We start from the raw sequence: 66,828 nt of genomic DNA, 5'->3' as shown, positions 1-66,828 counted from the left end.
CGTTTGGTAAAATGTAAAAAAAAAAACACAAGATAAAATCAAAAAAGTTTGTCTTTAAAGTTTAAAAAATTATTTATCCATCTGAGTTTGCAATAGGTTTTAGAAAATTCAATACTGTCTGGAGAGCCATTTTAGTTCTATCATTCTCTTCTCAGGATTGGTATGGTTGGCCAAAATATTTTTTTTGCTAATATAATCTAGATCTAGATGCAGTAGCTTATCTTATGGATTGTTGTGTATGGAGTTTGTTTTGGAGGCTTGAAATTGGAAGCCGCTGCGGCAGCAGCAATGGCCATGCTTTCCTGCGGAAATGATCTGCAGGTTGGACAGTTATGTTTCAGTGCCACAAACGTGAGCTCACTATTTATTTAATATGATATAATTGTTTTAAGATGAAATTTGTAACACCCAGAACCAAGTAAATTCCTGAAGAAACTTACAATGAGATAGTATACCTCACATTTCAGCTAAAGCTTTCAATTGCTTTGGTTGAGTTTAACATGCATTGAGTTCTACTGAGAGTAAATTGAGTAAGGGTTAGTGATACAAATTGAAGTGAATAGTTTATAAAGTGGATGTTATCTGTTGCACTTTTCTAGGTTGATCTGACGTTCCTGGTCCCCCGTCCCAAGCAGAGGAGGGAGCACTGGCACACTCTCTTCCTACCCTTCCATCCCCACACTTGGATAGCCATCATGGTCACCTTTGTCCTTGCATCTCTGTGTCATTGGCTCCTTCTAAAAATATCACACATCATGTCTTTTGAAACAACGAAAACAGGTCAGATCACATGGCAAAAATTGAGTGTAACTCATACATGATTCTGAGTATTCTTAAAGTCTCTGCTGATCGTTATTATGTCACATATTTCGTTACTACAGTAAGCATTGTGATTTCTAATCTTTGAAACAATACAGTATTGTATTTTATAGTATCCATAGGTTCTTCAAACTTAATTAACAATACACTTTTTTTATAGAGCTTCTAGGACAATCTTTGGTCCCGTAAACCATGTTTTTGACACAAAGAAATATTATGGCAGTCTACGTATTATCTTAACTGTGGAAAGAGCTAGACAATCTATTCCCATGTCAAAGTAATAGACATTTTTAGCCAGTTTTAGGTAAAAAATTAACGTAATTTGAATTGAGCCACAGACAAGAGTGTGCTTGTGTAAATTAACGATTCCTTTCGAATAATAAAAAACAAAATTTTAACCCCAAGCCTAAATGAAAGGGTATAATTCATTTTGAAAGAGTTAACTGGTATCACGGTCAGGTCAAACGAATAATACGACGACGGACACATGGCAAGTTCATGTTGGCAGGAGTCTTTCTTCCTCTGTTTCATTTCTTGGATCAAGGGGTGTTGCAATTTTGGGCTTAGTACTGCTGAGGGTAGGCTGGGCTTTCCAGGTTTATGTTCAGTAAGAAATGCTTTGTGCTCTGTGATGTTGCCTTTTTGTGTGTCATCTTGGTAGCATTGTACTCCAGCAACCTCACCTGTGCTGAATTTTTCAGACCTATCGTATATTCTACTGGGTATGCTGGGAGCCTTGACCCAGTGTTCCAGCATGGTCAGTCGTGGTCGCCACAGCCTTCTGGTGTTCTATTGGTACATCTTGGCGCTGTACTCCAGCAACCTCATCTGTGCTGAATGTTGCAGACATGTCCCTGTCGTATGTTCTACTGGGCATGCTGAGAGCCTTGACCCAGTGTTCCAGCATGGTCAGTGGTGGTCGCCTCAGCCTTGTGTTCTGCTGGTACATCTTGGTGGCGTTGTACTCCAGCAACCTCATCTGTGCTGAATGTTGCAGACATGTCCCTGTCGTATGTTCTACTGGGCATGCTGAGAGCCTTGACCCAGTGTTCCAGCATGGTCAGTGGTGGTCGCCTCAGCCTTGTGTTCTGCTGGTACATCTTGGTGGCGTTGTACTCCAGCAACCTCATCTGTGCTGAATGTTGCAGACATGTCCCTGTCGTATGTTCTACTGGGCATGCTGAGAGCCTTGACCCAGTGTTCCAGCATGGTCAGTGGTGGTCGCCTCAGCCTTGTGTTTTGCTGGTACATCTTGGTGGCGTTGTACTCCAGCAACCTCACCTGTGTTGAACGTTTCAGATCTGTCGTATGTTCCACTGGGCATGCTGGGAGCCTTGACCCAGTGTTCCAGCATGGTCAGTCGTGGTTGCCACACCCTTCTGGTGTTTTGCTGGTACATCTTGGTGGCATTGTACTCCAGCAACCTCACCTGTGCTGAATGTTGCAGACATGTCCCTGTCGTATGTTCCACTGGGCATGCTGGGAGCCTTGACCCAGTGTTCCAGCATGGTCAGTGGTGGTCGCCTCAGCCTTGTGTTTTGCTGGTACATCTTGGTGGCGTTGTACTCCAGCAACCTCACCTGTGTTGAACGTTTCAGATCTGTCGTATGTTCCACTGGGCATGCTGGGAGCCTTGACCCAGTGTTCCAGCATGGTCAGTCGTGGTTGCCACAGCCTTCTGGTGTTTTGCTGGTACATCTTGGTGGCATTGTACTCCAGCAACCTTACCTGTGCTGAATGTTTCAGACCTATCGTATGTTCTACTGGGCATGCTGGGAGCCTTGACTCAGTGTTCTAGCATGGTCAGTCGTGGTCGCCACAGCCTTCTGGTGTTCTGCTGGTACATCTTGTGTGTCATCTTGGTGGCATTGTACTCCAGCAACATCGTGTCCAGACTTACTCTGCCCTTGTACACCAAGCGTATTGACACTGTCAAACAACTTGTCCAACAAGGATTCTTTTGGGGACGTCCCTTCAAGAGTGACACAGGCAACCTCCTCAACTTACAGGTTTTTCTAGCGTTTGTAGTTATTTAGGTTATGAAGAACCAAAAAATGATATCAGTGAGACCTAAATAATTAAAACTTTTTAATTTTTTTGTATTGGGCCCACTAATCCTGATGACCCTATTGATCAAAATGCTCGGTCTAATAGACTGCAAGAATTCTATAATTAGATTGATCCACAAAATTTGGTTCACATTAACACATACACTTAATAACCACACATATTAAAATTTAAAAATATTTTCCCAATATTTTACTGAGTTTTAAGTTACATAATTATTTAGTAGTAAGGTATCACATTTTATTTTTTAAATTAAAAGAATACAAGTTTCAGTACCCCCTAATTAAAATCCCCATTCAAACCCAAAATGATTCTCTCATAGGTTTTTATGACACTAAATATTGTTAGATAATAAATAATTTGGCTCTGTTCCTGATAATATAGGCTACCTGTTAATTAAATCTTTTATAAAGACCTACAGTAGACTCCCTCTTATTCGTACTCCTCGGGACCGAGACCAGTCCGGATAACGAGTTTTCCGGTTAAACCAATGTCCCCAAAAACTCGATATAACGGACCGTTTACTGTGATATTTGACTTAAATTTAAGAGAGCATTGTATTTAGACACATGATCACTCATGGTCTCAAATCTTTCACACGAGAGTTGTTTCAGTACCGCCCACTTCCTGTCGATCTAGTCCGGTTAAACCAATATGCTGATATAAACTGTCCGGTTAAAGAGATGTCATTTCCGCCGAGTGTAGTCCGGTTAAACTGATGTACGGTTAAATGGTGTCCGGATAAGAGAGAGTCTACTGTACTAGCGTTTGTTTGTACTGGAACCTATGTTTTTTATAAACTTCAGTATTTTATTTTTAAGATGACTGTGATACTTTTTGCATGTACTCTGCACTTGTTTATATTTTATTGTCTATATTTATTTAGCCTTATTGCCTGTAAACTTTAGGCTACTATTATGACGTTCATCCATTGCATGTGTTGTACATAGCGTTAACGATGAATAAAAATTCTTGAATTCTTGATTCTTTGTTTACTAGAAACCTTTAAAAATGTGTGTATCTTGGTTGGGGCTTGTTTTTTTAATGTAGTTTTTTGGGACTACTGTATTAGCAAACATGTTCAAACGTTTTACTCCATTTGCAGGACTTTTGGCACCGAAAGTTCAGAGCTGAACATTTTCGGATGTTGAATCCAGAAGACATTCATAATTTTATCATGTCTGGGAAATTTGCATTTTCCGTCCAAGTTCTGGAAAAATATTATGTATTTAGTAGTGACTTCTACAATCTTCAAGACAGTGAATTAATTAATTTGCGTGTCATGGAAGACTTCACCAATCAGTACATGGTAGGAACTTTTAACCTTTTTAAGTTTACTACCTACATTTAGAGTTATCTATATGATTAGAATATATAAATGATGGATTTAAAAAATTTCTACTTTTGCCTAAGTTTCCTTTAGTTACCGTAATCGAAATCCAAAGCCATCAAAATCTTTAGCCTCATTTTTACTTTTTTAAAGTTGGGAATAATTTGGGTACTTTGGTATTATCTGGAGGCCACCCTTGTACAGCGCGCTGCGGCGGTTATGTTAGGTTGGGTTACGGTACCATAAATATGTTTGTAGGACTTTCCTCGGTTCGTTTATGAATCGAATGATACGGTACCAGATGAGTTATACTTTCGCCCGCTAAATTCCCTCCAAGTAGACCAAGGTCAGGTTGTTGACCCAAGCGCGGGCATCACCTGTTACCACCTGTATCTGGGTCAGTGTCCTGCCTGAGTGATGACTCATGTGGTATCATTCGATTTGTAACGAAACAAGAATGTCCTACGAACATATTTATAACAATCCTTGCCGACATCGCTGCCTTCTGGGAGGCAGAACTTAAAGGCCTCTAATTGTAATCTTGTTAAATTTGTACAGTAAGTTAATTAAAGTATGTTCTTTCCAATTATGTAGCTATTTTTGGTCTTCGGTAAAAAAACCCTCTAAAATAAGTGACCTCTGGATAATAGCAAAGTGCCTTAATTTGTGACTGATAATGCTCAAAGGAATTTATTTACAGGTATCCATTCAACTTGTGCGAGGGTCCCCTTTCTACCCTGCATGCAATCTACAAATTCAATGGTTACTGGCTCTGGGACTGGTAGACTATTGGAAGAGAGATGTAATTCATATTCAGTAATCACTATTTATTTATAAGCCTAATAACAAACTATCTCGAGTAGAGAAAAGATAAATTGTGCCAGTTGTTGTTTGGAAGTGGTTTTTGTAACATAATCATGTTTATATCAGCCAGGGTTATGAGTCCAATTTATTTCAGTTTGATTATAACATAAACATTTTATTATTACCTGTACCTGTATATTTTGTAATCTTAACCAGGCAAGTAAAATGTTTTTGTGTTTAAGTTTTGAGATTCAAGACTCAATTTGTAATGTTCTGGGTTTGGTTTTGAGATTCAAAATCTCTGTTTGATCATAATTAATTTGTTGACTCTTCGCTGTGCAGGTGGTGAGACGTAACCACCGTAGCCTGATGCTTCGTCTGATGGTCAACACAGATCAGATGTCCTTATCAGAGCCGACTCCCCTGGCACTCGACAGCTTCCAAGGAGCCTTTCTCTTTTTGTTTGTTGGACTATCTGTGGCTTTTGTTGTTTTACTGTATGAAGTGCATAATAAAAAATCACTCTTTTGATCCTGTGTAAAAAAGGTCTGTTATGAAAATATTGTAACATAACAGTAAAATGTTTTTGTTTAGTTATTTCCAGTGTGTAAGTATTGCACAGCACAGATACACAAAATCTGTACACTAATCCCAACTCTAGTTATCTGATTAAATTTAGAACAAATGCTGCTCACTGAATCCACTGTATTTTTTAAATTTATTCCAAACTTTAAAGTCTAAGATGAATACTACTTTGGTATGTTTTTTGTGTCACAGAAATCATGCTAAATATTTCAGATTTCTACACTCATAAAAACAGTTTAAAATGCAGTGATTGGTTTGTCAAATGTAATGCTATCAGAGATTTTAATATGGTTAAAGGACAGTAGGGTCGTTGGTACTCAATCTCTTAGCATTATATTGCTTTGCTACCAAATAATTACTTTTTTGGTATATGCGGGATTCAATTTAAGGGCAAATAGTGTTCTGGGGTTCCTCACTGTAGAGTAAATATCTTGAAATTAATTATAAAATACTTTTTAGGAAAAAATTCAAACGAACACTGATGCTGCAGTTTGTTTGACTTCTTTTGTATTTACTATATCCTTTGAATGTATGGTTGTCTTCGGAACAGAGGATTAGAGGTGTGGTTGGTGGTGGAGAACAAAGAAAGGAGGAGTTTGATATTTCCTGCTAGGTTTGAGTACTGGTTAGGGGTCTCAAACCCAAGATTATATTATTTTATGATTTTAATGTTTTTTACCAATTTATATGAGCGAGAAGTCTCCTCGTTGAGTCCTTTAATGTTTTAAACTGGTCTAATCAGTGTTGCACTGCACCATTTTGCCGGAACTTTCATCACCCATCTTTCTTATTTACAGTGTATAAGTCACTCTAGAATATATAATTAATACATTTAACAAAAATCACAAGCACTCGCATATAGCCTACTCGTCACACTAATATGGAAACTAAATAAATAAAAATATAAAGATAATGGGAAGAATCATGAGTAGCGGCGTATAACAATGTTATTTTTACTGACAGCAATAAAACAATAAACCATCTGCTTATGTAATAATGTGTGTACAAAAACATAATTTAGGATTTAAAAAAATTTAATCACCACGCTAATAACCAAATACGAAGATAAAGTTATAGACTCTAAATATAAGCAATCTTAATAATGAAATAATAAAGGTGTGTTTATAGTTAATATTTAGTGTTTCAATGTTATTAAGAAGATAATACTTCAATTATCGATTGCTATGTTATGTTTGCCACATGAATTGCGTTGTTGGCGTTTAATGTCAAAAGTAAAACTCAAGATAACTTATAGGCCTACCATAATTAACATCTAACTAATGTAATAACATTTACAGAAAGTAAATCCAATTCGTCAAAAATATGAAATGTATATTTACATATGTTCGCCTATTGAGTTTAAAGATAGTAACATTTTCCAATCAAAATAGATCACAACTTATACCATTTCATATATTTATCGTCCTAAAAATAAACAGTATATGTGTTTCAAGTGTTATTAAATGTATTTTTATTTATTTTCCGTAAGTAAAATTCCTCAAATTCACAAATAAAATCAATATAAACATAGAATGCAATCCCGGGGTTAAAAGACACCAATCCCGAGATTTCTATGTATCAAAAATCGGCCGGGATCTCGGGATTGAGATCCCTAGTCCTGGTACCACTAAATCACGCACTGGATATGTGTATCGTGTAGAGGTGTGCAAGCCTGAGGCTTTCAGTTGATAACCAGCCAATTCAATTGACTTTCAAGCCAAACTTTATAAAAAAATCGAGCCTCTAACTTTTTCCGAGCCGAGATTTTTTCTCTTAAAATTTATGTAATTACAAAAAATAATTTTATAATCAGGCCTTATCAAAAAAACTTTTTCATAAATGCAATTTGATGTTAAGATTTAGAGTAAAATATACTTTTTTTAGTCCATAAAATGATGAAACAAGGACTAAGTTAATAATAAATGTAGACTCATTTTATTTCCTCCATAAGGACTATGTTATGACAGTCTCTGACTTGTACATTTATGAAACACCGTTCTGTCGAGCTTGTAGCAGGTCCGATTTACCGAATAGGCACGGTAGGCATGTGCCTAGGGCGCAAGGCAATTGGCTGTTTTCGGGAACGCCAAAATTTTAAAAAATAAAAAGATGGTGGTTGTATTTGCATGCGATCACGGTAAACTTCTGATAATCCCTCGCGGCCGCGTAGACATCGTAATCGTCTACTGCAATTGCGACAAAATTCGGACTATTTTCCGTGGTGGGGTCGTGTTGACATAATTATTGTCTTCCATGATCGTGGCAATATATGAACATATCCCGCGGTCAAATTCTGATCACATCCCGGCCTTATTATCATAGTGATTTGCGATCGTGGAAAATTTGGATCATCCCTCGTGGCCGTGTGTAGACAGACATATCGTATTCCGCGGTCACGGAAACACTACTAATGTCAAGTGCATTCGCGGTAAATTGAAAACTCCAGGTAGAAATACAAAATCACGCATAATTGCTGGTTCAAAAAACTACCCCATAATTCCCAGATTTCCCGGTTGGTGCGCACCCTGTTATATATATTGCAAAGGGACGCTACTATTAGTTGTGCCTAGGGCGCAGGCCGGGTCAAAAACGGGCCTGGCTTGTAGTTCAGGCTCGGCTCAAAAATCGAGCCACCGTCACACCTCTAGTATAGTTTATCAATTTAATCTGTTCCTGGAAAGGTTCAATTGCCTAGTATTTATTTGATGTTAAAGTGATATCTAGTTTTTACAGTAGTTTAGAAGAGAGGAGGACACCGATTTTTGTTTTTACTATTTCTTTTTTGTTACATAAGGACAAACTAAATTAAAAGACAAATTTAACATTACCTGAAAAAAAAACAAATACACACAAATTCATTGTTCAGATATCATCTAAAGATCCATGTCATTAATAATTGTTAAAAAATGCAAAATATTCTTCAGGAATGTGTTTTAGTTATTTGTGCAACTAGTGAGAAAAGTGAGCAATTGACTCACTCGAGAGAAATCCTTAAGACAATAATAGGTTTTTTACATACCTCAGTCAAATAGTCCAAAAATGGTATTGCTCAACAGCTTACATGTTTCGTTGCGAAGACAACATTATCAAAGCTTGCAACTCGTCAAAAACACATTTAAAACACGAACACGAACACAGAAGACATTAATACGGTACGAATACACAATTGACATTTAGATAGCGGTATTATGATATTATGATAGCGCTATCTAAATGTCAATTGTGTATTCGTACCGTATTAATGTCTTCTGTGTTCGTGTTCGTGTTTTAAATGTGTTTTTGACGAGTTGCAAGCTTTGATAATGTTGTCTTCGCAACGAAACATGTAAGCTGTTGAGCAATACCATTTTTGGACTATTTGACTGAGGTATGTAAAAAACCTATTATTGTCTTAACAATATAGTCCAGGGGCCGAAAACATGAATTTTGAGAAATCCTTACTCACGAGCCGTAGGCGAGTGAGGAATGGTTTCTCGAGTGAGGCAATTGTACTTTGAACTCGAGTTGCACATTATACTTTTCCTACAGTTACCATAAAACAAATAAATTTGTGAAGAAACATAACCTATTTTTACACAGAAGTGAACTTTTAATATAACATTTAATGTGAAGTTGTAAGGGTTGTTTTTTTACACCTCACTTTTTTTTTAAGAAGATCACGATGGAAGTCGGAAGAAAATGTTTTTAGTTGAGGGTCATCAAAAGTAGTACGAAAGACCAAAGGTTTTTGAGGTTAAACACGGTGAGGTAAGGCTCAAGCAGTTAGCGCGAGCGCCGATGGAGCCGCCGCCGAGGCCGAGTCAGACTGCCAAAACTGGTTTCTGCGCATGACCGGCCCAGACGTGCAACAAAACCACTGGGACCGGGCGCCGCCGGACAGTCTGTGCCATTTTGTGACCCAATCAACACGTCTCTCTCTAAGGTATAGTGCCTACTTGATATCATTTTATGATTCAGGGAAATTAGTAGTTTTACGTTTTGATATTCACGAACGAAATTGATTAATTGATTTGCGATAATTTGTTCACGATAAACGAGGTTTTCGATTTTGATCAGTGATCAATTGGTATTTTTTGCAATTTAATTTAGATTTTAAATTGTGAAATAATTAGTTTGAAGTTAATGAAATTTTGCCGACTAGCAATATCAAATCCAAACGAGTTAGCATACACTAGGCTATTGAGGAAAGCAAAAGTTGAGCAAGGCCAATTGAGTATTCTAAAGGATTTTTACCTACACATCTTATATTACATAACCTCTGTGTCACCTTCCAATATCCCTCCTTTTGCTGAAGCATAAGCAGCATCCTTTGGGCAGAACACGCTACTCAATTACCTAAACCCTCTTGTATCGCAGTTAAGGAGTGATTTAATAGGTTAAGCCTTAGCCTAGTTGTTATTGAAGAACTATATAATTTGAGGGTGACAATAGCCTAAGCTTGTGTAATATAACGTCATATAAACTCAATGTTGCCTTCCAAACACCTCTCCTTTTGCTGAAGTATAAGCAGCATCCTTTGGGCAGTGTACGCCATTCTATAGCCTACTACCCTATCTTGTATGCTTAACGAATTTCTGGTACTTAATTCAACGTAGAGAGAGTTACGAGACACAATTAATTAGCTATAAGGTGTTTACGATTTAATAACGACATAACCTATTTGCCACGCACAACACAACAGTGTTCTGCTCGACGTTTTGTTATTATTTTGCGTCTGGTCCGAACTATCGATCGTATTGAAATCGATAGCTATCGAAGTTAACACCGAATCTACTACCGGAATAATAGTTTATATTTAGCCGTTGATTATAGTTGTTAGTGATTGGATCCTCGACATTGACTAGCGATATAGCATTTGATTTTGATCTGAATAGCCGCTAGCTATAATAGCCTAACAACTGATTGGTTAATAACATCTTTATTTCGTATAATAATAATACTTATTATTATTATCCAACTTGATTGACTTGAACGATTGCGTGAATATAGATAGCTGTTTTATAAATAGCCTAGGATAGCTGTTTTAGTGCTCGCATAGCTAGCGTTAGCCTGTTGATTATTTGGGATCATTAAAGGATAGTGGGGGGTCTTAGTTATCCAAATTAACCTACCGTAACCTATCCTAGATTGCTGAAGCATATTCAGCATCCTAGTTAGCTGTACAGGCTATCTACCCTTGACCTTATTGTTGTTTAGAGCGCATTTGCGTGGGTTTAGGGTAGCGACCGAGGTTTATACGGGCGTTTAGGTAACGATTAACCTACCGTAACCTATCCTAGATTGCTGAAGCATATTCAGCATCCTAGTTAGCTGTACAGGCTATCTGCCCTTAACCTTTTTGGTTGTTTAGAGCGCATTTGCGTGGGGTTAGGGTAGTGAACGAGGTGCATACGGGTGTTTAGGTAACGATTAACCTACCGTAACCTATCCTAGATTGCTTGAAGAATATTCAGCATCCTAGTTAGCTGTACAGGCTATCTGCCCTTAACCTTTTTGTTGTTTAGAGCGCATTTGCGTGGGTTTAGGGTAGCGAACGAGGTTCACACGGGCGATTGGGTGACGATTAACCTACCGTAACCTATCCTAGTATGCTGAAGTGTATTCAGCATCCTAGTTAGCTGTGCAGGCTATCTATCCTTAACCTCTTTGTTGTTTAGAGCACATTTGCGTGGGGTTTAGGGTAGCGACCGAGGTTCATACGGGCGTTTAGGTAACGATTAACCTACCGTAACCTATCCTAGATTGCTGAAGTATATTCAGCATCCTAGTTAGCTGTGCAGGCTATCTATCCTTAACCTCTTTGTTGTTTAGAGTGCATTTGCGTGGGGTTTAGGGTAGCGAACGAGGTTTATACGGGCGTTTAGGTAACGATTAACCTACCGTAACCTATCCTAGATTGCTGAAGTATATTCAGCATCCTAGTTAGCTGTGCAGGCTATCTATCCTTACCCTCTTGGTTGTATAGAGCGCATTTGCGTGGGGTTAGGGTAACGATCGGAGCGTAGCAAGGTTTAGTTTGATCCTATAACCTTTGATACCGATCCTAGTTTGCTCGAAGAACATTCAGCATCCTAACTAGCTGTACAAGCTATCGAACCTAATTCTTGAAATAGACTCTAACGCGAGAATTGAATTAACAGATAACACGACACATAGATTATACACGACAACGTTTTCTCTCGCGTCTGATAGGGTAACGATGATGAGTGAATAGCGACAACTGGTTCGCACATTTCACTGAGTTACCCTATCATTTCAATAAAGGAATTTGATTAAACACAGACGATTGATAATTTAGATTATTCGAAACGAAATTAATATTGAGTGGGATTTCACATCAACAATATTTTGTTGATTCACATCGACCCCTGGAAATTTAAACCCAGCACTGCTGAACTATCTTTGGCGATAAGATAACGAAAACGACACACACACACGGAAATTCCCTCACATATTTATGGCGCCCGAACAGGGACTACTGAATAAGTAGTTATTGACGAAAATTTGGAAATTGTTGAAAGAAAAGTAGAAATTTGGATTTTAGACGATTTATTTGAGGAACAACGATGTTCTATCACGTAGAGAGATTCCTTAGACCATTCAAGATTCTCCTGGCATTGAATATAATGGAAGAAGGTGAGAACGGAAGCGCTTCGTCACAAGGAGGCGAGCAACAACCTATCGCTACGGTCACGACCTCGTCTGGAGGAGCGGACCTACGGACATCCACTACTACGACTACTAGCTCTACGGCAGCTGGAACAGCTCAACGACCACCCACGGATACAGAAGTAAGGGTCAGCTGGGTCTACAAGTTATCAAGATCGCAGCTTGAAGACGAGCTAGGCAAGCTGGGAACTGTACCAGAAGGAAACGCTAATCAGCTTAGAGCAGAACTTGTTCGACGGTTACGACAACGGGCTGGAAAGGAGGCGATTGAAGAGGATGATGAGTTCCACCACGCATCTCAAGAAGCACCAGCGGGTGCATCCTTAGAGCTAGAAGCCGTGAGCATCCGAGAACTTCTAGGTCTTCCACCTGATGCCGATTTTAACGAGGTCAGACGGCTGATGACACAAGCTTCAAAGCCACGCCAAGCGACCTTGTCAACTACACACCAGACAGCTCGATCGATTGTGGGGGTTCCCGAGAGGCGAACCTCGATGCTTACTCCGATAAGGATGAAGTCTTATGCCCCAGTCTTCACACGCACTCAATCAAATGATGAAGGTGGTTTGGCAGAGCAATTAGATTTTGGCTTTAACCACACGAGTGGACGCGAAGAGCCAATGGTGGCAGGTGACGTAGATTCACCAAGACCGTCGAACACTGCCTCCCTTTGTAATACCGTAAGGAAATGGAACTTGAGATTCGATGGAAGGAAAGAATCGGATGCCATCTCCTTCTTAGAGCGCTTGAATGAATTGATGGAATCGTATGGTGTGACCCCTGAGTTGATGTTGAAGGCGTTGCCCGAGCTATTGAAAGACAGTGCGATCCTATGGTATAGGAATAATCGAGAATTTTGGGGTGACTTCATGGACTTTGTCAGGGATTTTCAAATTCAGTACTTACCTCCCGGCTATCTACTTCACTTAGATGACGAAATTAGGAAGAGAACACAAGGAGAAGGAGAGTTGTTCAAACCCTACGTTGTAGCCATCTCGACCTTGATTCGAAGAAGAGGAGGATATTCGCAACACGAAAAGTTAGACCGAATTTATAGAAACATGCACCCGAGCTATAAAACATATGTTCGTAGGCGAGACTTTGTGAACTTGCCAAGTCTGATCAAAGTCGCTGAAGATTATGAGACCTGCTTGCGAGTGCGAACTGAATATACACCCCCGCCGAACCCAGCCCAGGCATTGGTACCCGAAACCGCCTACCATGGACGAAGTAGGTTGGCGCCGAAATTCTCGCATCACACAGCAACAGTTGAATCCAAGAACAGCAACCAAGTTAGATTTGAACCTATGAGTAAGGACCGATATCCGGCAAAGACCATGGCTGAAAGGGGACATCAGAATCGAAGGTACCGCGAGGATGAGAGGCGACCGGCTGATTCAAGGACATGCTGGAACTGCGAAAAGACAGGCCACATCTTCGCTTTCTGCAAAGAACCAAAAGTTATACGGTGTTTCAACTGCAAGAAGCTAGGAGCGAGAACAACGTCTTGTGACTGTAAGAGTTCGGGAAACGAGAGGCGGACGATGGGCCAAGGAGGTCACCGGAGTCCGAACCCCGACCAAGTGCGACGACCTCCAACTTCCAGTTAGGGACTATGAAGAATGTTGAACCGGGGGGGGGTAACGAACGATCCTAGGCCCTATATCAATGTCATGATGTTTGGGAGAAGTTTTAAGGCGTTAGTCGACACTGGCTCTATGATAAATCTGATAGGTGATGAAGTCTCTGATTTTATTGAACGATATGTGAACCCCGAATATAAAGAGGTCAGAGTTGCCATGGCCAACAATTCTGAGACAACGTTAAATCGATGCTTCTCCCTGCCGTCCGTAATAAGAGGTGCCAACCACGAACTGAAAGTCGTTCACCTTCCGGGTTTGGGACCACACATAATATTGGGGATAGACATAATAAGCCGCTTGAACATAATAACAATAGACTCTGACAGGGATGGCGTCCCAGACCGATGCCAAATGGTTTCACACGTCATCGACTCCCCGAATTCATCAGATGGACAAAGCGAAGTGGAAGAGGCTGCGATGCGTGATCTTGAGGACAACCAAAAGAAGACATTGAATGAATTTCTGGAACGGGAGCTGCCAAAATTTGAAAGTACGACGGGCCGCACGTCCTTGGTGGAGCATACCATCAAGATGAAGATCGATACACCGGTGAAGCAGCGATACTACCCCCGAAACCCGGCAATGCAGAAGGTGATTGACGAAGAAGTAGACCGAATGTTAGCTGAAGGCGTAATTGAGCCGTCTTCGAGTCCATACTCAAGCCCAGTCGTTCTAGTTAAGAAGAGTACAGGGAAATATAGGTTTTGCATAGATTTTAGAAAGATTAACCAGATGAGTGAAAAGGACGCATATCCCTTACCACAAATTAATTCGATCCTGGAAAAGCTACGAGAAGCCCGATTTATAACCACTTTAGATCTAAAGCAAGGATATTGGCAAGTTCCCCTAGCAGCAACTAGTCGACCAGTTACAGCTTTTACAGTCCCTGGGAAGGGACTTTATCAGTTCGTGGTCATGCCATTTGGGTTGCATTCAGCGGGGGCGACGTTCCAGCGGCTGTTGGATAAAGTTATCGGTCCCGAACTTGAGCCAAGGGCCTTCGCCTACCTAGACGACTTGATCATTGTTAGCAAATCGTTTGAGGAACATCTTCAGGTATTGAGCGACGTTTTCACCCGTTTGAGGACTGCCGGCCTGAAGCTCAACCCCGACAAATGTCAGTTTTGTAAACGTCAATTGAAGTACCTCGGGCACATTGTAGACGACCGAGGGATCCGTACTGATCCGGAGAAGGTTAGGGCGATTCAGGAATACCCCACACCACGAAATGTACGGGCACTTCGAAGCTTTCTGGGTCTGGCATCATGGTACCGGAGGTTTGTGGATAACTTTGCGAAAGAAGTCACACCGCTGACCAAACTGCTGCGTAAGGATGTTAAATGGGACTGGACCGATGAGCAGCAAAGGGCTTTCGAAACTATGAAACGGAAACTTGCCTCCACGCCAATACTAGCTTGTCCGGAATTTGAGCACCCATTTTGGCTACAGGTGGACGCTTCAGGCGAAGGTTTGGGGGCCGCACTCACGCAGAAAATTGATAAGAAGGAGGTGGTCATTGCCTACGCGAGCAGGCTTTTGTCCGACAGTGAAAAGAAATTCACGGTGACCGAGAAAGAGTGTCTTGCACTCGTCTGGGCCGTAAAGAAATTTCGCCCCTATTTAGAGGGTTACCGGTTTGTTGCGGTAACAGATCATCAGGCACTTAAGTGGCTAATGAATCTCCAGCAGCCCTCAGGACGATTAGCTAGGTGGGTTCTCGAACTACAGCAACATGACTTCGAGATCCAGTATCGGAAGGGAAGTTTGAACAAAGTGGCAGATGCACTTTCTCGCCATCCCGTTCGAGAATTAGTCGAAATTCAAGTTTGTAAGGTAGAGGAGGTGGTCCCGAGAGATAAAGGACGCCGGAAAGATTGGTATGAACGAATGTGTTATAAGGCCAAGCGAAACCCTAGATGCTCGGAGGATTGGGCCATTAGAGGAGGCCAGCTGTATACCAGGAGGAACGCAAAAGAAGGAAAGGTGGTAGATCCAGCTATAGTGTGGAAGCTTTGTGTTAAGCCTGCCGAGAGGGACTTGGTCCTTCACCAAAACCACGACCACGAGACCGCCGGACACCTTGGGGTACGTAAAACCGGCAAACGAATACAACAGAGATACTATTGGCCCGGGATGATGAAAGATGTGCGGTCATACGTTAAGAGTTGGCCAAGCTCACAAAGTAGAGCAAACGAAGCCCGCGGGTAAGATGGCCTTCCGTAAACCCCAGGGACCGTGGTACACGGTTACGGCCGATTTGATTGGACCCCTGCCACGTTCAAAGAAGGGGGCGAGATTTGTGCTAGTGGTTCAAGATGTCTTCACGAAATGGATAGAGTTGGCACCCCTCCGAGCCGCAACAGCTGCCGCTGTCTCCAGTGCGTTTCGAAATATCATATTATTAAGATATGGGGCACCCGAGATAGCGATAACCGATAATGGGTCTCAGTTCACGTCGAGGATTTGGCGAGGTTTGCTTGACGGCTGGAAGATTGAACACCAACTCACGGCGCCATATACCCCCCAGGAGAATCCGGTGGAGCGCTCAAACAGAGTACTCAAGACCATGATAGCACAGTACGTAAAGGAGGATCACCGAGCTTGGGACGAGTATCTAAATGAATTTCGATACGCAATAAACACAGCAACGCACGACGCCACTGGTTTCACACCAGCCCTGTTGAATTTTGGTCGGGAGCTCAGGACTCCTAACGCCTTACACGGTCCCGTTGAAGTTTCGTCAACAGATGAAGATACAGACCCAGCGGTCATCTATCCAACCGAAAACCGCAAACGAATGGAACGTTTTCAGCACCTCGTGAGGAAGTGTAGGATTAATATAGAGAAAGCAAGCCGTCAGCATGCGAAGTATTATAATTTGCGCAGGCGTGACATCCGATATAATCTTGGGGATAGAGTCTGGGTGAGGCAACATCATTTATCTTCAGCCACCGAGGGGTTTGCGGCAAAGTTGGCAGCTCGTTACGACGGACCCTACGTTGTTAGGGCAAAAGTGGGAACCAACATTTATGAACTCGAAGGGCAAAACGGAAGACAAACGACACGGGCTCACGTTAAAGATTTGAAGAAATGGGTGTCAGCGGTTCAATGCCACACACCCACGGTATACGTGGGTATGCCTGAGACGCCTGCTGTGTAAGCAGTTGGTCCAGGTACGGCGGGCATGTGAGTACCTTAGGAATAAGTAGTAGATAGCTGAGCCTAGCATGTATAGTATCATTGCTTGCCCAACCAGATCACTAAGCATGTGTTTTGTTTCCAGAGTTGCATGCTAACTGCTTGTTGCCAATTCGCACCAAAAATTTTGCTTGGCACTGTCATTATCACCCCTTGCTTTCTGTAGTTCATTCCTCGCATTGCACGTTCCTCATTAGTGTGCTTGTTTTTTTTTCTTCCATTTTCACACCTTGTAAATAGATAGTCGACTCACAACATGGCCTTTGCAAAAAGACAACTCCGCCCTATAGAGGATGTCGCCTCGAAGGACACAGAGTGCCTATTCCCCGGGCGTTTGGTGAATGGGGAAGTGATCAATGCATTTCTACGCCTCGTTGAGCGGAGGAGCTGCAACCGACCTTCATTGCCTCACGTGATGGCGTTGAACACATATTTTTTCCCCGCTTTGAAGGCATGCCCGGCACGTCAGCGGGAAGGATTTGATCGGATCCAGAGACGCCATAAAAACCTCAATCTCCTGGACTTTGACATCATCCTCGTCCCCGTCCATGAACCTCGATTGGGTCGTGAGGGACATTGGTGGCTGATGGTGGCAGACATCAGGACGAAAACAATCAGTGCCTACGACTCTGTGACAGGGCGGGACCAAACCAAAGATTTGGAGGTCATGAGGGCCTATCTGGACTACCAAGCAGAAGTTGCGACTCCAACCCGCGCCAAACGAGAATGGCTTTTGTGGAAAGGGCGAGAGTGTCCCGCCCAGACGAACACCACGGATTGTGGCATTCTACTGTGCGCAGTGGCAGCAGAAATTTCGCAAGGAGGGCCCTTAGTAAATTTTACCGTGGATACGAATGAGATGAGACGGAAAATATCCAGAGCACTGCGAGCTTCCGCCATCGGGGATGACCAACCCATGGAAGAAGACTTATTCCCAGGGGAGGTCGATTGGGACTTCGAGACGTTAGCACGAGAGTTGGAACGGATTGCACCACCTGTCCCAATGGGAATTGTACCAGCAGACATAGATAGCCAAAGCGAATGGGACGATTGCGCCCTGGATGACCCTTTGCCTGAGGTCGCAGTGACGCCCGTGGAAGGTGGAAATAGTGCTCAAAATGAGAAGGAAGGTTCACAGACGAAACCGGATTTACTGGAGTTGGCTGGGATGACGGAAGAAGAAGTCAGCATGGATCAGATGCCGGCGTCACCTACCCTGTCGATGTCACCTGGGAGGCTACGTGACTGGGTCAGCGTGACTTCCACCACCGAGAGTTTTGAGATTATAAGCGAACCGGAAACCGAGTCGAGTCAGCTACAGACGACCCAACCCATGGAGATCGACTTTGGACCGACAGCAGTTCCGCCAGAGATTCTGATGCGAAGCTCAGCAGTAGGAGGCGAGAGTACTAGCACCCCGACCCCGAAGCCCGAGGAGGGTGCCACAAACCGCCCAGCGAAGACACGAGGGAAAAGAAGGACCATGAAGGTGCAAATTCCTGGTACCAACACCTTCAAGAGGATTAATATTCGTAAGTTGGGGCTGGTGCCCTACAAACGATGAACCCGTCAGAAGGGTGAAGAGTTTTGTTTTGTTTGAAAGAAATTTTATTTTATTTGCCCCGTAGGAGATTGCGGAGGTTTATCAGATCCTAAGGAGTTGGATCCAAACAGCGAGGAAGATAGTTGAAGACGGTGATTGAGTTAGAAGAATTTTTATTTTTTTGAAGAAGATAAGGAGCTTTTTTTTTTCTTTTCCGTTTCTTTTTTTTGTTTCCACGAAGTGAGTGGAGGATGTAAGGGTTGTTTTTTTACACCTCACTTTTTTTTTAAGAAGATCACGATGGAAGTCGGAAGAAAATGTTTTTAGTTGAGGGTCATCAAAAGTAGTACGAAAGACCAAAGGTTTTTGAGGTTAAACACGGTGAGGTAAGGCTCAAGCAGTTAGCGCGAGCGCCGATGGAGCCGCCGCCGAGGCCGAGTCAGACTGCCAAAACTGGTTTCTGCGCATGACCGGCCCAGACGTGCAACAAAACCACTGGGACCGGGCGCCGCCGGACAGTCTGTGCCATTTTGTGACCCAATCAACACGTCTCTCTCTAAGGTATAGTGCCTACTTGATATCATTTTATGATTCAGGGAAATTAGTAGTTTTACGTTTTGATATTCACGAACGAAATTGATTAATTGATTTGCGATAATTTGTTCACGATAAACGAGGTTTTCGATTTTGATCAGTGATCAATTGGTATTTTTTGCAATTTAATTTAGATTTTAAATTGTGAAATAATTAGTTTGAAGTTAATGAAATTTTGCCGACTAGCAATATCAAATCCAAACGAGTTAGCATACACTAGGCTATTGAGGAAAGCAAAAGTTGAGCAAGGCCAATTGAGTATTCTAAAGGATTTTTACCTACACATCTTATATTACATAACCTCTGTGTCACCTTCCAATATCCCTCCTTTTGCTGAAGCATAAGCAGCATCCTTTGGGCAGAACACGCTACTCAATTACCTAAACCCTCTTGTATCGCAGTTAAGGAGTGATTTAATAGGTTAAGCCTTAGCCTAGTTGTTATTGAAGAACTATATAATTTGAGGGTGACAATAGCCTAAGCTTGTGTAATATAACGTCATATAAACTCAATGTTGCCTTCCAAACACCTCTCCTTTTGCTGAAGTATAAGCAGCATCCTTTGGGCAGTGTACGCCATTCTATAGCCTACTACCCTATCTTGTATGCTTAACGAATTTCTGGTACTTAATTCAACGTAGAGAGAGTTACGAGACACAATTAATTAGCTATAAGGTGTTTACGATTTAATAACGACATAACCTATTTGCCACGCACAACACAACAGTGTTCTGCTCGACGTTTTGTTATTATTTTGCGTCTGGTCCGAACTATCGATCGTATTGAAATCGATAGCTATCGAAGTTAACACCGAATCTACTACCGGAATAATAGTTTATATTTATCCGTTGATTATAGTTGTTAGTGATTGGATCCTCGACATTGACTAGCGATATAGCATTTGATTTTGATCTGAATAGCCGCTAGCTATAATAGCCTAACAACTGATTGGTTAATAACATCTTTATTTCGTATAATAATAATACTTATTATTATTATCCAACTTGATTGACTTGAACGATTGCGTGAATATAGATAGCTGTTTTATAAATAGCCTAGGATAGCTGTTTTAGTGCTCGCATAGCTAGCGTTAGCCTGTTGATTATTTGGGATCATTAAAGGATAGGGGGGGGTCTTAGTTATCCAAATTAACCTACCGTAACCTATCCTAGATTGCTGAAGTATATTCAGCATCCTAGTTAGCTGTACAGGCTATCTACCCTTAACCCTTTTGTTGTTTAGAGCGCATTTGCGTGGGTTTAGGGTAGCGACCGAGGTTTATACAGGCGTTTAGGTAACGATTAACCTACCGTAACCTATCCTAGATTGCTGAAGCATATTCAGCATCCTAGTTAGCTGTACAGGCTATCTACCCTTGACCTTATTGTTGTTTAGAGCGCATTTGCGTGGGTTTAGGGTAGCGACCGAGGTTTATACGGGCGTTTAGGTAACGATTAACCTACCGTAACCTATCCTAGATTGCTGAAGCATATTCAGCATCCTAGTTAGCTGTACAGGCTATCTACCCTTAACCTTTTTGTTGTTTAGAGCGCATTTGCGTGGGTTTAGGGTAGCGAACGAGGTTCATACGGGTGTTTAGGTAACGATTAACCTACCGTAACCTATCCTAGATTGCTTGAAGAATATTCAGCATCCTAGTTAGCTGTACAGGCTATCTGCCCTTAACCTTTTTGGTTGTTTAGAGCGCATTTGCGTGGGGTTAGGGTAGTGAACGAGGTGCATACGGGTGTTTAGGTAACGATTAACCTACCGTAACCTATCCTAGATTGCTTGAAGAATATTCAGCATCCTAGTTAGCTGTACAGGCTATCTGCCCTTAACCTTTTTGTTGTTTAGAGCGCATTTGCGTGGGTTTAGGGTAGCGAACGAGGTTCACACGGGCGATTGGGTGACGATTAACCTACCGTAACCTATCCTAGTTTGCTGAAGTGTATTCAGCATCCTAGTTAGCTGTGCAGGCTATCTATCCTTAACCTCTTTGTTGTTTAGAGCACATTTGCGTGGGGTTTAGGGTAGCGACCGAGGTTCATACGGGCGTTTAGGTAACGATTAACCTACCGTAACCTATCCTAGATTGCTGAAGTATATTCAGCATCCTAGTTAGCTGTGCAGGCTATCTATCCTTAACCTCTTTGTTGTTTAGAGTGCATTTGCGTGGGGTTTAGGGTAGCGAACGAGGTTTATACGGGCGTTTAGGTAACGATTAACCTACCGTAACCTATCCTAGATTGCTGAAGTATATTCAGCATCCTAGTTAGCTGTGCAGGCTATCTATCCTTACCCTCTTGGTTGTATAGAGCGCATTTGCGTGGGGTTAGGGTAACGATCGGAGCGTAGCAAGGTTTAGTTTGATCCTATAACCTTTGATACCGATCCTAGTTTGCTCGAAGAATATTCAGCATCCTAGTTAGCTGTACAGGCTATCTGCCCTTAACCTTTTTGGTTGTTTAGAGCGCATTTGCGTGGGGTTAGGGTAGTGAACGAGGTGCATACGGGTGTTTAGGTAACGATTAACCTACCGTAACCTATCCTAGATTGCTTGAAGAATATTCAGCATCCTAGTTAGCTGTACAGGCTATCTGCCCTTAACCTTTTTGTTGTTTAGAGCGCATTTGCGTGGGTTTAGGGTAGCGAACGAGGTTCACACGGGCGATTGGGTGACGATTAACCTACCGTAACCTATCCTAGTTTGCTGAAGTGTATTCAGCATCCTAGTTAGCTGTGCAGGCTATCTATCCTTAACCTCTTTGTTGTTTAGAGCACATTTGCGTGGGGTTTAGGGTAGCGACCGAGGTTCATACGGGCGTTTAGGTAACGATTAACCTACCGTAACCTATCCTAGATTGCTGAAGTATATTCAGCATCCTAGTTAGCTATGCAGGCTATCTATCCTTAACCTCTTTGTTGTTTAGAGTGCATTTGCGTGGGGTTTAGGGTAGCGAACGAGGTTTATACGGGCGTTTAGGTAACGATTAACCTACCGTAACCTATCCTAGATTGCTGAAGTATATTCAGCATCCTAGTTAGCTGTGCAGGCTATCTATCCTTACCCTCTTGGTTGTATAGAGCGCATTTGCGTGGGGTTAGGGTAACGATCGGAGCGTAGCAAGGTTTAGTTTGATCCTATAACCTTTGATACCGATCCTAGTTTGCTCGAAGAACATTCAGCATCCTAACTAGCTGTACAAGCTATCGAACCTAATTCTTGAAATAGACTCTAACGCGAGAATTGAATTAACAGATAACACGACACATAGATTATACACGACAACGTTTTCTCTCGCGTCTGATAGGGTAACGATGATGAGTGAATAGCGACAACTGGTTCACACATATCACTGAGTTACCCTATCATTTCAATAAAGGAATTTGATTAAACACAGACGATTGATAATTTAGATTATTCGAAACGAAATTAATATTGAGTGGGATTTCACATCAACAATATTTTGTTGATTCACATCGACCCCTGGAAATTTAAACCCAGCACTGCTGAACTATCTTTGGCGATAAGATAACGAAAACGACACACACACACGGAAATTCCCTCACAAAGTGACAAATACAACAGTACAACAGCTGACCAGCTGATTTACAGCCAGTGCTGCCAATGTATTTCGCGCGCATACGACGTTGCCTGCATGTTACGCGTTCACTATTTCGTGCCTTCACTTTGCAAATCTGGAGTGAGACAAAGTAATTAGAGTGAGACAATGTTAACATTGTCTCACTGATGAGCGAATTGGCCACTTTGCTTTCTCAAATTAGTGAGAGAACATGCACATTGTTAGGTAACTGTAGGAAAAATAATGTGTCTATTTGTTCATTACTCACCATTAGTGGGTGAGTAGTGTGAGTAACTTTATTTCTTGGACGATAGATTTATTAACTAAGGTTTTTATTTTACAGAAATAATCAAATTTAAGGTGTTAATTGAGAAGAAACAAACATTAATGATAACATTTTATTCACAAGACCTGCTTTGTGAACTAAAAATAAAATTACTATAAAATAAAAGATGGATGTACAGATAAATAACAAAATAATGAAGCGTATAATGTGATCAAATAAATAATAAATAATTTAGCAAGCAAAATGAGATCAAGAACTGTACAACAAATGGTCGCCATTTCAATTAAAAGTATTAAAGTATAAATACACATAAGCCTTGTAGATTCATCATTAGCCCAAACCTGAAAAAATACATGTGGATTACTAAAATATTTATGAAAGAGTATAACATAGCTCAAAAATAATTACCCTAGTGGTAGGACAATACTGCTTCCAATTTCCTCAATTCCGCCTTTAGTACAAGTGGTATTGAGAAATCGTGATTTTTCGATACTTCATAAATTCAGATGCAATACCAATTCCAGAATAAACTTAAATATGGATTTTGGAATTATTTAAACACAAATTATTCATACCAATGGCAGCAATATTGTAAACATTTGATTGTAAAAACTCTGCAGACTTCTAGCAAGACAATGATAACCTCGAGACATTGCTGATTCAAAAATTCTCTCATCCAAAAATAAGAATAAAAATTTCCCGAATTTTAAATCTTCGTCATCTTCACGATGATGTCGAACTAAAATGATTAAGTTTTATTTTTAACTAGACGTGTGCCCTGCTGTTGTAAACAATAGCCGTTCTGACTCTTCCTGGCTCGGTACTAGTATATTTCCGGCCCACCATTCCCGAGCTAAAAGCGCACAGTTGTTCCATAAGCATGTTTCATCTGTATATCTTACTTCTCTGTTAGCGTAGCGAAAGAGCTTACCTGAAGGCAAGTGAGCGCAGCGAACGAGCTCTAACCTAAAAGTGAGTGAGCGTAGCGAACGAACTTCAACCAGGACGTGATTGAGCCATGCGAACGAGCTCACTTATGAAGTTAAACGGGGCAAAGCCCGCGGGTTCAACCAGGACGTGATTGAGCCATGCGAACGAGCTCACTTATGAAGTTAAACGGGGCAAAGCCCGCGGGTACAGCTAGTTTTATTTATATAGATGAATCATTATAAGCATGAACATGTAATTTTTGATAAGAAAAATGTATTCTTATAAAAATTATTACAAACCTGCAAGGTGCTAGTGCTATGGCCTCCTATGACCAAACTCAAAGGTGATTTTCAGTTCTCCAACTTTAGTTTTGGGCAGGATGTCTGGGATCCATTCAATGATCATGGGTGTTGGTACCTTCTGGTCTGGAGCAGTATTACCTGTAAACATCAAGCAAAACTAACCTTTTAGACCTGCTAATCCTGTATCTTATAACTAGTGCTATCTGCGACATCATAAGTGTAACCATTAGAGTGGGTTGGTTTTCATAAAAAAAACCAAAACTGGTATTTGGTGGAAAATGTCAGTTTTGGTTTTTTAATTATTGCTATTGCATTTTGCCACGATAACTAGAGACAGTGATGATGTCTTTGCAATCACAGACATTATCTCAATTTTGCCACTATTATGGGATACGAAAATGATGCCTTCACCATCCCAGGAAATGTTGAAAAATTGCCGCGATCAAGAGAGATAATGATTATGTCTTCTCCATCATTGGGATTTACATGTCATCCAAGATGATCCTGATAATACCGCGATCACGGATTTCAGTCATGGTGGATTAATTAATTTTTTTTTTTTTTTGGGATGTGTCGATCCTCGATAACACCGATACTTGAACGTTGGTATCGGTATCGGTATCGAGAATCGATAGTAAAAAGTCAATTCCAATACCATTACCCTGTCACGCCTGTGATGATTTCCCGTGATCGCGGCACATCCCTGATGATTTCCCACGATCGCGGCACATCCCTGATGATTTCCCGCAATCACAGCACATCCGTGAGGATTTCCCGCGATCACAACCAAATCCGTGATAATTTTCTTTGATCCAGCAACAACGGTGATGTTTTCCCATTATCACATCAATAACTGTACTAATATAATTTGCCATGATCACGTTAAACTATAATAGCGATGATTTCATACAATGTCATGTACAACCCCCCCTAATTTTTTTTTTTTTTTGGGCAGAGACAATCTATAAGTATAAAAGAGGATGTTTGTATATATATATATATGTTTGGCAGTGATAAACTCAGACACCGCTGAACCGATTGCCACGAAACTTGGTACATACGTGTAGAATTTCATGGAATAGGTTTATACACCCCATCAATTTCGTGATCCGTCCAATCGGCTCCGCCCCAGTGGCTCTGGAGTTTCCCATGTTAACCTTATGAGAAATGGAATTAATGAATCTAACTTATGAATGGCAACATCCGTGCTGATTTCCTGTTATAGCGGCTACGCCCGTGATATTTCAGCGATCGTGGCTACGTCTGTTATTTGTCCCACGATCGCGATTTTCAATGACCCTAGACGAGAAAACTGGTAATTTTGGGTGGGGTTTTCAGATACAGTAGAACCTCTTTAATCTGAACCCCCGTAATCCGAACGCCTCATTGAACTGTACTCTATACACAGTACAGTAGTTATTTATTGTATACGTACGCACCGTAATTGTTTCTATTGTAATTTACAGTACTGTTTATTTACTATATTTACTACTGTATTAAATAAACACTGTATTATACTTTATAAAGCATTTTTTCACTCTTTCTGTAACAATTAAGAGCCATTTTAGCTATTCTTATGTAAAAAACCAATATGTTCTGTAATCCGAACTATTCAATAATCCGAACTACCCCCGGTCCCAATTGGTTCGGATTAAAGAGGTTCTACTGTACTTTTAAAAAAAATTTCCTAGTTCTTGACCAAATTTACACACAATTCACAGATTTTTTCCCGGTCATCATAATTCATATACCCGGTTCTCCTGGTTTCCAGGTCGGCTTGACACTGTAATAGATTTTGCCGCGACCGCAAAAGACAATGATGATGTTTCTGTGACTGAGGATGATGTTCAGGATTTTGCAGGGATCCCATATGACACCAATGATCATAAAATTACTTTGAGTTTGGCTTGACTGAAAATATCAGGCTAGCACACCTCTAGTTATGATTTTATTTCTCGGTGTTAGCTCTTCATTTACCTTTAATATGGTAGTTATTTCATGTGTTCGGAAGGGTTTTAACTTAAATTGGCTAATTAGAACTTTTCATTGTTTCATAAATGTTTTCTTTACTTGATAAACACCCCTTTTTTCCTCAAAAATAATTTATAGAAGGACATAGAGACAGGCAGACAATTTGGTAAAACTATAAAAAAAGTGGTCACTGTATCAAGAATCGATTTTTCAGCGGTATCGGTATCGAGGATCGATAAATTTTGGTATTGACGCATCACTATTTATTTCACTTACCAACTTTCAGGAAGGTCTTCAGCTCAAGTGGTCTTATTCTTGGACCATTATCCATTTTTGAAAATGCTTCATCCTTCATGTTTGATGCCTCATAGGCATCATAGGTACCATCTTGATTTTCAACAAAACTTCTTGTAATTTCCAAAGGCATCTAGAAAAAGAAAGGGAAAATAAATAAGCTAAATAGCTTACATGGGTAAAAATTGAACTTGCTACATAGCTTGGGTATTATTATTATTTTTTTTTAGAAGTTGCTGCTGCTATTAACTTACTTATTTGAGCCTTAAATAAAAACATTTTCTGGGGAAAAACCATATTTTAAAGTCTCACTGTTTGAGCAAGACTTTCCTGATAAATGGCAAATAAAAATATAAATTACCAGCGGTGTTTCAAAGATCTGCTTGCAATGAATGATGTTGTTGATGTGCCAGGTGTATTTAGTGAAAGTGCCCAGGGGAACAGCGTGTTTACGGACAAACGCAGATGTTGTGTTTGGAAGGCGACGCTTCTTGCCTCCGTAAGAGATACGCTCCCTTAGGCAGTCGAAGAACTCCTAAAGTAACAAATTGAGAGTTAAAAATAGTATGAAATAGTGATCTGTCAAAACATTTAATTGTCTGGGTAGCAAAGTTTTTACAGTGCTTACCTTCAAATCTTAAAATCACTGGTTTGATTCCAAGCGGGATTGTTAATGGACCCAGATGCCTATGGCCTTGGACTATCAATTAATGATGCAATCTAACAAGTTGTTGTAAGATAATAACAAGGTCAGGGTTAGGATCATTCACTTTTAAAATGACAAAAAATCCTATTTACTTGGATAGACACAAAACTAAAAATCTATTCTATATATAATTCAGTTTTAAAAATCTTTGTACAACTAAATCTAGAGTTCTACTGGACCGATTTTATTGATTAATGGGTCGTTGGAATGGTTAAGTCGAGTAGATTTGCAAATAATTATGAAAGTTTGTTTTTGTTATGATTTATGGTGAAAAGTTTAAAAAAACATGTTTTCCATAAGAAATATATTGAAAACGGTCTTTTTCACACTTTTTATTTGCGTGCGACTTTTAGCTGCCATTTTTGAATATTTCCAAGAAGTGCATGGTATCAATTTGTAGGAAATTTTATTCTCTTTCAGAATATCACCTTCCACTTTGGTCGATTTCCTCACCATTTAAAAGTTATTTGCAAAAAATCTAAGCAACCTCCGAATTTATAGTAATGAGAAAATATTGAGTTTGGGTTATTTTTGTTAAACTTTGTACAACTAAATCTAGACTTCTACTGGACCGATTTCGTTAATTAATGGGTCATTAGAAAGCCTAACTCATGTAGATTTGCAAATAATTATAAAATTGTGATTTTATTAAATATTTGTGGCAAAAAAGTAAAAATAACAAAAATACATTAAAAACTGCTTTTTTCAAGTTTCTGTTTTCAAGATTCTATTTGTTGCCAGCTTTTGGCTGCCTTTATTAAGTATTTTCAAGAAATGGATAGTAGTTATTTGTAGTCAATTTTATTCTCTTTCAGAATATCACATTCAGTTTGGTCGATTTCCCCTCCATTAAAAAGATATTGGCAATAAACTAAGTGATCTCCAAATTTATAGTGGTGAGAAAATACTGAATTAGATATATTTTTGTTAAACTTTGTACAACTAAATCTAGACTTCTACCAGACCGATTTTGTTACTTAATGGGTCGTTGGAAAGCCTAATTTGTGTAGATTTGCAAATAATTATGAAAGTTTGATTTTATTAGATATTTGAGGTGAAAACAATAAAAATATAAAATAATACATTTAAAACTCCTTTTTTCCAAGTTTATATTTCCAATTTTATATTTGTATCCAACTTTAGGCTGCCTTTATTGAGTATTTTCAAGAAGTACATGATAGTAATTTGTAGGAAATTTTATTCTCTTTCAGAATATCATCTTCCACTTTGGTCGATTTCCTCACCATTTCAAAGTTATTTGCAAAAACGCTAAGCAACCTCCAAATTTATAGTATTGAGAAAATACTGAATTAACACGTGTCACTTTAAGTGTTAAAGATATTGTTGTTAAGCTTTGTACAATTAAATCTACAGTTCTACTGATCCGATTTTATTAATTAATAGGTCATTGGATAGCCTAATTTGTGAAGATTTGCCAATAATTATGAAAGTACTGTTGAGGTTGCAAGCAAGATCGTTTGGCTATAAATCGATGATAAATAACTCCATTTTTTGAACAATTTGTGATGGTCGTGATTTAGCTGTGTGCTTTAATGAAATGGAAGATGGTATTTCAATGAAGGTTCAAAGGTCAAAACAAATAGAATAACATAATTAGAATTAAGTAAATATATATATAAAACTAAATTCCACATTCAAGATATAATCAAATTTATATTTTCTGATTAAGCGATACAGTATCTTGAACTTAACTGATTAAAACTATCAATATCTCAAGTGAAAGCCTTTGAAGTATTTTAAGACAAAGACATATAAAATAACTTAAATAAAAATAGAGTTACGTATCATTGATTGCAGATAGGTACTAAAACGATTGAAATTATTGTTGATTCGTGATTGAGCAGTGTGCTTTAGGTAGTCCGATCTTTATAAACAATAGCTTGAATGAGAGCTGGTTTTTAGACTTAAATGTATAATGTAATTAGAACTGCTGGAATACATCGTTAATTGAAGTGAAAAAAATTCTTTCGTCGAGTAATACATTAGATAAACTAATGATAATGCTTGATGACAAATATGTGCTTTCATAGCTTTAAGACCAAAATTATGAAAATCGGGAGGGTAGAAGAGCTCTCCTGTAAACCATCGCCCGCCTGCGAAACATTGAACTCGAAACAAACCAAATTTAACTTCCAAAAGAAATGTACAGGGAGGCAGTTTGTGCATAGCTCGAAATATACGTCAAAATGAATGCCGATGCTTGATGGCAAATCTGCGGTACGTCCATATCTTTTTAAGGCCAAAATTATGACAATCGGTCGTGTAGAAGAGCTAACACGACTCGGAAAAGAAAAACCTTTATTTTTATAGATGACAATAATTGGTTTACCAGTATGCATAATCTAATCATACGAAACGTGTTAATAATTCAACAGCTAATTGTTATATTGTTACAGTATCTAATTAATTTTTCTTTGATTATATGTTGTTGTTAACAATTTGCATTTGTGTTTAAAGTGTGTTCCTTATGTTAATTGTGTGATTCCAATGTTATGTGCTTAAACTGTACCATTAATATTAGTAAGTAAAGTGGTGTATGGATTTCATAACCATTATTTTACTAGAGACCGTTGTATTTAACCACAACGGGCACTGTTGCTAGTTTAATATAATTTTAATTCCCTAAACCACCAGAACTTTGGAGAAGTTTCGGTTTTGAGATTCGGTCGGCCAGTTGTGAGATTCGTAACTCAAAATTGAAACTACAAACATTTTTGGCCCTCTAAAAATATTGTGATGATAACATTGAAGTACTTAACCTCTCTAAAAAGTCTGCAGTAAATTCCAATTTTCCATCTTGATGACTTTCCAAATCATTCACACATTTATACATTAACATTAATAAAATTGTAATCATGTTGCTGTAAACCACTATTAATTTACCTCTATCAACTTTCTATGCCCAGCCATTCTCTCAAATTAGTTGTGACAAAGAAAAAAAGTTTCCAATTAAATATAAAAAGATTATTATATCGAGACTTCAGAGTATTCCAAATAAACTATGATGTGCCACTCTTTACAACCTTCAACGTCAGTCAAGTTTTGCATCATAATTATCCTAATTTTTCAGAATTGGTATCGAGTACAATAAAGCGATGTATCGAGTATCGGTGATTTTTCATCAGAATCGGTCCATCCCTAGTTACAACATATAACAGCATATTTTACAACAAAAATCTTGAACCTTCACTGTCCACTCTGTGACAGTACATTTTTCCACTTACCTACATTTTTATTTTTAACTTGGTTACCTGAGGTGTGTGAAAGACCAGAGGTTGAGGTTTGCCACTGAACTGATAGTGCATCTGTTGGTTGATCCTCTCAGTCACAGTGGCCAGCCATTGAGTGAACGACTGCTGCACTGTAGCCTCGTCCCTCACTGTCACACCAACACACCCTTACATTATATAGCTCACATAACACTGTCATTCAAACTCATGGAATAATAATTAAGGTGCACATCATGGTGCAGAATCGTGCTAACCGTCAGTGGCCTGCATTTTGTTGTTGTGGTGTTTCCGGACCAATTATTTGACAAATAAAAAAATGTAATTACCTGTTGTCGCCTTAATGTCAAAGTTTTTATCCTACTGGTTTACACACATTCTGGCGAGTATGCCATTGTCAGATCCTTATAAGAACTATTCTTACCTGAAGAGGTGTGTCAAAAATTCACAAAAAACGCATCAACTAGTTAGGGTTATAAACTAAGACCACAAGGCAAGAACAGGGAATTTTTATTTGCTAGTTTTTATTTGCTACAATATGCAAACTTTTGGCACAACTAGGACAGCTATTTGAAAGCAAATTGCTTAAAGAATATTGAATTTAGTTGAATAAGGTTACTATCTCCACAACTGATATTTCACCCTAGGAGTTCATCACGGAGGAGATAGTTTCCACAAGTATATTAGATACTCTTACATCCATCTACTGTCTGAAAAGTTTTCAACCAAAACCTTGATTTAGTGTTATACATGTTCTTTTTACCTCTAAGCAACTTCAGTCTATTTTTTTCTTCGGATAATAAAAATAGAATCTATCCCTTTAAAAAAAACGACAGTATATTTCTACTCAAATGTTTTTTTTTTTTACTATTTACATTTCTTTAGTCCAAATTGTCCTAGTTGATTTAAAGGCTTACAAATTGTTAATTTGTTATTGAATTGTTAAATATCCTCAAGGGATTTTAGTAAACTTGTGAACCAAATGGCAGAGACTGATTATGTGAAAATTAAAGCTATTATTTAAATTCCAATTCCACCCCTCACAAAATCAAATTGTATTTAAAGTGCTTTATTTATTACTTATTACCATTCTAATTGAACAATTTGTATTTTTCTAAGTACAATAATCATACCTTGGTTAGGCTCAGGCTTTGGTGGAATCTTTTTTCTAGATTTCTTAGGCTCAATTGCTCCTGAGATTGATGCTGAACTTTCTTCTTTTTTTCGTTTTACTCCATGAAACTAAAAAATCAAAGTTTATTTTAAATGCTGATTTTAAAATGTCACATAAAAATTCCTCTAAACATAAAATATAAATATAACACCCCCGCTGCAGAAAGCCTGCAGACTAAGCTTATTTCCATTTGTCTGATTGGATTTTCAATTATATCTATTTAAATAGCATTAGGTTCAACAAGTACCTAGGTTTGCTGCTACAGGGAGGGCAATGAAGTGTGTTTTTAGCAAAATATTAAAAGCTTAGTATAAATTGAATATATTTGCCAAGTTTGATCAAAATATATCCTTAAACAAGCAAACTACAAAGGTTAACTTATTCCCCATAAGAATAACACGGGAGTTTGAAATTAAAGTTTTTCAAATATTCTCCGTAACCAATAACCAAAAAAAGACAATTCAAATAATAAATTAGCTATTTGTTTTTTTTTTTATTCTTTAAAATGGTTTAAAGAGAAATTGGGAATTTTTTTGTTTTGGGTGTCAAAAATGAGATAAACCAATTTTTACCCCATAAACCCCTGTTCCCATCGTCCGATCATGCTGGTTCGCGATCATTCAAGTTTATTCCGCCCTAAACCTTCAAGCCAAATTTAATCTAAATCGGACAAAATTACTAAAGTTATCGTGTTCACGAATGTGGTGTTTACTAGTTCACTAAAAGTATAATAGGGGACTTTTGGTGACCTAATAAAAAAAAACCAGTGACCTCGGAATGCATACGATACAGTATTTGATTTCACAACAAATATAAAATATGACCTACAATTATTTGAATATAAAACAAATCCTTAAATATAAATATAAACCTGACAACTAATTTAAACCGGCTATCCTTGAGTGTTATACATATATTGTGTAAAAAAAATAATATTTCGTTGAATAATATTAACTAACAAATATAAAGAGATTGGGCCAGCTAGTACGCCCGTATTGCTCATCCAGATATTAATTTTTCGGTGACCTTAGTTAGAAAATATGTGACTTTTATTCACTTACGTGGCCCTCTACTAAAATCCGGGACTTGTTAGGGACTTCTGTGACAGGTAGACACCCTAAATCTATGTTGTAAACTTGTTCACTTATGAGGGTTACTAAGTAATTAATAACTAATATAGAAAACATAATATAAATCTAAATATAGGCCTACATATTATATACAAATTTGAACGACTAGTGTTTTTGGCCTCTAGGGACATCAAAATGAAAAAGTATAACAGTTCCGGGCCCAGGTGTTACCGCGCCACCTACGGTAATAGCTACTTCCTTATAGGAAAATTTAGCACATACCCTGAGGAGTCCCTTGGGTATAGGATCTTGTTTGATAGAGGAGAGTAGATCAGGTGATGTAGACAGATCAGGGATGATCTCCAGACCTTGTAGACAAACATCTGAGACATCATTCTCTGTGATGGTCTCAAACTCTCCTACCTGTCAACATAACAAAGTAGGCTACTATAATAATTATTTGACTCTTTCATATTAATCCAAACTTTATCTACACCCATGGCTTGAACTGAAAATGTTAAAAAATCAGGTTAAATTGTGGAACGTGCATTTCCCGTTATGTATAAGAAGGGAAATCCCGTCTCAAAATTTTATGAGAAATAAAAAGTCCCGTCTCGTCTTGTCTCCAACTAAAAATCCAATCTCGTCCATCCCTAAATATATTGTATGCACAGTCTCTCCTCTGTATGTTCTATTAAGCCTACCTACACTTTTTCAAGGTAAGCTAGTTGCTATCCTCCTTATTCTAACAATTCAACCAAATTTGGCTAGATGAATGAACAGATCACAGAACAATTAATGGCAACATGTTTCTGACGTTAAGTTTTCAACATATATCTGTCACAGATCAGTTTTATGATCCAAGAGCAAGGAATTGAATGGTCCAACTTGAAAGCTAGATTATATTAACATGTACAGCTACTATTATATAACACCGTATTATTAATCACTATTATTTAGCACTGTACTATTTTATAACATGTAGGCTACTATTATTGCAGTACCGGAGCACTACCACTCTTGAGGCCTACAATAAATGTAGTAGCTACTCACTAACATTGTCTCGCTTTGAGCCCAGCTTTCAGCGGGGAAAATTGTTATAGTACTGCGTGTTGTGCCAGTTTTTGTAAGTCATTTCAGAGCAATTCTGTTTGGTTGGCCATACTTGTATCTTAATGTGTCAGTGCTTTTTGAACAGTTTAGTATGGGGTTTTGGCTTAGATTTATTTATATGGAAGACGATAGTGATAATGACTGTACTGTACAGTATAGTGTAGCACTGTGGGAGGAACCTAACCTCAAAATTGTGCTTGAGCCTGTTAATGTGCATGATATAATATGCCTCTGTGGTGTCACTCAACATCTGTCAAACCATCATACACGCAATAGCCACCCAACAAAGCAGACATAAGGACCTACACCATCACAACACCAGACATGAGTTAGATTTCACCCTTCCAATCCACAAGCTATTACTTACTGAAAGAAAACAATCCTACAAAGGAGCTAAATACTTTAACCTCCTTCCAGAACAACCAAAACAACAAAATAATTCAGCCGCTGTCAAGAAAAAACTCACAGAATGGTTCTTAGTGAGACCATTCTACACCGAAAAAGAATTCATCTTGTGACCTTAAAATATGAAATGTTTCTGTAACCCACCTGTACATATGATGCTATACTATTCTCAACGAATATGTTAATAAAGAATATTGCCCCTATTGTCAATTTTCTCCTATTGGGTGAAACTAAATTTAAACTTTTTTGCGCACTCAACCATGCAGCGCATTAGCTGTTCCCGCACCCAGCGGTGGCCGGCAATCAAGCAACTACAGCAAACGTGTTAAGATATTACTTGAGCTTACCCTGGAAATGTCAGATTCTGGTAGAATGTACTGCTGCAGCATGGTCTGATCATCTGTCAGGACTTCTACCTCTAGCTGCAGGTTGTTCTCAGGGTCAGACAGAACGGCAACCACTCTGTTCTCTCTCTCTCCCTCACTCTCACCACCTATCACAACAAATCACATTTCATTGAGTATAAATCTACTTAACGAATAATTCATGCTTCTCCTATGACCGATGGACTAGTATCAAGAAGTTTGCATAAGGTTTTAGACAAAAATACTACCCTGACAGAATATTTCAATACATATTTTCATATTTTCTTGAGAACTTGTCTTTTCTTTAACCCATTGGCATACCAAAATCACACTACCTAATCACATGGAATTTCAGTTTTTTTTGTTTTTTTCCTTTTTAGTGACTAAAAAATACCAGCTCTAGCCTAATTATTCATTAATACTTTGTCTCTAATTATTATCTTCCTCCTCAGGAGGATCGAACAATCATACAATATTTTCTATAGCCTATTATAACTTACTGTTCTATTTCACTCGATCAAAAACCAGACGGTCGCAGCATTTGGACACAAAACATAACCACCAAACTATCACTTGTTGTTTACTAATATTTTTGTTTTCCATAACAGGTTAGGAAACCAAAGAAACTAAAAATGCACTAAATAACTTGCAGATGCACAGAAAACAATTATCAACCCCACAAGTGCTGCGATCTACCGAAATAATATTGAACTGGTCGCAATGTCCTAGGACGGGACAGTTCTGTCAGTTCCGTCTAGGAATGGCAGAGTGCTTCAGTGTCGCGACCAAAATATTCCATACAAGTATGCCAGTGGTTTAATGCAGTTCCCATTAATGCAACAGGTCTTTAAGCAAAACAATGTTACAAATTGTTTTTATCCGAAATTGTAAATTATCTTTTTATATAGGTACTTATCTAGATTAGTCAAATGTCAAACAAATCTTTGGCATCGACTGAATCATAGAATAGTATTCTCTTGGAACGTTGGAACCCAATCATTACTATGTGTACCTGAATGTTCTTGAAGATTTAACACAATTTCTTGTGATCGTTCAAGTTCAACGAAACTGGCAAACTCTTCACTCAACTTATCATCCCCAGCAAATGCGGCTACACATGAGTAATAGTGAATACATCTGCGGTCATGCATCACTTCATCTCCTCTGTTTCTTGATCCCTGACCCTGAAATTAGAAAGTAAGTTTTTGTATTTAAAGACACTTCATAGAACATCTGCACATTAGGCTAAATATTTTTTGTCCGACAACCAAATTGATATAGACTGAATTTATTTAAAAAACAAGTCTCTTGTTGTAAATACTTTGTGAAGTAAAGGCTCTATGTCTATTCCACTAACCTTGAAGGCAGGACAGCTACAAAGAAAGTGACTGGCTTGCTCTTTTGTCTTGGCAGGAGAGAAGGTCACGTGGAGGTAGCCGAGGGGGTGTTTGGAGGTGACTTTGCAGCGAACAACCATGATTGTCTTGGACACCCGTTGTACTAGTGGCCCAAGTGTCACTACAGCCATCTGCCAGATCATCTATAACACCCATAGGATTGTGGTCCTTCAGTATTAGTAATAAAGGAAAATAAGAACAAAAAACAAATTTAAATTAGCATATGTTAGGTAGGCTCTTACGAATTGGGTAACACATTCGGTGTGGTTCCAAAATGACGGGCCACAGCCGGGAGCAGGATCTATGTGGATGAAAGCATGAAAATATTCAGTTTCATCCAATAGAATGTAGTTCTACAAGAAACCTACAGATAGTTTTAGTACTAAACCAAATTGCTAACAGGCCCTCAGTATTGTCAAATGCAGGAAAAAAAACAGGGTGAAAGTACTCGGATACACCATAATAATTATTTATTATTTATTTATTTATTTATTTATTTGTCATGAGAGCCGAAGCCCCCTGACTGCATACCCGGTACCTATCCTTTAGGACATACCCGGGCCCCATGATGTAGGCCGAAGCTTACGCATCAACCTTTAGCACATCATGGGCGGATGACTTAAGGTCATCAGGCTCGCCGGCTGCCGAAGCAGACCCTTCGGAAGGAGGGTTGCCCCTCAATCCTAACCAGGGATTCCGGCTGCTTGTTTAAGCGTCACTCCACCTGGGTTCCACTAGGTCAGGACCTAGAGGTCCATGGTAGAGCGCCCCGACGCATTTAGTGCAAGTAACACTCGGGACCTATCTAATCCCTGACAGGCAGAACCCGCCATCAATAGCCAGGAGGAAGGGGACCGTCAGCACGCTGACGGGGGGAACCCCAACCTCCCATTTACACCACTACCCGATCGAGGCCTTACCCATTGCTGGGAAACCAGAGATAACCAGAGCGATAGATCCCCAGATACCCCTGGCGGGCTCGGACCCAGCACCCGATCTACTTCGTTTGCCCGTCAGACCCAACATCACTGCCAGGCCATCAGGGTTTCCCAAAAGGAGGCAGGTATAGAAGTGGGACCCACCCGGATGAACCTATCCACCAGAGGTGGCGACACCCTTGACTCAATTGAGGTTCCGGGAAGAACCCCCCACACTCAAGATAACCATACCGTCCGTGCTCAGAGACAGGGATTGGTTTGCATAAGTGCCTACAAACCGTTGCCCTCACACTGCGGAAAGTTACGTTGCCCTTGAGTGTCCCCGTGAGCTACGGGTACTTGCCCGTTTTCACCTCCAGGAAAGGTTACTTCCAAAGTCGAGGATTTGCCCACTGAATGCTGGTCGCACACAACAAGCAGGCCGAAGCCCAAAGACACACCATAATAATACACCATAATAATACTGAAAATCACAAATGAAGCAAGCCATATACTTGTACAATGTTTAACCTCAAAATATGAGCGAGCCCCATCCATAATTGGCTAGGCCAAACTAACTGAAGGAATTTTACACTTCACTGCCTGTCTCCAGTGACGTGCTCAGACACTGCAGCACACACCAATATTTTATGTTGGATGGGTCGGTGTTCCATGTCAAATGTCGGTTCCGCCGGTTCTTGGCAAAAGAATCAGAACCGAGAACCGATGGGAAAATGTCGGTACAGTACCAAAACCCATCACTTATAATGCTGGAAAATTACCGATATTGCCGCAATCGCGCGAGACGACGATAAAGTTTCCGTGACCACCACGGGAGTCAATGATCGCGGAAGATGATTTTGCCGCGATCGCGGACTACGGCGATGACGTTACTGCGACCCCGGGAGACGATGATGAGGTCTACATGGCCGAAAAAAATTTTCATGATTTTCCCCCGATCGTGGACAACGTCAAACGTTTCCATGACCACGGGAGTTCATGATGTTGTCTACACGGCCGTGGTAGATGTTAATGAGTTTGCCGCGGTCGCGGACGACGACTAATACATTTCTGGGACCGCGGGAGAAGATTTTGCCACGATAGCGGACGGCGACAATGACGTTACTGCAATCCCGGGAGACAATGATGACGTCTACATAGCCGCAAGAAATGTTTATGATTTTACTGCAGTTGTGGACAAGGAGAAACATTTCTGTGACTGCGGGAGTTCATGATGTTGTCGACGCGGTCGCTGGAGATTTTCATGATTTTGCCGCCATTGCACAATACAAAGATGATGTTTCCATGACCGCGGAAGTCAATGATGATGTTTACACGGCCACAGGAGATGATTTGGCCGCGATCGCGACCAACTACAACTACTAGAAGTTGTAGTTTTATTATTTTCTCCATTTGATTTATTTTCTAAAATAAATTGTTGAAATAATGAATGTAAGACTTTTTCAAATCTAAGACTTTGTTTTAGTAAACCCCAACATTATTATAAAACAGAATAACAACAGATAAACCAGTTACATTGCAGATAGTTTTTAAATTGCATAGAAACCAGGACCGCTGATCGAAGTATAAAACCAAGGATAGTAGAAATAATCACACCAGTTTGAAAATGTTTGAGATCATCAAGATTCTATTGTATATTGTATTAAATTACTTAGTCTACATACTTTTTTAATAAATAGGGTAGGTCTATCTTACATGTTTGATGTACGTAGGGATGTTGAGAGAGAAGAGAACAGTGTTGCTGATGCTAAGTGGCTGAGCGGAGGCAAAACATCGGGTAGCAGCTTGGATGTGTTGACACGTTGTCACTGGCTGAAGCTCTCGTTCCTTCAGACAAGTCAGTCAATTTATTACATCAAAGTTTAAATAAAAAAAAAATACAACATTAAAATTACTCAAATACCATACCATAGGCCTACTTTGATATTTTTTTACTAGGCCTAAATTACTCTAAAAACCCATACAGGGATATTAATTTTCTTGGTGAAATATACTACATAATATTTGACACAAATCATAGTTTTTAAAACAATAGGCTACAATAATTAATTTGTTTAGAGGGCCAACTTTTGTAAAGAAATCAGCAGTATGCTCACCCACAAGATTTTATGAGCAGTAATCTACCGGTACATGGTTTTGAATTTTACTAAAACTGGAACTCCTTTCATAATATAAGGAAATGTACAGGTTTTTTTTTTTCAATTGAGCTTTTAAGGATTAAACTTAGTCTATTAAAATTGATGCATTGCACAACCATCCAATGATATAAGTGAGTGTTACAATGTCCAAAATACCACTGCATACTAACCTAACCTAACCTAGTGCCGTATGCAGGAGCATTGAACGTCGTGTGACAGCACTGAGCTATTCGACGTCGTGCAGCGGCTTTAGGCGTGGTGCTACTGCTAAGTTTTTAAGCTGTAAAGTGCGCTGTTGCACGACGACCAATCCAATGATGGCCAAAGCTCGTAGAAAGACTTTTTTTTTGCAGTTACTGTAATTTTGGACATGATGAGATTTGGACGTCATTAAACAGTTGAATAGTTTATATTGGACGTCGTGAGAAAGCTCAAAAGTTACATTTTGGACATTGTGCAACACCCCCATTAAAATTATAGTTAGAGTAAAACATCATTAATATAACTATTAAAAAAAGAAGGTACGAGGTGCATATATAGGAACAATAATAATTATTGTTGATTAGTAAGTTATTTATTATGTTTGTTGACTTACATGACATTTCAAAATGTTCGTGTTGAATATTCGTTGACAATTCTCGACAAAACATACAGCTGAGGGTTCGTTGATGAGAGGGTCGGTTGGACGAGAGCACAAAGAGTTAGGCACAATAGGTAGTTGGACAAAACCGCGATAATCTGGTCCTTTATCTCTTACTCTTACAGAGAAAATCTGAAATAGGAAAATTAATACAACACATGATGAAATCTTACTATCTTATCTTACTAATATTATAAATCTGAAAGTTTGTGAGTTTGTGCGTTTGTGTGTTTCTCAATCACGCATAAACTTCTGGGCGGATTGGGCTGAAATTTGGCATGATGATAGCTCACATTCCCGATTAACATTTAGGCATATTCTTATCTCAAAAATCCTTTCGGGCTCTGCCCCAGTGGATCTGTAGTTCCCCATGTTAACCTTATTGAGTATTCATATTTAAAGGGAATTAAAGAATTTAGTCAGCTGTTTTAACTATACAAGTTGGTTCTATAACATCACAGACAAAAAACAAGTGCTTAGGTTTGCTGCTACGGGGAAGGTAAAAAGTGTTTTTTGACCATACGTCAATAGTATAGGATGAAATAAATAAATTTGCCAAATTTTATCAACATATATCCATAAACAAGTAAATAAAGTACAACAGTTTTCATTTTATCCATCAGAGAAACATGGGAATTTTAAATTATACACTTTTTATTTTCTCCATAACCGTTAGGCATAGGCTACAACAGCGCTTCATAATACTAAATTAGCCTATTTCTTTTTTTAAACTCTACTTACAAAATGGTTTAGAAATAAATTGCAAAATTCTTTGATTTTAGGGTCAAAAATTTTCCCATGGTCGGATCATGCTGGTGCGCGAACTCATTTGAATAAATGTAGGTTTACATTACACGTTTATACCAAATTTCATCAAAATCGGATCATTTTTGCTTGAGTTATCGTGTTAACGGACACACACACACACTCATACTTAACTTATATGAATTTGAAAGGATGGTTTTTTTGGCCTCTGGGGACCTCAAAACGGAAAAATAAATCGGTCCCGGGTCCTGGTCTTACTATGAGACCTACGGTAGGCCTAATAGCTTAAATTCCCTATATGGGAAATTTGCTAAAAGCTTCTTTAATGTTTTTGTTGTTGTTTTTATTTACTTAACTTATCATATGGTTTGAAATAATTTATGCAATATTAATATCAAATTGGATATATTGATATACCTTTATTTAGGCTACCCCTATAATAGGCTATATCGCAGGTTCTCTGCAGAACTGTTCCCAATTTGGATGACCCAATCTAAATAATTAACTTGATATTTACATCTAAATAATAGTGGGATAGCATTATCAACAAATAATAGGCTATCTATGAGAAGGTGATTAGCAAATTAAGTAATCTGTTATTCTAATGGAATTCTTTTTATATGGGCTGATAAACTTAACAGTCCAAACAATTGCAGTTAATAACCTTAAAGGTCTTAGGCCTATACTATACTTAAGTTATAGGCCTATCAATTTTTTATCTTATCTACTAAAATTAACTTAGGCTATTTTAAGCACTTTTGGGGGAAAACTCGGGTACACTTCCATATCAGTTGGCACAAACAACTGAATGAGTAATATCGATCGATGTATCGACTATTTATTATTCGATATATCGTTTGGTTACTTATGTAAGGTTAACCTAACCTAGCTAACCAAACGATATATATCGAATTAAACAATCGAATACCTAATCAATATTACTCATTCGGTTGTTTTTGCCAACAGATATGGAAGTGTACCCGAAAACTCCTATTTCACTCTGAATATCGCATTTGAAGGCTGCACTTTACTTGACGTCCTACACTCATTCGATTGTTTTTTCGATTCGATATTTTCATTCGATTGTTTTTTCGATTCGATATTTTCATTCGATATATCGTTTGGTTAGTTAGGTTAGGTTAACCTTACCTAACTAACCAAACGATATATCGAATGAAGCAATGATGAAGAATGATCGTTTGGTTAGTTAGGTTAGGTTAACCTTACCTAACTAACCAAACGATATATCGAATGAAGCAATCGATTAATCGATATATCGATCGATATTTTCATTCGAATGAGTGTAGGACGTCAAGTAAAGTGCAGTCCATTTGAAAATCAAGAAAAGCACTAGAAATCAGCGATTTTAGGCACTCAAGAAACCCTTTTTTACTTTCAATGGTAGCCTACTTTTCTTAATATTATCTAGGCAATTTCAAAAACTTTTTTGGCAAACACTTAAGTTAAGTAACCCGAAAAACTGTGTTTGAAAATCGTGAAAAGCGTTATAAATCACTAAATGGCACATTTGACCGGTACCGGTAAGTGTCAATAACTCAATACTAAGGGTTAGGTTAAGTTAGATTAAGTAAGGTTGGATAGGGTAATTTTAATTTGGTTTTTAAGTTAAGTAGGCCTGGCCTACACACAAATCGGTCTTTTTCGGCACTTTCGGTTTTTTTACGACTTTTAAAACCTGGTTTTCTGGGTAAAAATGGCATTTGCCGGAAATAAAAATGCATGGTACAGCCAAGAGCCCAAGCTGTAAAAAACGCAACTCTGCAACTAGCAACTGGTGGCAGACCCAGGGAGCCCCAAAAATGATTGAATATGAGATGTAGGTACTGCTCGAACAGCCTGGACAGAGAGTCTCTGCTGTGTGACCTCATCCTACGAAGGATGAAGAGTCCCCGAGCAAGCGATCCCCCTAATCCATGAATGTGCTCACCCCATCCAAGCCCATCATTCAGCTTTGCCCCTAAAAAGTTTGCCTTTTAGCGAATTTCCCTATAGGGAAGTAGCTATTACCGTAGGTCTCATGGTAAGACCTAGGCCCGGGACCGATTTACTTTTTCATTTTGATGTCCCCAGAGGCCAAAAACACCATTCGTTCAAATTTTTATATATCTATATATAGAGATATATATATATATATGTGTCCATCCGCACGATAACTTGAGTAATTTTTGACCGATTTTGATAAAATTTGGTTTGAAGGTGTAAGGCGGGATAAACTTGAACGAGTTCGCGAACCAGCGTGATCGGACTATGGGAACGGGGGTTTACGGGGGGTTTTATGGGGTAAAAATAGGTTTTTCCCATTTTTGACCCAAAAAACATAAAATTTTGCAAAATCTTTTCAAACCATTTTGTAGTGCTTAAAAAAACAAATAATTTAGTATATTGAAGTGTTACTATGCGCCTAATGGTTACGGAGAAAATTCCAAAAAAATGTAAATTTTAAATTCCCATGTTATTCTTATGGAGAATAAGTAAACTGATGGAGTTTGCTTGTTTATGAACATACTTAGATCAAATTTGGAAATTGTTTTTATTTCTTACTAACTATTAACATTTTACAAAAAAAGCAGTTTTACCCTCCCTGATGCAGCAAACCTAAGTACCTGTTAAACTAATTTTATTTAAATAGGAAATAAATGTTAAATTTTTAAGTAGACATTTTAGTGTAAATCCAATCAGACATATGGAAATTCGCTTAGTCTGCAGGTTTGCTGCGGCGAGGGTATTTTATTGCTCAATTGAGGTTCGGAGTCCTATAAACTTATTTTGGAATTTTGCTTTTGTGCTGTTTGGAAACATAAACTTATTTCTTACCTGGGTTGTAGACCCAGTATGCAGTTTGCAAACTTCAGTGGTGTTCTTTCTTTTCTCCCCAGCTTCTTTGAAAACTTGATCACAAGCCTTATTTTTGCACATAATACCCCTAATGCCATTCAATGTCCCACATTTTGGGCATTTACGAACACCCCTAAGGGTTGATCTACCAAGATCAGAGAGGAGTGCTTTTAACCTGTCTTCATTTGGCATTTCTTCGAGTAGAATGTATATTTACTAGCCTACAAAGAACCAAAAAAATAGGTTATGAAGGGCTCAGGTCAATAAGTAAACTTATAGTTATATGTAAACACTACCAGACCACTTCAGTCTTATAACCTATAACTAATTGCAAAACAAACAAAAATAACAGACAAGAAAGTTAATCAGCCAGCATTCATCAGATAACTCTAATATCAACAAAAACATCAAAGAAGAATGTTGACATCACATTCACATGAACAGTTTAAGGTTTATAACTTTTTTGACAATTACATACAACACCAACCTACCCAACCAACAACAACCAACGAAACGAAACGAGAACGAGAACAACGAACGAAACGAGCGAACATCACAACGAACCGGTGCCAGTGTGAGTGACTGAGTAGGGTGAGTCATTTCATTTCATTTCGTTTACTTTTCTTTTCACTGAAAAAAAAATTTCAGTCTCATTCACATGTCATGGACCGTCGTGACCGTGATCGTATCATCGTATTGTGAGTGTGACTATTGTGAGTTGTGACTGACTGAAGTACTGAAGTGAAGCATTGGTTCTTGCTTGGTTGTGGTTGTACCGGACTGGTAGTATTATTATTACTGTGTACTGTTGTACTAATTTGATTGACTGAGACTGAACACGTTGTCGAAAATTTTAAAAAAGTTTTAGAAAATGTCAGCGCCAATTAAGAAACGTGCTCTTCACATTGAAGGGAACGCTAGCGAGGAAGGATCTAGTAGTGACGAAGTTTCTGACACTGAAGATGTGCAAGAATACACTGGACAAGAGGTAAACATTCTAACCTAACCGGCCAATTAGGTTAGGTCTATTAATACTATCCATCCACCGGATTTCGACCTTGTTATTTTGTGTATTGCATTTTACAGTAGAGATGGGACGTTCGGATCACTTTACTGATCCGGGTCAACCGGTCTCGTTCACTGCCGCGACCCGTTCAAAAGACCCGTTCAATTGAACCGGTCTGTCGACTGTCAGTCAGCCAGCTTTCATGACATAACGTCCCGCCAGAGTTTGTATCGGAATCGGACATCGGTGAACGAAATGAACGAAACACGAAACCGGACTAGGACCTTGACGTCAGTAAACGAATAGAGTAATAAATAATAATTCATCCTTACCGATGTTTAGTTTTTGTTTGTAAATGCCTTGCCTACCTATTTCAGGCCACATATTAGGCTACTATATTATTGGTTCGAGCCTAGGCTTGAAAGTGCCAATCGTCCACTTCTTGTTCCATTAATTCGCATTAGTTGGTTCGGTCCGTTCCGTGTTCGTGTCTGTACTCTGTAGTTGCCATTCCGAACGCAATCGGACTTCTTCGGTCATCGGATCTTGGCGAACGAAATGAACGAAAAGACCGAGACCGAACGAAACCAAAGTAAACTACGTGAATCTAGTTGCCATTCCGAACGCAATCGGACTTCTTCGGTCATCGTCATCGGATCGGATCTTGGCGAACGAAATGAACAAAAAGACCGACACCGAACGAAACCAAAGTAAACTACACTAGGTGGCGTTCGCAGAGGCATCCTCAAAATTGAGCGGAGTCATCAAGGGTTTATATTATATTGCTTTGGTCATACCGCAGTAGTACCAGTCGTTTTTAATGCATGCGTTGCGGGTCTAAAGTAGCATTTTTACTCTTTAGGAAGTGGAGTAAAAATCAGCTGTTGTCAACTCAGTTGTAAATTACTACCTATTATAAACGATTGCATGTATCAACATATGTATCGATTCGTGCTTCGTAATTATTTTAACCTACAGTCTACAGTCTCTTCCCATAGTTTTTTAGCATTGCAGATACATTAATCCATTCCCACACTCAACACGCTCACCTTTACTACTTCCTCACTACCCCCTACGTCGTGGACCTATTTCCCTCCCTTTCCAGGTCCGTGGCGTAGGAAGTGGCAATGGAAGTAGTAAATTCCATTGCCACTTCCTACGCCACGGACCTGTTTCCCTCCCTTTCCATAGCATTTTATGATTGCAGATACCTTAATCTAATCGTCAAAAACAGTTCCCACACTCCGGACAGCTCGCTTTGACTACTTCCTTCATCACTTCCTACGTCGCGGACCTGTTTTCCTCCCTTCCCATAGCATTTTATGTTTGTTGATACCTTAATCTAATCGTCATGAACAGTTCCCACATTCCAGACTGCTCGCCTTTACTACTTCCTTCACCACTTCCTACGTCACGGACCTGTTTCCTCCCTTCCCATAGCATTTTAGGATTGCAGATACCTTGACCTAATCGTCATATAAACAGTTCCCACACCCCGGACAGCTTGCCTTGACTACTTCCTTCACCACTTCCTACGTCGTGGACCTGTTTTCCTCCCTTCCCACAGCATTTTATGATTGCAGATACCTTAATATAATTGTCATAAACAGTTCCCACACTCCGGACAGCTCGCCTTGACTACTTCCTTCATCACTTCACCTACGTCGCGGACCCGTTTTCCTCCCTTCCCATAGCATCATAGGATTGCAAATACCTTAATCTAATGGTCATAAACAGTTCCCACACTCCGGACTGCTCGCATTTACTACTTCCTTCACCACTTCCTACGTCACGGACCTGTTTACCTCCCTTTCCAGAGCATTTTATGATTGCAGATACCTTAATCTAATGGTCATAAACAGATCCCACACTCCGGACAGCTCGCCTTGACTACTTCCTTCATCACTTCCTACGTCGCGGACCCGTTATCCTCCCTTCCCATAGCATTTTATGATTGCAGATACCTTAATCTAATCGTCATAAACAGTTCCCACACTCCGGACTGCTCGTCTTTACTACTTCCTTCACCACTTCCTACGTCACAGACCTGGTTTCCTCCCTTCCCATAGCATCATAGGGTTGCAAATACCTTAATATAATGGTCATAAGCAGATCCCACACTCCGGACAGCTCGCCTTGACTACTTCCTTCATCACTTCCTACGTCGCGGACCCGTTTTCCTCCCTTGCCTTATAGTTTTTGGAATGCAGATACCTAAATCTAATCGTCATAAACAGTTTCCACACTCCAGACTGCTCACCTTTAGTACTTCCTATGTCACGGACCTCAAGCTAGTGTCGTCATTTGATTATATTTATGATTCATAACGTTTCTATTCTAATATCTGTGGAATAATGCTATCAGCTATTTCTTTATCTACTGCATTCAAAAGTCAACAGCTGATCATATGTCTTTGTTTATGTGTCAAATACTGCTTCCATAAGGATTACATTGAAACTTTGAGACCCAGTGGGGCGGATTCCTGAGAGTTATTTTTAACGCCATATAGATGTTGGCACTCACCGATAGGGTCTTTATCACCATCCAAAATTTGAAAACGATTTATTCAGCCGTCTAGGAAGAGTTTGCGTATTACGAAATGCATAAAAGTCGACGTATAAGAGCTTCGCTCGCTCCGCTCAATGAATCAACACAAAACATATTTTCTATCCTGTATTATTTTGTAGGTTAAATTAAGTCCATATTGATATTTTAAACTCAATAAGTAATTTTTTTATGAGTAAATATATTAAGATACGCGATTTTTCTTAAAATAGAGTTTCGTTATAAAATTAAAACAGTCAGTTGATTGGAGTGAACGAAATCAGAATTGAACGGGTCTTTTGAATAAGTGTGACCCGGATCACTCGTTCACCTGACTGATCCGTTCAAATTGAACGGGTCATGACCGAACGACACATCTCTATTTTACAGGCCTACCTATGGTAGACCTATAATACCAAACATTAAGTTTAATTTTTTTCTTTAAGGCAGAGGATACGTGTCCGGTAACTAATACTCTACTAATAGTAGTTACTAATAGTAGTAAGTTAGATGTGAATTAGGCATCCGGCAGTTACTGTCATAACTTAACCTAGCCTAACTAACCAAACTTGCCGAAAATGAAAAAATCGAATTAAGGTTAAATTCTGTTCATAAAATAAAAAGATGTACAGTTATGAAGAAATGGCATTCGAAAAGTATTAAAAAGTAATGTTAAAAATACCTTGTACTTATTTGTTTGTTATTCTTTCAATTTATTACCTTTTTAACTTACATTCAGGTGTGATTATTTGTTTGTATTAGGCCTACTGTAGGCCTATTCTGTTTTTGTTCATTTCAGCTTAACTTAGCCAAGGGTTTTTCTAATGGGGCCTTGACTTAGCCAATCAATCCAGTGGTGTAACAGAAGGGCCCGCAATGCGGGGGGCCCGGGAGCTGAGGGGGCCCGCGAACCGGTGAGTGGGAAACGGCGAGCAGAGAGGCCCGTGAGATGAGTGGGTCCGAAAAATTTGGGTTCATTCTTATTCAAATACCATAGATTAAACATAGTTCCTAAGTGTATCGTCCATCCTTATGGAACAGCTGAAGTCAATTTTATTGTTAGTTCTGTCCGGTTTTCTTTAGATGTTGTGTTTTGTTTACAATTTGTTTCTATTAGGCCTATATTAGGGTTAGTTTCTCATTATTTGTGTCTCACTGTTTGGTTATATAGCTAGTAGACAAGTTATTGTTTATTATGATTAGATAGTTTTATTTGGTTAAACGAGGTTTTAAATTATTGAAAAAACAAGACAAAAATTGTAAACAAAACACGACATCTACAGAAAACCAGACAGAACTAACGATAGATAAAATTGGCTTCAATTGTTCCATAAGGATGGGAAATTTACTAAGGGAGTATGTTTTATCTATGGTATTGCCTATCAATCATTCAATAATTAATTGTATTGAACAAGTAATAACATTAAACTTATTAATAATATGATGTTATCGTTTAATTTTGTTAGGCCTCTTTAGTGAAAACGAACTAAGTTAACAAATTTAACGTTTTATAACGTGGGTCATTGATTATTATGCAATCTTACTTTTGTCACCGAGAAATAATTTACTTATCGGTGATTTCGTACACTGCTTATGTCGTCTGCAAACATTTTGAAACATTGGCTGAAGTCATGAACGTTGGCTGGGGCTTTTAATATTGTATTATTTTACATTTTAGTTTTTTTTTTTGTTGTAAGATAAACGCTTACAACATAATAAAATAAGACGCTTGAAATCCATACAAAGATAAAATTAAAAAATGCAATAGGCTATTTTAGCCTGTGATAAAAGTACGTCAAACTTGTAAATTAACCAACTTTTAGTGTATGAGTTAATTATAACCAAAGATTAAACTAACCTATTAAATAAATACTTTAATTCTTTACTTTGAAATGGTGACCATACGAATGTAGGTATTTTAATCCAAGTATGAATGGAGATTGGAGATGAGTGTAGGATGAGTGGCGCAACCTTGTAGTCTTGATAGTGACAAAGGCAGACATATTCTTAAGACACAGCTGTTCAAGGGCCCTAGTTTATAGAGGAATCCGAACCACATTTCTGCCTTGTAATTAACAAATTGTGTTATAAATCTATATACTTATTTAATACACAAGCAGGTTTTTTTGTGACAATTACTCCTCTGAAACTACTGAACCGATTGACATGTTTTTGGTGTCGTTGGAAAGAGCGTAACGTGAAGTTGTGCAGGAGACTTTATTTTTTAGGAAAAAATTAGAGTGTGAGGCCCTGGGGCCCTTTAAAGTTTCGTATTTCTCCATAAGATTAACATGGGAAACAAACATTGTTATGAAACTCCAGCTGTTGTCAGAAATTAAAAGTGAGAGGAAGAACATATGTTTATATTAAACAGTCAATAAGTTTGCTGATTTAACAGTTTGCTACAAACATTTACTGACTTGGTTGGAATGAAATATTTACTATTTTAATTTGGGTTGGCGTAAATATTACGATGGAAAAAAGCGAGAGAGCCTGGATAAATTGATACACTAAAAAGAAAACTGAATTAACACTGTGCTGCATTTCTTAGTAATTATTGAAAGAGCCGATTTGCAAACTATGGAAACATAGGAAAGGCATAGAACACAACCAAAGAGAAGAAATAGAATTAGTATATTTCATTACTAGGACCGAAAGTGGCATTTTCTGTCGCGCGCCCAAGCTTTTGTGTGAGGCTTTGCCTTTACAAGTTGAACTTTTATTAACTTTAAAGTTAATTCTTCATAATTTAAACTACGTAATTATTAATATCTGCTCGAATGCATTTAAGCTACTGTTGTGCAGAGCATGAACAGATAATTCACCCAAGAATGGATGAATAAATAATCCATTTAACCCTCCGAGTGTCACGCGTCATAAAAATGACGCACAACACACTTTGTGTAGGGTCACGCGTCACTTTTATGACGCACAAACATCGTTTACGGCGAAGGCTCTATGACTGACTGAATCGGATTGAACTGGATCGAGTTAGGTATCGTTCTTTCCGTAATATTCTAAGCTTTCTCCAGAGGTCTGTCTCTAAGCGCTATTCATTTTAGTTCCGAAAATATTGTAGCAGACAGCTGACGTGCGTGTATTTGTAAACAGCTAGGTTCCCCCGGACCGATGACTGATGTGTTTTATTACGTTTATCATTGTTTTAGTGTTAAAAATCAAAAGTAGTGATATACGTGGTGCATTATAAGAAGATTTAAGTGGTTTTGAAGTGCTGGTTGATGATCCTGAAGAAGTAGGTAGTGATATTGATGTAAATTATCAGCCAGATTCCTAGCTATGGTTAGGCTATGCATTCTTAGCTAAACGCTATGTACTGAAATCCGTTTTTCGCTCATAACTTATTTATTTGATAACTTACCTCGCTATATGATTATATATTTGTAATCCTCATTAAATTTAGAACAAAGTGGCTATTTTCAAATATTTATAGGCCTATAATTTATACAATTTCATTGAGCGCGAACTTATTTTTTTTTGAAAATTTTCGAAATTATATTTTTTTTTACCTAAAATTTTTTTTTTTGAAAAAATGTTCCTTATGTTTTATATATAATATTGAAGCCCATGATTTTCCAAACAAAATGGTATATAGAACATTAGAATTGACATTGTTTTAAGCTTCTCAGATCCGTTTTAATAAAACCTTGCAAAGGGGCCAAAAATAGGTGGACATTAAGGCCTAAACTATGGACACTCGGAGGGTTAATACCCCTGTGTGAATGAGGTAAAAAAAATTAACTCATATAGCAAAAAATGTTCATTTCGCCATTTAATAAAGATCAGTTTTAGTTGTCAAATAACTAATTTGTAGGTTAAACGAATGAAAATGCGACACGAAGAGTTTTACAATTGAATGAAAACGTGGAACGGGTGGTTTGGTTTTACAGACAGATGAGATAGTTGATTCGGCTGATTCGCAAGTGCCCGGAAGTGATAGAATGGATGGTTCATCCAGATGAAATCTAAAGTAACCATCGGATGAATCGGTTGGCGCACAACAACCGGATGAATCGTTTGTTCCTATCGGATAGTTCCCATCACTATACTGGAAGACACAACGCTACCAGCGCGCAGCCAGGTCATCGTTCAAGCTACGGTACTGTCGAAGGAGATTGGACTCTTGGGCAAACTGTTCTGCTGGAGCCAGCAAGTGAAAGTGAATCCCAGCTTGTTATCTAAAAATAACTCATGAGAGGGGGGCTCAAAAAATAAGTTTGCAGGGGGGCCCATAAAAATCTGTTACGCCACTGAATCAATCAATAGTTTTATTAATACTTATGAAGTCAAACGGGGTGAAGCTCGTTTGAATAAGTTTCAGTTCAGTCAGTTATTCATACTCGATTATTCCCGTACAAAATACAAAAAGATTAGCCTACCTAATAAGTTAGTTACACTGAAAAAGTATCAGTGAAATAAAATAATCAAATCTACATATTAATTGCGTTTTTGGCAAATCATGAGATTGATCAATCATTTCTAGAAAACCAATTTAGTTAGGCCAAGGGTTGCTAACTTGGTATTAACAAAACAATTAATTTTCGATAAGTTTAGTTAAGTATTTATTATATAGGCCCTATCACGAATACTAGAACTATTATTATTAAATTAATATGAGACACTAAGTTAACGTAGTCTATCCTATACAAACACAAGCTTTAGCTTGAAATTTGTTTGTGGATGGATGATGAAAGGGTTGGGTAGGCCGCAACATTTTTGAACAACTGTGGTAGACACACAGAACACAGTACATAAGTTAGTGATGAGTTTAATTTTTAATTTATACAAGGTAATTTAAGGTAATTTTTTTTTAACAAACAGGGTATGTAACACAAGGTTTTAAGGTACCGATAGTTGTGTCTGTGAGACTTCTGGATAGTTGTAAGTTTAACTTAATTGAATGAAACACTTAATTGAATTGTAGGAAAGGTTGACTTTCATTCTTAAAATACTTTATAGAAATGCCTAAATAAGTTAAGTCTGCACCTATTGAGGTTTGATTAATTCTGCGAAATGTTTACACAAAAGATAATCCAATACATAACTTATCTAAGTTACTTACTGCAAAATTTTATTTAGTAATCCTTTACCATAACTTATGTTAGTAACTTAGGTCTATAAGATTGGCTTGAAATATGATTAGGAGTAACCAACTTGATACCATAACTGGGCCATCATGAACCAGACTACAGTATCGGACAGTAGTGTAGTGGAGCAGGAATGCTGTCAAGATTAAGTATCGATTGTTTAATCGATTGTAGTTAAACTATTGCCTTAAGCCGGGTTTTCCTATACGCGGAGAAGGAGGGCGGAGAGCGGAAAAGCGATTAACATGGCATTCCGCTCGGCTTCTAGGAAAACAGTAACATTAAGTTCCCTAAGACAAGAGGAGTCCGCTCTCTGTGTTCCTCTCTCCGCTTCCGCACCTAGGAAATCCCAGCTTTATTGTTTAAATAGTTTGACTTAGCGATAGTATAGTGTACACTAATACAATCGTAATAGAAAAAAACGATTGAATCACTTAATCACTAGGCCTAAACAGCTGCTTGTTTTTAAAAGAAGTTAAATTGCAAAAAAGTTAGAGGTAGTTTTGAAAAGCTATCTTTAAATTAAAATTATTTTAGTTTAGTAACATAGTTTGTTCGTATACATTTTTCGGGGTGGGGACCGTGATCTGATGCACAGGTATTTAGTACAGCAGAACCCTGCATTACAGCCCAAAAGCATTTTTTTTGTAAACATTGATGATACAAATAAAGTAACTATAAAAAAAGATGACTTTCATTTGCAATGTGTTTAAATCTTAGTCGACTACACATTCTTATCTCAATAATTATTGAATTGAAAAATAAATAAATTTAAAGGCATTTTTACAGTTCCTCTAATTATATTTTGATGAACTAAGTTAAATTTAAAAACAATTAAGTTACAGTAAAATGAGTCATTTAATACGGAAATTGCTTTTGAGCTGCCCAGCTGCATTTTTGCTTCAACGAGGTAAGCCTACCTCTCTTTTACACAACTGCCATATGTCTTGCCACTCAGTAAAATGTCTTTTTTTTTTTTTTGCCAAATGTGTGCAAGACTGTGGTGTCACAAATTGGTTTTATCATTTGTCAAAGAGGTTCTTAATACTGTGGTGCGACAACCTCGCTCTCAGACGACCTTTGAAATTACCTGATCGATTACAATGGATGCAGAACCATCATTATTTTTCCGCTTTCCCTTATGTTTAACAAATAGACAATTTTGTTCCCCCTCTACACTACTTTTCCATTTTTCAAATTCGCTCACGTTGAAATCAACTTCAATTACATTCAAAAAAAGAAAAAAAATTTTATCGCACAACTCACAAGTGAAACAAGGAGCCATTGTGACTATGTTGATAGCTCAGAATGAGATATTGAGAACCCTAAACAAACATTGACTTACTCTTTCGATAAACTACAAAAATAAGCAAACCGCAACAAAAATCCTTAGGGTATTTAGTGTTGGAATTTATTTATAATCTTGTTCCTCATTGCCTTCTTGGTACTAAGTTAGAAGCAGCTGTCATGTGTTAATTATATGCCATGTGATTGCTATGTTTATTAATTTGTTGTAAATAAACATCACTTCCACTATGGACTTTAGAAACCATACTGTGTAGTCATTTTACTCCTATTATTATAAAGGAAAATCAATTATAAACAAGTTTTAGTGCTGAATCCAAAATTCAATTAGGCCTAGGCCTAAGTTACTTTTTTAACAGAGAAGTGTCCCAAAACAAAAGGTAATTGAAAAAGTTAAGTAACTTGATTAAATAAAAATACCCTAGCCTCACTTAACTTAGCCTATAGTTCCGTAAAAAATCCACACATAGGCTAGCTCAGAAGATGCTAAAATACATCACCTACATTGACAGCACACTGTAAACTTAATACACAACCAGTAATAAATTACACTCAAAAGGCAGGCTAGCTCAGAAACACATCACCTAAAATGACAACAGCAGTAATTTACACTAAATTATTGATTTACAATTAAAGTCTGCACAAAAAGAGCAGACAGCCAGGAGCCAACCAGCCAGACACAGAGGAGCGCGGCAAGCGGCAGACAATGGTACTAACTAAACTTGTCTGCCGCTGAAGTGAGGAACAGTCTCTACCTGTAAGGTCAAGTCTGCTGGACGCCATCCACGCCCGGTTGCTGGACGAGTATCCTCTGCGATTCTTTAAAGCTGAGTTTCAACTGAAGCTTGTAACTTAGAAAGTTGACAATTGCCGGCAACCAAACCTTTGTGCTGATTTCTGCCAGCAAATAATGACAAATAAGTTATTTAGCACTTAGGTTGACAAAAACTAAAAGAACTATGGTTCCAATTACTTGAGGGGCAATTATTCTGTATGTCTACTTACACTGGGAAAAGATGTCTACTTACTTACTGTACAGGTTTTTTCACGCTGAATCCAATATTGCAATCAGTTTTTGCTGGAGAGATTCTTAAGTGGCTGTGAAACGAAGGTTAAATTACCTACGAATCTAAGGTTCTTTGAGCGGTACTGATGGTAATATGGTGTGGTCTGGACAGGTCCGTATGTGGACTGAAAGCTGAGTGAGGAGAGCAAACAGGCTGTTTATACTCGACTTAATGCAGAATGAAATCAATTTATTTTGAAACTTTTAAATAATCAGCTCTTATTTAGGAATGTAGGGAGGTACCTAGGTGGGGTTTAATGCGGATTTAAGACTACCATATATTAAGTGTTTTGAAGTTAGGTTAGATTAGGAAGGTAAAGTTTAGGTTATAATGAACCGACTCATTAATTTATGCTACCTGCAAACTGTTTTTGCACAATTGATATGGTGGGTGAAACTTGATGAAATAACAATAGGCCTGTCAAAAATGCAGTCCGCCCCAGGCCCCACACCAACATAGGACCCCAAATTAGGTAAGTTTTCCCCTGACGGCAGACACGGGGATTCCCGAGGACCTCGGCCCAGTAACTTAAGGGGCCTCACTTGGGTCTCAAAAAAATGTTTTTTCTTTAAGAAAATAAATTTTGCCATTAGAATACAATAAGTATCTGTTAGAATTACAAATATCTAAATCAAACTTATACTCTCACGATCGCTGGAAGCTTCTGCAAAGATTGCGCGATCAAAAATCACGACTCCCAGCAATCACTGGTGATGATAATCAGGTCTTGCAACCGCAAAAGATGTTTACGATTGCTCCGAGACCATAGAGACGTTCGTGATTTTGTTGCGATAACTTATTGGGAGAAGAAGATGATGTCCTTGCAAATGCGGAAGTTGTTCAGGATTTCACCACGATCATAATAGACTAGATTTTTTCTAGATAATTTTTAAGGGTAGGTTGTGCCACTGTTTAAGAAAGAGTTCGTAATTTTTGTACAACATTTCAACCAAGCAATAAATATATGTATGTAATAATAACAATAAATAAATATGTATAAATATATTTTGTTATTATATACACCAATGAGGGCTACTTCAAATGTTACTAAGCAAATCAAAATACCAAAGTACACTAAAAACATTTTATTTTGTATAAATATATATACAGTATATAATAACAACAAAAAATATATAGTAGATAAATGCAATTTGAAACCTATATTTTTCTTGTCTTATATTATGTTATATGTGATGTGGAAAGCGGAAAGGGACCTCTTGTCGGAGATGCAAAATTTTAAGTACGGCCGATATAAGTAGCCTAATTAAGGTCGAAAATATCGAATTTAAAGTTTTTATCGATTGTAATACCTCATTTAACATAGAAAATGACAGTATCGGTTAAAATCTCGAATTCAAGATGCAAAAGGTCTAAATAAATCATTTTGTTAGCCTCTGCACGGTCTGAGAAAAGGTACCTCTTGTCGCTCAATGTTATTTTGCCATAACGACAAGAGGTCCCATTTCTAAGATTCACTTTTTAAACAGATTTTAGTCCAAAAAATGAATTGTCCTGCATTCTAGTGGAAATTTAGAGAACTACAACAAAGTTCAGTTAACGAAGAACAAAATATCTCACAAATTTTGCGGTTCCGACAAGAGGTACCTTTTCTTATCTTATGGCGAAATAACATAGGGCCGACAAGAGGTCCCTTTTCTGAAATGCGATTTTTACAACATGCTTCAATATAACAATTATTTGAATGAAAACTACCGTGAGTTAAGAAAAACAATTGCATTTCTTTCAAATAGGACATTATAAGCTTTCTTTTGATACCAAAATCGATTCTTAAATACAAGAAACACTGTTTTTATGCGTATTTGAAATTTTCAAAACAGTTTTTCTCAAAACAAAATTTAACAATAACAAAATTTCAAAGTCCTATAACTTAAACAAAAAAAATCATACATGCGTGGGACTTGCACCAATCGATTCGGAATTTAATAAGGAATTCAAATATAGGCTATATATATAACTCAAAATCGAAAATTCCCGACAAGAGGTCCCTATTCGCTTTCCACATCACATATTGTGCCACGTATTTGCAATTCTTGTATTCATTTTTGTGTAAACCATCTTGCTTTGATTCGTATTGTATAATGGCATTTGCCGTAAAAATAAATAAATAAAAAAAAACAACGTATTGCTGAGTTAGAGTAGCGTAGAAACAGATAAAATACGCAACTTAATGAAATTTAAAAAAAATCCAGGGTTAAGAGCTGTCTTATTACTTGTAATGGACAATATTTTTCTCATAGTTCATTTTCTGTTTTTAACTTAAAATGTATTTAACACGTTACATTACACTAAATTACAGTAAAAACATCAGTAGTTACTGGATGGCAATGTTCTGCCATAAAACTTGCTTTGGACATAGTACTAAGTGATTCTGATAGATAGCAGCACTACCCAGGTTGCAGTCAGTAAAGTAGTTTCGCTATCTAGCAGGAAAGAGGTGGGACAAAGCCTTGTTCTAAACGACCCTGGTGGTGATTTTGGGAAACTATATATTTTATTGTCAAGAAAAGTACGTCCTCACGAGCTGCAAATAATTATATGACGCTCGTGACGAGCTGGCTGATCCATGGAAACGTTAAAATAACTATGAACGGTGACGTTCCGGAACTTTCCTCTGCTCCTGGCGCCGTGGCCCGGCTGACGCTCCGTAACGTCCATAGCAGCGAACGTGTTAACGAATCGTTTGAACAAAGATTGACTTGATGATGTGACTGTTGTCACAAAACCGGTAGGCCTTCTCTTCTGACAAATCAAAAAGTATTGAACGGTAGGCCTAACAGCTTAACAATTTAAATATGTTTCTAGGTAAACTGTAATCTAGGAATTTTCCCACTGTAGCCCAGATTGTGTTAACTACTCGTGTAATATTGTTACAGGAAATCCAAGTCGAGTTTGAGGGGAGGAGTCCAATTGATTCTGATTTCCATGGAATTAAACAGCTTTTGCACCAACTTTTTTTGAAGGCTCATATTAATCTATCTGAGCTAACTGATCTAATTATCTCGCAAAACTATGTTGGAAGTGTAGTTAAGGTAAGAACTGAATATATTTAACTATCAAAACAGACCTAGTGTTCGAGTATTTCTCAAGGGTGGCTTAATCTGATTTAAAAGCATAAATGTACCTACATACCTGCAAATTTAATACTAGGATTGTCTTTATTACACATCTCAAACACTGAAATAAGCTTTTTAGGCTAATTAAAAATTACAGTTTCCTTTCAAAATAAAATTTGGCAAGATTACTCCACGGGCTGGCTAAACAGTTGTAACCCTTTTAGCTTAAATGGCCAATGTGCAAGAGTAACATACCCAAACTTCCTTTTTAAACTTAACTTGATTGTAATAGGCCCCTACCTTTAGGTATATCGTGCTTGTCCACCAAACATTTGCTTAAAACATTTTAAGTATGTAATGTTAAATTGTGATCAAAATATGAGAAAAAAGCTTTACCAAAATTATAGTAAAATCATTGAATAATCTCTGGGGTTCAAATACTATATTTCATCACTAGGGCCTAAAGTGACTCTTTTTGACCCGAGCTCAAGTTTTGCTATCGAGGCGAAGCCGACGTATTACAATCAAGATGCAGCTGTTTAGTAAGTGATTCGATCGTTTCGTCTATTAATTTACCATGGTGTTAGTGTGCATTATTATCAATATATAAGTCAAACTATTTACAATAAGGCAATAATTAATTCCAATCAATACATACTTTCGATACATGCAATTGTTTGAACAAAGAATCAAAATTTACAATTGAGTTTACGAAAGTTGATTTTTACTCCATAGATTCTAAAAATGTTTTAGCCCCTAGAGAGTAAAAATGTTTCTTTAGACCCGCAACGCAGCATTAAAAATTAAAAATGGCTATTTTAGCTGTAGTATGATGAAAGGGTTTATTTAGTTTAACTTTTACATTTTCCGGAAGCCCAATTGAAAAATGAATGCATAGATTCATTGCATGTGCAGCAGTAGTCAACAAATTATATTGACAAGCATTTGTTTTTAATACTGATAATGTCTCAACTGCTAATGTTGCGTCACATGTTTTTAGCAAAGTGACGTTGACGAGGAGAGTGATGATGAGGATGATGATAATTCTGCTAATGAAGTATTTGGAATCACAACAGTGGTTAACCTCACAGACAAACAGGTAACATATTTAGAGTTAGGATAGAATCTAAAACCTAAATAGGCTAAGTCAATGCCAAATACCAGTTCAATTTGCTCGACTATTATGTTGAAAATAGGCGTAGTTTGGTTCTACTAAGACAACCACATTAAATTAGTTTACAATTTACAAAGAAGGTATGGTTTGATATACTAACAGTTTTTTTTACTACAAACCTAGTTTGTAGTTTTTGAATTTTACCAAATAGTATTAATTTACTTATCTCCTATTGGTAGGCTATACATCATGTCCATAAGGATGGTTTGTAGTTCAAGAGAGAATTATAATGTCCCACCTCTTTTCCCAGTCTGAATAGGTACATGAATTTAAATGGAATCCCACTCGTTACTCCTTGAATTGAATTTATCTACGAGATCAGTGACCATGTCAGAGTATCTCAAAATGTGTTAGTTTTTCAACTATTCAGTGGCTCATCTCGGCTAATAAGTAACCCGTAAGAATGTGGGTCTAAACGTTTGGTGGATGTTTTACAGAACCTGGAGTGTGTACAGCAGTTGCGTCAGTTGTTGGTGGACTTGTGTCGGGAACACGGCACTGACCAGAGCAATGCTGTTGTCAGTTCATTGCTGTCCAATGATGCCAGACCTGTCGGTCTTCTGATCAACGAACGGTTCATCAACATCCCAGCTCAAATCTCCGTGCCATTGTTAGAGAGCTTAAGGTATTGATCTGTTCTTGGGCTCCTGGAAATAGTCGTGTCTCAATTTATTATATATGCAAATTAAATTATGGCAAATAATTTTGGACAAAATGTTACATAAATCTTGGTTTATTATTTATTTTAAATATGAATTTGTTATCTAACGTAAAATGAGTAGGAATAGTTTTGAAGGGGATACTAATTCGTGTTAAGAGTAACGAAGGCTATAGTTAAATATTTGTAAAACACCGTGTAGAACAGAAAAAAAACTGTGTCCCCCACAAGCAAGCAAGGAATTCTCTTAGAGATAAATTGTATCCACTATGCATGCTAGGCAATTTAGGAAACTTTTACTATGAGAATTTTCATAACATGCTATATTTCTAATTACCAGTGAAGTAAACAAAGCATCACAAGTCTCAGGATGGTACCCCATTTCAAAAAGTCAGTTGAGACCTAGATAGATGGATAAACTTCTTTATGTTTAAATCACTGATAATTTATTTAAACTATACATTCTAACATTTCATCAATTTTGCAGCAAGGAAATGAAGAAAGCCAAAGAAAAAAATCTGGCTTTTGACTTCACATATTTTATTGTGATATGCAAGCTATATAAAATGGATACCGAATCTACCAAGAAAAAGAAGAGTGGGAAGAATAAACCACCAGTGACCCAGGAAAATGAAGTATTATGGTCCAATCCAGAAGAAGAGCTCTTTGACCAGGTAAATGTTTGGTTAAATAAAAAAAATCTGATACAAGACAAGGTAAGGTGTTGATAAGTGCCGTTGGGGCCTCACAACATAAAATTGTGTTTTTTCAGGTTCAAGCTTTACAGCGATGCTAATGTCATATTATGTAACTCAATTTGCTAATTGTAAAACATATACCGTGCAAGACAGTTATAACTAAAGATGGGATTAGTTCTAAACAAATTAAAACTAATTTAACCATAGTACAGTTACAGTAATGGTCAAATTATTGTAGACGATACGAATTGTTGGATGTCAAGCATAATCCTAGTTCAGGAACCATGACACTATTGTGCATTTTGTAAACCAATGACAGGTAACGTCATTAAATTACTTACCAATCTTTTATTATAATTTGTGTCTTACCTCATTGGCATTTTAAAAAGGTAATAAAACACTTTTTTTGGAAAGCATTCCAAACTCATTGAATGTTGTGTGGATGTAGATAATATTATGATACAAAAAATATTAGGCTATACATTTTCAGCTGATTGTTAATCCCCTCCTTTCAGATATTTCCTTATTTTGTTCCTTTAAGGTCGATTCACACATATCAGTCCAGTCACAGTTCCGTTACAGTCCAGTTACGGTCCAGTCTCAGTTGCTTCCGCAATTTCTCAGTCAACTGTCCGTCAGTTGGTTTCAGTCAGTCTTCTGTCTCTAATATTTACAGTAATTTACAGACGACATTTTTAAATTATGAACCTATATTCTATCAAGTTTTCACTGTCCATCTTGTTGATTGTTACAAACAGTACTCAAAATATAAACACAACCATTTAAACAACAATAACACTATTTTCTAACCTCAAAAAGGTCTGTCAGGTGTCCGAACAATCCAAAAATATCGGTGGAAAAAAATCTGAAATTGGACGGATGCCGGCAGAGCGACTGACGGGACTGCAATGGATGAGTGTAGATAGTGCAATAGAAAATCCATTTTAAGAATATTTTTGTTAACTGTGACGTGCCTGATGTGACTGGACTGTGACGTTCCGTAACTGATGTGTGTGAATCGACCTTTTATGTCGAGTTCTTGATCTCATCAGAATTTTTGTACATTTTAGCGAATTTCCCATATAGGGAATAAGCTATTACCGTAGTACTCATTGGCCGTAGTACCTGGACGCGGGACCGATTTACTTTTTCGTTTTGAGGTCCCTAGAGACCAAAAACACCATCTATTCAAATTCATATAATTATATATAGGTATATATATATATTATATAACATATGTATCCGTTAGCACGATAACTCGAGCAAAAATGATCTGATTTTGATGAAATTTGGTATAAACGTGTAAACCTGCATTTATTCGAACGAGTTCGCGAACCAGCATGATCAGACTATGGGAACGGGGGTTTATGGGGGGGGGGGTTTTATGGAGCAAAAAAAGGTTTTCCCTATTTTAGACACAAAAAAATAAAATTTAGCAATTTCTTTCTAAATCATTTTGTAGAGCTAAAAAAAACAAATAATTTAGTATATTGAAGCGTTATTATGCGCCTAATGGTTACAGAGAAAATTCCAAAAAAATGTAAATTTAAAATTCTCATGTTATTCTTATGGAGAACAAGTAAACGGTTGTAGTTTGCTTGTTTATGAACATATTTTTATCAAATTTTGAAAATATTTTATTTCTTACTAACTATAAATATTTTACAAAAAAAAGTTTCACCCTCCCTGATGCAGTAGTACTTAAAACTAATTCTATTTAATTAGGAAATAAATGTTATATTTTTAAGTAAACATTTTAGTGTAAATCCAATCAGGCAAATGGAAATTCGCTTAGTCTGCAGGTTTGCTGCGGAGGGGGTATTATATTCCATTTATTTTTAATACTGTGTTAACATTCCCTGATTGGATATGGTCCAGTAATTTAAGTTGTCTGCTTTTAGCGAATTTCCCATATAGGGAATAAGCTATTACCGTAGTACTCATGGTAAGACCTGGACGCGGGACCGATTTTTTTTTTCGTTTTGAGGTCCCTAGAGGCCAAAAACAGAATCCGTTCAAATTCATATATATATATATATATATATGTGTCCGTTAGCACGATAACTCGAGCAAAAATGATCCGATTTTGATAAAATTTGGTACAAACGTGTAAACCTACGTTTATTTGAACGAGTTCGCGATCCAGCATGATCGGACCATGGGAACGGGGGTTTATGGGGGGTTTTATGGGGTAAAAATAGGTTTTTCCCATTTTTGACCCAAAAAACATAAAATTTAGCAATTTCTTTCCAAACCATTTTGTAGAGCTCAAAAAAACAAATAATTTAGTATATTGAAGCGTTATTATGCGCCTAATGGTTACGGAGAAAATTCAAAAAAACTGTAAATTTAAAATTCCCATGTTATTCTTATGGAGAATAAGTAAACTGTTGTAGTTTGCTTGTTTATGAACATATTTTGATCAAATTTGGAAAATGTTTTTATTTCTTACTAACTATTAACATTTTACAAAAAAAAAACAGTTTTACCCTCCCTGATGCAGCAAACCTAAGTACTTGTTATACTAATTCTATTTAAATAGGAAATAAATGTTATATTTTTAAGGAGACATTTTAGTGTAAATCCAATCAGGCAAATGGAAATTCGCTTAGTCTGCAGGTTTGCTGCGGCGGGTGTATTTATAATGCCCACAGTATCTTATTCGTGGAACATTTCTTTAAATTATTTGGTTTTCTCTATTATCTATGTTTTGTTGTCTTCTGTATGTCTGCGTAAACACAATCTTTTTAATTAGTCAAATGTCTTATTTTTTAATTTTTCATAGAGACAGTAGTTTACGAGTGTTATATAAGATAAATATAAGATATTCTTCCATAAGAATGTGCAAATTAACTTATTAGAAGTTAAGGTTATTAACTAGAAAGATTACTTTCTCATTAGAACATTGTTCAGACATTTTGCATCCCTAAAACGAATGCCAAATTAGCATATTGACTAAAATCTAAAAGAATTATTTTTTGTGCTAAATAACCATTCTGTTTTAATCGGTAATAAATAATATTTGCTTATCTTAGTTATTATTTATTAATAATTGACGTTCCAGTAGTAGGAAAGGAATTCTAATTGTCTTTATTTAGTGTTTGATCTTTATTATCTTTATAACCCATTTAACTATTAATTTTGTTATAAAATTAATTAGTTAGTCATCTCGTAATGTGACACTTGTGTGTTGTTACCAGGAGGCAGATTGCAGGTTTGAGTTCTGTGTGAAGGGTGAGACTGACTCGGGGCTGAGTGGACAGTGGTTGGAAGACGACACAGCCATGACACCTTACAGACGGATACTCATCCTCAACGCATCCAAGCTAGATCAGCTCATACAGAGAGTCAAGGAATATGTTACTGGCTAGCCAAACTAATGTGGTGTGAAATACCAAAGTATACAAAATATGTCATTTGCTAACTCTTAATTTACTTTCCACTCAGTCAGCCTGTCGGGGTCGCAACACCAACTTTGTGTGGTATTTACATTCTATAGTAAGTATAAGCTTTGCTATTACAGTACAATTCCAATTGGGACCGTACCACATTTGAAAGGTTTGGCTATTTCACTTTTTTTTACATGTCTGCGAAGATTTTGTGTATGAAAACAGTTTTGTCGTGGTCAAGTAAAACGATGAAGTCTACACGACCATGGGAAATGTTCAGGATTTTGCCGTGATGACATCTTCTGCCTTCTTTAATAGCAATTGTCTTCTCATTACTGTAGTTGTAGTTTTAAAATTCTTTCCTTAGGCAATTATTAGGATGGTTGGAGTTCTATTGTACGTGCATTACCCTAATTAACATCATAGTTTTCTCATGGCAATCTAGTTCGCCAGCTTTTTGGTTTGTTGTAATAATATTATTATCTAACAGCATAAACCTACTAAATTCAATTTTATTAGTGACATACTATGCGAATATACCATTTTCAAAATTCCTTAATTCTTTACAAGCAAGTCATAAAGGCCTCAGTAGCTACATAATATGTTTTGAACCCCAGACTGTAGAAAAGATTTCCTAGACTCCAACAAGTTGACTGATAATTTTTTTAAAATTTGGATTTAGGCCTAGTGTTGTTTTACAGTGGTTTAGTCGTAAATTTTCTAATGTGGGAACTTGACCATTTTCACGGAAAAATACAGGTCACTTAACAATACCGAAAAAATCAGTTTAACGATAAAGTGTATAATAAATCAATACTATTTATAGGGCCTATTATAATTTTATTGAACCTGAATTTACACTACACAAAGGCTGTAATGTAAATGTAAAAGAATTGTTCAAAATGCTTTCCACTAACTTAATTGCAGTTTTCAGTGTTTTTTTTTTTCAATTGTAACAATCTTTTTGCATAGATTTTTATTTTTGTTTAAGGCTTCAAATTCTCTGGCGATGGCTGCTCTCAATTGCAGAACATCTAGGGGCCGTTTGGCAAAAACTTTATTTTTAATAATCCCCGAACAGAAAAGTCAAATGGTGTAAGATCGCAGGACCTTGGGGGCCAATCAATTCGCAAGAGAATTTGAAGCCTTAAGCAACGATAAAAATCTATGCAAAAAGATTGATGCAAGTGTGAAAAAACGCTGTGAAAAATTCATTGAAGTTAGTGGAAATCATTTGGAACAATTCTTTTAAGTCTACTTTACAAATTATGTGCAGTGTAAATTCAGTTTCAATAAAATTATAATATAAATAAAATGGATTTAGAATTTGCTTCAAACAAATACACTTACTCGGTAAACTGATCTTTTTTTGAACGCCATTCTCACGTGTTTCTGTACCACTACACCACTGTTGTTTAAAAGCAAATTTTTTTTTATATTTCTTACTATTATACTTACGCTGAAACACTAATATAGAAATTATAAAGAAAATAAGCGATTTGTCATAAATTTTATGTAAAGCAGTACATACACCTTTTTGTAGGGTGTCATTTTGTATTTTTTAATTTGAATTTTTTTTTTGCCAAATGGTATTTGGTAAAAACAGTATATTAAGAGACAAGATTCAGCCCATATTGTACTAAGGATATCAAAGGTTTTATTTTATTTTTAGTGACATCTGTTTTTTGTTATTCATTGTACGTTTTTAGCTTTATTGAGTGGTGCTCTTAAATCAAACTAGGTTTTGATTTGTTGAACTTTGTTTAACTTAACACTATTTATTGAGGATTAGCATTTTGTTACAAATATAACATTCATTGCTATTGTCTCTTAAGGAAGACTAAATATTTCATTTACCTACCTAACCTTGCTTATTTCCCAAGCAAAACTTCCATTCAAACAGATTATTGGGGGGACTCGTGCCTGAATTCTGTTCGGTTGGAAGCGTAAAGGCATATTTCCCATACATGTTTCCTTACCTAAAAACTGCTGTGAGATTTGCCCTTAGCTCAAGGCTTGCAACATGTTCAAGAGACTTGTTCAGATGAAAACATAATTTAATAGTGCTTTTGTGGTTCATTTTGCTAAGGTAATTAATGTTTTTTATATCTACTCACACATACCGATATTAACTTTTTTAAACATTTTAACATCAAGTTGCTTCAATAAAGAAATTAACTAATCTTGCACATTAGTTAATTTCTTTATTGTAAGCATCTTGGATCTTGATCTTGTTCTTGCACAACTTGAATGTAGAAATAAAATTTGATTCGGAAAAGCTGTTGAAAATGTAGCTTTAAAATAAGAGTTATGCAAGTTGCCTGTTAAAAAACATATAATTAATTTTAAAATTTCTGTGGCTAATTGAATAAAATATAAAAATATCAATAAATTTAGTTTAGTTGTTACTTTGTCAGAGCAAAATTAGATATAAGTGAAATTATAGGTTAGGTATAAGTACAATATCTGAGGTTCACAAAATATTAACAAACCAACATAGTACATTGTTGGAATTACTTCAAAAATAAAAATAAAGTTTTCCTCGTGCAAGATCTTAGCTAGATTTCAACACTTTGTTGTAATAACTTCACTGGGATACTGTTTTATTTTATATTAATAAATAAATATAAAATAAATACAGTGGTTTTATTGGTCTCATCATCAAAACAGAAGTTTCTGGATTTGAATTACTATTGTGAAGAACTTGGTAATACTAGTAAACTACAAGGAAATGGCTTACTTTATTTAAGTTTTTGTAAATGTGGCTTTGTTGTTTGATTTGAAAAAAATGTGATTTTAAATACATTTTGTACATTGCTAACTGGTAGCATTTTTCTTCCTCATACTGTCACTATTTATTGAATTTATAATAGTCGTATCCAATTAAAGCGATTGGCTTGGAAAATTGATACATTGGTACTGGTACCCGTTTGACATTTGGAATATATGTTTCCTCTGCCTCTATTAATCCAGGGATTACTAATCTCAACTATTGATTTCAATTAATTGCTCTCTTGATTTGTTTTGTTTATCTATGGTGAAAAACAAGTTAAAGTTTGAACAAGTAATTTACTGGTTCATTAGCAATTCTGATATTTTAATATTTTTGTTTATAAATGAGTTAACATTAAATTTTTCTCTCATAAACTACTGTTCCCCAAAATATGGTTCCTCTAATATAATTTATTAGACAAATTTGTTAATTTCATATTAAGCTATCAACATTCCAATAAAAAATAAAATAAAATAAACATAATAAAATATAAAAAACACACTGTATAAAAAACCTATTATATGGCAAAAATAAAGCTTTCTACTCTGTAGCAGCAAACCCAAGTACTCATCAAAATTAATTTTTTTTAATAGGAAATA

At 37.5% G+C, this 66,828-nt stretch overlaps 3 protein-coding genes across 3 annotated transcripts; 2 read left to right on the top strand and 1 right to left on the bottom strand.

Annotated features, from left to right (window-relative positions):
• Positions 1-16,935: 16,935 nt before the first annotated feature.
• Positions 16,936-18,679, top strand: LOC128984118 (uncharacterized). Its single transcript, XM_054403403.1, has one exon. The coding sequence runs from the start codon at positions 17,372-17,374 to the stop codon at positions 18,677-18,679; it is 1,308 nt and encodes a 435-aa protein (XP_054259378.1). The 5' UTR covers positions 16,936-17,371.
• A 4,543-nt stretch (positions 18,680-23,222) lies between these two features.
• Positions 23,223-43,810, bottom strand: LOC128987796 (uncharacterized protein C2orf42 homolog). Its single transcript, XM_054408822.1, has 14 exons — positions 43,791-43,810; positions 43,416-43,657; positions 39,771-39,947; positions 38,733-38,864; positions 36,060-36,242; positions 35,715-35,886; positions 34,685-34,830; positions 33,102-33,242; positions 31,709-31,817; positions 30,600-30,727; positions 26,983-27,156; positions 26,604-26,754; positions 24,354-24,494; positions 23,223-23,465 (listed from the first exon to the last, which is right to left on the bottom strand). Exons 2-13 carry the CDS (start codon positions 43,626-43,628, stop codon positions 24,370-24,372), a joined length of 1,851 nt encoding a protein of 616 aa, XP_054264797.1. The 5' UTR covers positions 43,629-43,657; positions 43,791-43,810; the 3' UTR covers positions 23,223-23,465; positions 24,354-24,369.
• Positions 43,811-44,166: 356 nt separating this feature from the next.
• Positions 44,167-66,277, top strand: LOC128986252 (protein BCCIP homolog). Its single transcript, XM_054406510.1, has 6 exons — positions 44,167-44,424; positions 57,358-57,513; positions 58,538-58,636; positions 59,149-59,336; positions 59,857-60,043; positions 63,268-66,277. Exons 1-6 carry the CDS (start codon positions 44,308-44,310, stop codon positions 63,436-63,438), a joined length of 918 nt encoding a protein of 305 aa, XP_054262485.1. The 5' UTR covers positions 44,167-44,307; the 3' UTR covers positions 63,439-66,277.
• The last annotated feature ends 551 nt before the right edge of the window (positions 66,278-66,828 follow it).

The sequence above is a fragment of the Macrosteles quadrilineatus genome, unplaced genomic scaffold (assembly GCF_028750875.1).
Source record: "Macrosteles quadrilineatus isolate MER2022 unplaced genomic scaffold, UCM_ALF_1.0 Scaffold_2__2_contigs__length_208266976, whole genome shotgun sequence".
Lineage (NCBI taxonomy): Eukaryota > Metazoa > Arthropoda > Insecta > Hemiptera > Cicadellidae > Macrosteles > Macrosteles quadrilineatus.
This window is presented reverse-complemented; position numbering and strand designations above follow the sequence as displayed.

Bases quoted from the DNA above. Each gene is read 5' to 3' on its own strand.
- LOC128987796 (XM_054408822.1), bottom strand. From the start codon at position 43,628: ATGCCAAATGAAGACAGGTTAAAAGCACTCCTCTCTGATCTTGGTAGA. The intron at 35,887-36,059 runs GTTAGTGGAATA...TTCTAATTTCAG, and splicing joins GTAGCTGTCCTGCCTTCAAG to GGTCAGGGATCAAGAAACAG. The intron at 27,157-30,599 runs GTAACCAAGTTA...TTGTTACTTTAG, and splicing joins TGGTCTTTCACACACCTCAG to GAGTTCTTCGACTGCCTAAG.
- LOC128986252 (XM_054406510.1), top strand. From the start codon at position 44,308: ATGTCAGCGCCAATTAAGAAACGTGCTCTTCACATTGAAGGGAACGCT. The intron at 44,425-57,357 runs GTAAACATTCTA...ATATTGTTACAG, and splicing joins AAGAATACACTGGACAAGAG to GAAATCCAAGTCGAGTTTGA. The intron at 59,337-59,856 runs GTATTGATCTGT...TCAATTTTGCAG, and splicing joins CCATTGTTAGAGAGCTTAAG to CAAGGAAATGAAGAAAGCCA.
- LOC128984118 (XM_054403403.1), top strand. From the start codon at position 17,372: ATGGCCTTTGCAAAAAGACAACTCCGCCCTATAGAGGATGTCGCCTCG.